This window comes from Solanum lycopersicum, chromosome 9, assembly GCF_036512215.1.
Source record: "Solanum lycopersicum chromosome 9, SLM_r2.1".
NCBI lineage: Eukaryota > Viridiplantae > Streptophyta > Magnoliopsida > Solanales > Solanaceae > Solanum > Solanum lycopersicum.
Genome location: NC_090808.1, coordinates 39,384,140 through 39,456,228, shown reverse-complemented (window position 1 = coordinate 39,456,228; position 72,089 = coordinate 39,384,140).

Below are 72,089 nucleotides of genomic sequence, written 5' to 3'. Positions count from 1 at the left end.
ACGATTTTTATATGGAGAACCTTGGAGGAGAGTCTATAACAAGTATGATGGTATGTGCAGGACGGACCGTCACAGGTACGATGGTCCGTCGTAGGTGTCCGTTAAAGGACACGTGAAAAAAATATGGAGACCCTTAGAAGAGGGGTCTCTGACCGTCATATCGGTCATGCAGGACGGACCATCATGTGTATGACGGTTCGTTGTACTCGTCCGTTTGAGGACACATAGAAAAATGGAGAGAGACCTTTGAAACAGGGTCTCTGACAACAAGAACGGTTGTGCAAGACTGACCGTCATAAAGACGATGGTCCATCACATGTTTCCGTTGAAGGACACTAAGAAAAAGTGATAGACCCTCAGGAATATGGCTTTTGACAACAAGAACTGTTGTGCAGGACAGACCGTCGTGCGTATGATGGTCCGTCACATATGTCCGTTTAAGGACACTTGCATAAAAATTGGCAGTGGGGTGTTAGGGCTTATGGTACAGACCCTACGACGGTCCGTCATCGAGGTCTCGTTCTATATATTAGTGACAGAACTATGGGTACCCCATTCATCTCCGATGACCTAAATCAAATTTGTAGTGTTTTGGACCTACACTATCTAACCCAAATACCTAGTAAACTAGTAATTGCAAAAGCACCTATGTCTATGGTTGTAAGCACGTCAATTTCAATGATTTTTAACATAGCTTAGACAAAATTTTATGTAAAAGAAATGAACATATAACTAAGAACTAGGCTAAAACTAATTGATAAAAAATATGCAAGATAAATTAGTAGAAATTAGAGACACATACCTTATAATTGGAGAAAAACAAGATAGAAAAGTACTTGATGACAGAGAAGACACCCACAACAACAACTCCAACTAGTAGATGATAAATTTTAGGGCTTTGGAGGATTTTGGGGGAACAATGATAGGTTGGTAGAGGGAGAGATTTTGGAAGTTTAAAAGGGAGGGAAATTGGAGGAATAGTGAATGAATGGGGTGAAATGAGGGGTTGGGGAGTTTAAATGGTGACATTTTACAAAACAAACTCCAAGTAGGTCGGGTCGGGTACGTCTCATGAATGACGCGACCATTCCCCGACGACGGTCCATCTCAGTTGTGACGATCCGTTGTTGGTTCCGTCGTGTGTGACCTAGTTTGAAAATAAGAGAAAAACATACCTGGAACGACAGATTCATACGACGGTCCGTCGCAGGCGCAACGGTCCATAGCTATATCCGTCAGTAACTGCTGCAGAGTAATTTTCTGCAGAATTTCCTGGTGATGTGCCTGCAAAATTAAAAACCCATTAGTACAAAAATGCTATCATTACTAAAAAGACTATAAGTATTGGGTTGCCTCCCAACAAGCACCTGATTTAATGTCGCGGCACCACTAGGGACACTTTATTACTCAGACTTCATCAAGCCGGTATGCCTCGATCACTTCATTCGCTGATTCTACATACCCGAAATAGATTTTTATGCGTTGTCCATTCACCTTGAAACGCACATCGTCCTTAGTTTCCAACTCAACTGCTTCGTGAGGGAATAATTGGGTAACCAAGTAAGGACCGGTCCATTTGGACTTGAGCTTGCCCGGAAACAAGCGTAACCTAGAATTGAATAAAAGCACCAAACCCCGACCATAAACTCTCGTTTTTCAATTTTTTTGTCATGGCACTTCTTCATCTTTTCTTTGAAGAGGGCTGATTTTTCATAAGCTTTCAGGCGAAAATCATCGAGTTCATTCAACCCATTTAACCGTTGTTCTGCAGCGTCGCTCCAATCTATTTTCAACTTCTTCATAGCCCACATGGCTTTATGCTCTAACTCAACCCGATATGACAAGTTTTCCCGTATACATGTTTGAATGGAGACATAACTATGGGAGTCTTATACGCTGTCCAGTAGGCCCAAAGAGCATTATCAAACCTCCTTGACCAATCCATTCTACTAGCATTTACTGTTTTTTACAATATCTGTTTGATCTCCCAATTCGACACATCAACATGCCCACTAGTTTGAGGGTGATAAGGAGTGGCCACATTATGGAGAACCCTATATTTCTCCAATAACCCCTTTAACAGTCGGTTGCAGAAGTGGGAGCCCCCATCATTAATAATTGCCCTTGGGGTGCGATAACGAGAGAATATATTTTTTTAAAGAATGGAGTGACACTCTTCCCTTCATTGTTTGCTAGGGCGATGGCTTTGTCATATTTAGATACATAATCAACTGCCACTAGAATGTACTTCATTCCATGAGAACTCACGAAAGGGCCAATAAAGTCAATACCCCAAACATCAAATAACTCAATCACAAGAATGGGTTTTAGAGGGAGATATTTCTTTCTTGAAATGTCGCCATCTCGTTGGCATCTTTCACATGCTTTAGCAAACTCATGAGTATCTTGATGAAGAGTTGGACAATAATAACCACATTGTAATATCTTATGAGCGGTTCGGATGCGGCTGTGATGTCCACCAATGGGTGAGGAAATGGCATGCCTTCAACACACTCAACATCTCACAGTCTGGCACACAACACCCAGTAAGCCCGTTGGTAAAACTCCTATATATGTATGGTTCATCCCAAAAGAACTTCTTCTCATCGTATATGAAAATTTTTTCTTTGATGAAAGGACATATCCGATGGAACAATATCACCAGCCAGATAGTTCGAAAAATTTGCGAACCATGGGATCAAGTCTTATGAAGCAGACAATTCATGCTCATCGGGGAATTTATCATCAATGTAAGTCTTATCCCCTAATTCTCTTAGTGATTCATCTTGTAGACGGGACAAGTGATCAACAACTGGATTTTCAGTTACTTTTCAATCCATCACTTCAAAGTCAAATTCTTGTAGCAATAACACCCAACGAATTAGCCTAGGTTTCGCATCCTTCTTTGCCATCAAATATCTCAATGCTGAGAGGTCAGTATGCACTATAAATCTAGTACATAGAAAATAGGAGCGAAGTTTGTCAAAAGCAAAGACTACTGCTAGGAATTCTTGCTCAGTTACTCTGTAGTTCTTCTGAGCATCATTTAGGGCTCTACTAGCATAGTAAATGGGGTGAAGGATTTTGTTCTTTTTCTGTGCTAATGCTACACCAAAAGAAACCCCACTAGCATCGCACATCCCCTCAAATGGACTTTTCTAATCCGGAGAAATAATGATAGGCACAGACACCAATTTTACTTTTAGCTCACTAAATGCTTTAAGAAAAGATTCATCAAAACAAAATTTACAATCTTTCTCCAGCAGTTTGCACTATGGATGTGCATTCTTTGAAAAGTCTTTGATGAATCTCTGGTAAAAACCTGCATGCCCAAGAAAGCTTCTCACACCTTTCACAGATATCAGTGAGGGAAGTCTCTCTATTACCTCGACTTTAGATAAATCAATATCTATTCCTTTTTTGAAATGCGATGACCCAAAACAATACCCTTTTTCACCACGAAATGACATTTTTCCCTATATAGTACTAAATTTCCATCTTTACATCTCTTAAGGACCTCAGATAAATTGGTCAATCATCGCTAGAATGAATCACCAACCACAGAAAAATCATCTATAAAAACTTCTATTGTTTCCTCCACCATATAAGAAAATATTGACATCATACATCATTGAAATGTGGCAGGTGCATTGCACAACCCAAACGACATTCTTTTGAATGCAAAGGTCCCATATGGACAAGTAAAAGTGGTTTTCTCTTGATCTTCTGGTGCAATAGAAATCTAATTATACCCTTAATATCCATCAAGAAAAATGTAACACACTTTTCCGTCAAGTCTATCCAACATATGATCCATGAAAGGCTTAGGAATGTGGTCTTTTTCAGTCCATGAATTTAATTTGTGGTAATCCATACACACCCTACATCAAGTAACCGGTCTCATTGGGGACCACAGTCATTCCCCCTTTCTTGAGTACACAAGTAACAGGCATACCCAACTACTATCGGCGAGTTGATAGATTACTCCGGCGTCCAACCACTTAATGATTTCATTATTCAAGACCTCTTACATTGGAGGATTTAAGCATCTTTGGTGCTGAATACTTGTCTTATGATCAGGCATGAGCTGGATTTTATGAGAACAAAAACTAGGAGGGATCCCAATAATATCCGCAATAGTCCACCCAATAGCTCTTTTGAACGTTTTTAACACCTTCACCAAACTCTCAACTTTTTGTTCATTCAGGTCTGATGTAATGATTACCGACAAAGTGTCACCATTTCCTAAGAATTCATACCTGAGATGAGGTGGGAGAGCTTTTAGTTCTAATTTTGGAGCCTCCTCTATAGATGGTTTCGCGGGTGGGAACTCGCGATTTTTCATATCTAGCTCATATTTCTTCGCTTTAAACTGAACATCACCTCGGTCAAGCACCGCGACTAATGACTTATATTCTTCAATGCAATCGCTATCAAAATTTATTATCACTGTCGCTACTGCTTCTACACCTAGACGTTCTTCTATTTGTTTCTTTTATATGTCACCAATGTTTTAGGATATACTAGATATCGATTGGAGCTCACCACTATTCCTCATTGACCTACAAATGTTAAAGGTCAATTCCTCATTGTTCAATCGAAATTTGATCTGCCCCTTTTCCATGTCTACTAAGGCTCTTCCCGTAGAAAGGAATGGCCTCCCAAGAATAATGGGCACTTCAAATAGACTTCACAGTCAAGAATAACAAAATCTGCTGGAAATATGAACGACTCAACTTTTAATAAAACATCGTGGAGTATCCCTATAGACCCTTTTACTGTTCGATCAGCCATCAGTAGCCGCATCGCAGTGGGATTTAGTTCACCCAAACCAAACTTCTTGTAAATCTAGAGGGGCATGAGATTTATGCTTGCCCCCAAATCACATAATTCTTTCGCAAAATGTCATAGCCCGATTGTACAAGGAATAGTGAATGCACCCGGATCTTTTTTTATTTGTACAAGAGATCTTGTAGCAATAGCAGTATAATTCTGCATTCTATCATCATTTTAAAAAGTGACCGATCTTTTCTTTGTAACCAGATCCTTCATAAACTTGGCGTAACCGGCATTTGTTCTAAAGCTTCTACCAAAGAGACATTGATAGAAAGTTGCTTTAACATTGTTATAAAACGACGATATTTACCATCCTCGGTCTTTTTCAATAATCTTAGAAGAAATGGGAGTGGTGGCCTAGGCATGGGTGTTACCTTTTTAGGCACTTCAGAATCTTTTACAGTGTTATCCTCTACTTTTCCATCAGCATCTACCACTTTATCACTATCTTTTTTCATCATTTTCTTATTAGAATGCATAGGTGGGTCAATGGTTTGCTTTCCACCTCGTATAGTAATTTCCATTCAATGTCCATCAATTTTCGGATTTTGGACAATGTTGCTAGGAAGAGTGCCCGGTTGCCGTGTGTTCATAGTCATAGATAATTGGGCCAATTGCTACTCAAGTTGCTTAATCGATATTGCATGTGTATCGACTTTTTTCCCAATACCCGCTAAATCATTCCTCAACTCTTTATTGTGCTCATCACTAGCATCGAACCTCCTCGTCATTTTGTGCAACATATCCTCAACTCGTGCCATACTACCTCCACCATCCCTAGGAGTAACTTCACGATTTTTAGGAGGAACATAGGGCCTATTCCTGTCATTTTTATTACAATAGATACCCCTGTTGAAGTTGTTGTCACGACTTTAGTTTCCATCTCTGACATAATAACCCTAACGATTGTAGTTACCATAGTACGGACCTTGGTTCCCTTGACCTTGGCTCCAATTCTTCTAATTAGAGCATTGGGCACTTTGTCGGAAACCCCCCGTCTGCGCATTTACCTCATAGGAATCCTCCTCATAATAACACTCATCATTTTGTGGCGGTCGACAAGTAGTTGACTTCATTTATCTTTTCTGCACCTCCAGTGACATGTTTTAGTACCAACCCAAGCTCAGTTCTCACCTGAGCCATTTCTTCACGAATCTCATCTGTGGCTGGGTTGTGAGTGGACTGCACTGCGAATGGGTTTCTCCCGGTATCTAACTTCCTAGTACTCCAAACTTTATTATTCCGGGAGATTTTCACTAATTTTTTCAGCAATCTCAGCATAAGGACACTCCCCATAACATCCACCTGCTATAGTGTCCAACACCACTTTATTTTTATTATCTTGTCCCCGATAGAAGTATTCCTTCAGTTAGTCATCATCTATATGGTGATTTGGGATACTTCTCAAGAACGAGGTGAATCTATCCCAACAACTACGAACTAACTCTTCTGGTAGTGCCACAAAGTTGTTCACTCTGTCTTTGTTGTTTAGTTTCTTTGAGACTAGATAGTAGCTTGCTAATAAAACATCCATTAGTTGGTTCCAAGTTAAAATTGAGTTGTACGCGAGCTCAGTGAACCATATAGCAGCCTCTCCTATCAGTGAGAGAGGAAATACTCAGAGCCCTATTACATCTAAGTCCAAGTCAGTCTCCCTACACAACTTTTACACACTGCCCTTACCTTAGATATATGGGCATGTGGATCCTCATAATGTAGCCTTGAAAACAAACCTCTGGCAGTGAGAATTTGCATCAGGCTACTAGTTACCACAAAGGTGTGGCCTGTGGGTAGACGAGGCAATACAAGTGGCCCATCGGAGACTGCTATGTTATCATAGGCTCTGTAGTATGCTGGGGGCCGTGGAAAGGGATTTTGTCCCCTCTATTGGTGTTCACCTGGAGCATCAGGTAACAAGTGACCATGAACATCAACTGAAGCTGGGATGTTCTTGTTTGGTTCATCACCATTGATTCCCAAGTTTCGATTCATGTTTGATAGTGCACGCTCTAATTGGTGATCGTACGGAAACAAGGGTTCTCTTCCTCTCCTTGTATTTGGCATACAAGGAGGTTGGTTTTCCACGAATCAAAAACAATAAAACAAAGTAAAATCAAGAAAATATCAACTAAACTATAGTAATAAGTTTTAGTTAATCTAAAAGCTAAATTCTCCGGCAATGGCGCAAAAAATTGATATGCTCAAACTTACGTCTCAAAAAAGAAGTAAAGCGGTCGTGTCAAGTAACTAACACAACTAGTGAGGTTGGGATCCTTTCCACGAGTAAAATAGATTAGACTTAACTTCAATCTATTATTACTATTGTTCAGTTAATTACTTCCTTGTAAAGTAAAAACAATAAAAGGCGGGTTTCTATTTCAAAATGAATGAAAATAATTAACAAAAATTAAAAGAGACACTTAACAGCTTTGAATGTTGGAGTTTAATCAATTAATCAAAGTAACTAGGGTTTACGTGTTCCCCACAAGTTCATAACTTGATAATTCTAACAATAATAATTCTTTCCTAGTAACTTGCATGCATAGTGATAAGTTATGTATTTTTAAATCATTGGTCCGGCATCTAGAAAATCTCACTCCGCACCTTGGTCCGGCTAAGCGTGTTGCTATTCATACCCTTATCATTACCTGATATTATGCACCGTATTCGATATTTGACTAAGTTATTACCTCATACCAATCAATACTAGCCTATTAGATAGTATACACTAATTCTATGTTGATAATACTTTTCCTATTATCTACCTCCTTGGTTCAACAAGTAGCATTAAGATGAGTTCTAACATTGGCCATTCGTTAAAAAGACTTCTAAGCGAAATAATTATTAATACATGCAAGATACTATACAAGAATTGTTATTTTAGTTAGGTTTTATCTCATTTTTTGCCTATGGTTCCCACAACCCTAGTTATGGAGTTTAGTTATCCATAGTCATAATCACAATATTCAAATATATGATATAAGAATTCATGCACTTACTTCAATGAGAAAGAGTAAAATCCGCAAGTTCAATTGATTAATCAGCAAAAATCACCCACAATCAATGCTAAAAGTCTCAAGATAATCAATAATATCTCAAAGAGTATACAAAAATAATGAAGAGTCTCCCAATATTCAAAAATATTACAATGATCTAGAGTCTAACAATACAGACTCTAACCTCAAAAATGAGGTTTTTCAAACTGTTTATAGAAAATAAAAACCTAATTAAACAAGGACTCTATTTGCTGGAAATATGTCAACACATGGATGGGTCGACGGACCTCGGGACGGATCGTCGTGGTCACGACGGACCATCATGGACTCTGTCGTCCCATACATGTGCCATTTCTTCTACTACTCTCTTCATTACCCTCGACGACGAGTATGATGGATCTTCACATACACGACAATCCGTCGAGGGTCTTCGTTTCAAAACACTTGAACTCTTGAATATGGGTACTGGGATCACTTCTCTGAACTTCATGATGAACATGCAGGACGGACCGTCATATAATCGATGGACCGTCATGGACTCCGTAACCCCACACTTGGTCAGACTTCCCCATCATCATTAAGTAGCTGCACTATTCTGCCACCTACGGACCATCACAAGCACGACGGACCGTCACAAGCTCCGTAGGTGGTGTCTTCTGCATTTCTTCGCGCAAAATCTCCCCATTAATCTTTGGACAGATTTCCTGCAAATAAAGAGAAACTTATATAAAAATTAGCAACAAAAGTCTTTTGGACACACTCCCTATTATAACAATTTGGGAACCTTTCTCTGATATTGTGTATGTTCAAAGCATTAAGACTCAAACAAACATTGAAAATGCTACTTGTAATTGTATTGGTATAATTTTGGTTTTATAGCAATGATATTGTCTGTAATATTCTTGATGAAGATGAAAAGCAAATCACTTGCAACATGAAACACAATGAATTACAATATCAATTTACTAGTACCTTTGTTTATGCTAAGTGCAAAGATCACCTGAGAAGACCTCTTTGGGACAAAATTATTCAGCAACCTACTTTGAATGATAACCCTTTGTGTGCTGTTAATGAATTCAATGTTATAACTTCTGTGGAGAGAAAACATAGAGGGGTACCTTATAACATGAGGAAAAGTATGGATTTTATTGCAGTCATTGAAGCCATGGCCTTTTGGACATTGCTTTTTATTGTCAGAAATTCACCTAGTCCAACAAGAGAGGTTTTAATAACATAATCAAGAAGGGGCTTGATTGGGCTATGGTAAATGATTTTTGGTTTGAAAGATTCCTCTAACCACTATAACTCACTTGCAATCTACTTGGTCTTATAATTGCCCTCTTCTCATGGAAATGGTTTCCACATATACTGATCACATCAAGTACTCCCGATTTCTCAATTGTTTGATAGACAACCCACAATTCATGGAAACAGTTAAAACCTGCTGGGAGAAGGAAATGGCAGGTACATGTATGTGGAAATGTAACAAAACAATGAAAAGGTTGTCAAACACTCTTTGTGGTTGTTCTAAGAAAGAATTTGGTGATATTTTCCAAAAGGTTGGGATGTATGAGGAACAAGAGCGAAATTTTGAAGAAAACTACATCACTTACCAAAATTAGTCAAATAGAAGTATCTTACATGAAATTAATGCAAACTACATAAAGTTTCATAAGTTCGAAGACACTACTTTGAAACAAAAAACACACCTTCAATGGTGTAAGGAGGTGACTACTAACTCTAAATACTTCCATTCTGTGATTAGTGGAAGTAGAAGGAAGTTATTTATTCATAAAGTTGTCAATGAAAATGGAGACTGGATAAAAGGTTATGATAAGATTACTCAAGTAGCTTCTGAACACTACAAAGATTTATTTAATAGTGAAGAAAAGCTTATCAATGAGCATACTTTATAATGAATTCCAAGGATGATTAGTCAAGACTAAAATACTCAGCTTACCAATATTCCAAGTATGGAAGAACTTAAAGAGGTGGTCTTTTCTATGAATTCTTATTCTTAAGTTGGCCCTGATTGTATGAATGGGTATTCATTTCAAAAGTGTTGGCATATTATCAAGAATGATCTAATGGGGGTTGTACATGCCTTTTTAGTGGACAAATGATTCCTAAATAATTCTTCCATTCTTGCACTATGCTGCTCCCTACAGTGGATAATCCAAACAAGATGTTTGAGTATAGGCCTATAAATTTGAGCAACTTAACAAGCATGATCAAATCTAAGCTAATGAGCAACAAATTTAGTCCTATCCTCCGTACAGTGGATAATCCAAACAAGTTTTTTTGCAGGACTACAGGTTGGCAAACCAAACAATTAATCTATGGAGGCAAGACAATTTTTTCAAAACATGTTTTACATGCTCTCTTTTTTAACCTTCTATCTGTACTGACACCTCCAGCCACAGTACTCAGGCAAATCAAAGGGCTTATAGCAGACTTTTTGCCGGTGATGGAAGAGTGATAGAAAGAAGTGTCATTGGTTTTCATTGAAAAATTTAAGCCACCCCAATTATGAAGGAGGGATAGGAATGAGAAACTTACAAGATATTTGCAAATCCTTCCAATTCAAATAGTGGTGGATCTTCATAACAAGAAAAACTTTGTGCAGAGATTTTTGACAACAAAATATTGTCAAATATCAAACCCTGTAAGCAAAAAATAGGATACTAGAGATTCATTGACATGGAAACATATGTTAATGGACAGTTTGTGGAGCAGCACATCCATTAGAAACTTAAGGATGGAAATTGTTCCTTTTGGTGGGATAACAAGCTTGGCAGTGGGCCAATGACTCATCACACCACCACCAACAACAGATTTAACAATGCTACAGTAGCTAAACTATGGGAAGATAGGAAGTGGAGTTAGAGCAAACTGATAGAACAAACCTCTAAATTTCAGTTCATCAACATTTTGGCTGTAGAGTTCTCTCGACAACCTCATCTTCCTGAAAAAGCAGTCTAGAATCTCAACGAACATGGCATCTTTAGTTTATCATCAGCATGGGAGGAAATAAGGAACAAAAGAGCTAACAATTATTACAATTCAATGATATGGCATAAAAACATTCCTTTTAAATCTTCGTTTCCTTTATGGATAACCTTAGTGGTAAAGTCCCTTCTAATGAAAGATTGACTAACTTTGTCATTGAGTCATCACATTGTTTTTGTTGTAATTATAGAGAAGGTATGGACAACCTAGAACACACATTCAATTAAAGACAATTTTAAGCAAAGGTATGGATCACTCTTCACTACAACTGCTACTATTGAATTGTCTAGTCCTAAAATGCAGCCCACAACCTGCTGCTACAAGTTACTCCAATATTCGTCTTCTGAAATCTATGGAAGAACAGGTGTGCCTGCAAGAACGGAGGTAAAGCAACAAGCATCAGCAGGGTGAAATATACACTCTTCAATGACAACTTCAAAATGCTGAATAGTGCATTTCCACATCTCCAATGGCCAGCAAAGTGGTCTGATTTGCTCCAAAAGAGTTAAAGAAGCATTCATGACACCAAAGTGAACATGGTAAATTGGATTAAACCACCGTATAAGGGGATTAATATGAATACATATGGAAGTGCATTCACCAACGCGGGTAAACTTGAGATTGTAGTTATTCTGATCGATACAAAAGGTAAACTGGTAATGGCCTTCACAACACTTATTGGACGAGGAAAAAACAACAAAGCTAAAGTTGAAGCTGCCATATATGGTTTCACTTGGGCACTTGATCTTGGCTACAAGAACATTTAACTTGAACTTGATTCTCAATTAGTGGTCTATTGGATCTTACAGAATGCATCCCGACAATGGAGTATCATCACTCAACTTGGAAGACCGCAACATCTAATCAAACAAGCCCACAATTTCAAATGCATTAATTTATTTAGAGAAGCAAATTGTGTAGCTGATGCATCGTCAAAACATAGTCACAACACTTCCACTCCTAAGGTGTATTCCAACAGTCATCAACTACATAAAGAAGCAAAGGCTTACTATCAAATTCACTTATTTTAGATTCCTAATTTTAGAAGGAAGAAGACAAAGAAGATTTTTTAGCCTCCTTGATATTACATCATCTTTTTAACTTAGCTATAATTCAAAATTGTAGCTACTTTGAATAGGTTAGTTTTACTCTTCCATTTGATTATGGTAAGCTAGAGTCTCCCTTATTTATGCTTCCTACATACTATGTAAAGAGAGGATTATTCTCCTTAAGTTCTTAGTATTTTTGTTTCATCATCTATTTTAAGATGAGGAGTTGACCTTCTTTTGGAACGTTAACCCTAAACCATTGTAGGATTGGCGGATAGGTTTACGCCCCCCTCATTGTATTTTATTTTTGTTATGAATGATAAGGCCTAGGGGTGTTGCTAAGACCCTATCCCTCCAAGGGTAATTCAACTAAAAAAGCGCCCATAATATAAAACCCCAATCATTTAATACTAATCAATATATGTTAAACCTAAAATGCAAAACCCGGAACCATATTAAAAAAAACTACACCATAACCGTAAACCCTAAGTCTAAAATACAAAAACTAAAACATTAAATACTAAACAATAGCTTTTAAACCTTTTATCCTAAAACATAAACCCTAAAACCTAAAAAAGCTTAAACCATAACCCTAACCATAACCCAATACAAATAAACAAAAACCACAATCCCAAAATACCAAAACCCAAACATTAAGAACTAAGTCATAGATTTTAAACCAAAAATTCTAAACCCCAAAACCTAAATCTAAAAAAAATAAAACCTAACCCTAACCGAACCACATATCCCTATCCTAACCCTAACCCTAAACCCTAAACCTTAAACCCAAAGCATCAAATAACAAAACCATAACATCGACAACTAAACAACAGATATTATAACTCAAATCCTTAACCCTACCCAAGAACCTAAAAAATAACCTAAACCCTAACACTAACCCTAATAATACTATAAATGTAAACCCCAAGCCGAAAATACAATAATCCAAAATAAGAAAATCCATACATTAAACACTAACCCATACATTTTAAATGTCAAATCCTAAATTACATACCCTTAACCCTAAACCTATACATTACCACAACCCTAAACCGTAAACCCTAAAATCATAGTCCAATATACTAAAACCCAAACAGTAAATACAAAGAAATAGATATTAAAACTCAAACCCTTAACCCAAACCCTAAAACATAAAAACTTAACCCTAACCCTAACCCTAACCTAAAGCCCTAACCCTAACCCTAAACCATTAGGTTGAAACCCCGAAACCATAATACAAAAACCCAAATATTAAACACTAAAACATATATTTTATATAAAATTCCTAAACCTCAAAACATAAAACCTAACCGGATCATTAACCTTAACCTAAACCCATTGTCTAAAATACAAAAACCCTAACATTAAACACAAAACCTTTATATTAAAACTCAAATAGCCCCAAACCTTAAAACATTTAAAATAATCTAAAACCTAATCCTATCTCTAAAATGAACCCTAAGACTAACCATACCATAAACCCTAAATACGAAGCCCAAAATATAAAAACTCAAATATTTTATGCTAAACAATAGATTTTAAAGCTCAAAGGCCAAACAATAAATTATTAAACCTACAAATAACCTACACCTTAAACCTAAACCCTAAGTCCAAAAAAAATCTTAGTCCAAAATACGAAAACCCCTACATTAAAAACTAAACCATACATTTTAAAACCTCAAATCCCAAACAACAATGCCTAAAACCTAAAAACTCTATACCCGAACCCTTACCCTACCCCTATCCTTAACCCTAACCCTAAACCCTAAACCCATAACCCTAAGCCAAAAGTACCAAAACCGTAACATTGAACACTAAAAAATAGATTTTATAACTTAAATCATCAACCCAAAACCTAAAAAAAACAAAACCCTAACAGTAACCCGAATACTACCATGAATCCTTAATCTGGTGAACAAAATAAAAACATCCAAATATTAAATACTAAACCATTGATGTTGAATCTCAAATCCTAATCCTTAAACGTAAAAACTTAAGAAAACCCTAAACCCTTACACCAACCCTAATCCAACATTAACACTAACTCTAACCCTTAACCCTAAACCCAAAACACTAAGCCCAAATTACCAAAACACAATCATAGATTTTTAACGTCAAATGCTAAGCCATGAACCCTAAAACCTAAAAAAGAAACCTTACACTTTTAACCTAATCTTAGACCTAACTCTTACCGTTTATCTTTAACCGTAAACTCTAAACCTAAGAAAAGCCTATGTCCAAAATATAAATACCTAAACAATAAACACTAAATCATACATTTTAAAACTCAAATCCTTAAACATAAACGCTAAAACCTAAAGAAACATAAAACCTAGCCTTAACCGTAAGCATAACCTTAACCTTAAACCACTAACACGAAACATAGAGAAAAAAGAACCTAAACCGAAATATGAAACACTAAACCATAAATTTTAAACAAAAAAACATAAATCCCGAAAACTAAAATACCAAAAAAAACAAGAAAAAACTAAATCCTAATAGTAACCCGAACCCTACCATGAATCCTAAATCCCGTGAACAAAATAAAAACATCCAAACATTAAATACTAAACCATTGATGTTGAATCTCAAATCTTAATCCTTAAACATTAAAACCTAAGAAAACCCTAAACCCTTATACTAACCCTAATCCAACCTTAACACTAACTCTAACCCTTAACCCTAAACCCAAAACACTAAGCCCAAATTACCAAAACACAATCATAGATTTTTAACGTCAAATGCTAATCCATGAACCCTAAAACCTAAAAAGGAAACCCTAAACTTTTCACCTAATCTTAGACCTAACTCTTACCGTTTACCTTAAACCGTAAGCTCTAAGCCTAAGAAAAGCCTATGTCCAAAATATAAATACCTAAACAATAAACACTAAATCATAAATTTAAACCTCAAATCCTTAAACATAAATGCTTAAACCTAAAAAAACATAAAACCTAGCCTTAACCGTAAGCATAACCTTACCCCTAAACCACTAACACGAAACATTGAGAAAAAAGAACCTAAACCGAAATATGAAACAATAAACCATAAATTTTAAACAAAAAATCATAAATCCCAAAAACTAAAACACCAAAAAAAAACGCAACCCTAACCCTTACCATATCCCTAACATGAACCCTAACACTAACCCTACCCTTAGCTCTAAAAATAAATTGTAAAACTCTAAATCTAAAGTACAAGATACCCTATTCCTAACATTTAACAATAAATAATAGATATAACAACTAAAATCCTTACCCCAAGTCCTAAAACCTAAAAAAAAATCCTAAACCCTAACCCTAACTCAAACCCAACCATAAATCCTAAACTCAAAGCCCAAAATACCAAAACCCACACATTAAACACTAAACCATTTTTTTTATACCTCAAAACCTAAACCCTAAGCCCAAAAACCTAAAAAAAAATCCTAACCCTCACCCTAACCCTAACGCTAAATTATAAACCCAAAACCCTAATCTCAAAATATCAAAACCCAAAAATTAAACACTAAACCATAGATTTTAAATCTCAAACTCTAAACCACAAACCCTAAAACCCAAAAAAACATAAACCCTAACTCTAACCCTAAACCATTAACATGAAACCTCAAGTCCAAAATACAAAAACACAAACATTAAACTATAAATCACATATTTTAAACAAAAAATCTTGAACCCCAAAATACGAAACTATATAATCCTAAATCCTAGCTCCAACCATGTCCCTAATACGAACTCTAACCCTAACCCTATTCTTAATCCCAACGCTAAATCCTATACCCTAAACTCAAAGCCAAAAATAACAAAACCTTAAACTTAAATGCTAAACCATATATATTCAGCTTACATCCTTAACCCCCAAACCCTAAAACCTAAAAATAACCTAAACCCTAACATTAACCCTAACATTAACTCTATTCCTAATCCTACCATAAACTTTAGACCTCAAGCTCAAAATACCAAAAAATAAATAATAAACACTAACACATTCAATTTAAACCACTAATTTTACACCTTATACCTAAAAGTCTTAACCCTAACCCTAATGTTAATGTTATTCCGGATCTACCTGAAACTCTAAGCCAAAAAAACCAAATCCCAATCATTAAATACTAAGATATAGATTAAATGCTAAACCCTATACCACATTTAAAAAAAACATACATCCTAAACGTAAACCCTAAGTCCAAAACAAAAAACCCAGATATTAAACACTAAACAACAAATTTTAAACATCAAATGATCAAACAAAAATCCTTTAAAATAAAAAAAAAACTAAACCCTAACTCAAACCCAAACCCTAACCCTAACATTAATCTTAACCCTAACCTTAAAACATTAACTCAAAACCTCAAGACCAAAATACAAAAACCCAATAATTAAGCACTAAACTATAGATTTTAAACTGAAAATTCCAAATCATAAAACATAAAAAAAACACTAAACGCTAACCCTTATCTGAAGACTAACCCTATCCCTAAACTATAAACAGTAAACCCAAAGCCTCGAATGCATAAACTTTAACATCGAACACTAATCCATGGATATTATATGTCAAAATCTTAAACTTTAAACCCAAAAACCTAAAAACAACCTAAACCGTACCATATATCCTAAACGCCAAGCCCAAAATATCAAAATCATAAATACGAACACCGAGAAATTAAACCCTAAGACATAGATTTTAAACCTCAAATTCTAAAACACATACCATAAAATCTAAAAAAACTAAACCCTAACCCTATCCCTAACACAAACCCTTACCCTTACCGTATAATTTACCCTAACGTTAAATGCTAAACCCTAATCTCAAAATCCAAAATACTAAAACCATAACATTGAACACTAAATCATAGATATTAAAACTTAAATCCTTAACCCAAACCCTAAAGCCTGAAATAACCTTAAACCTAACCCTATCCCAAACCCTAATCCGAAACCATTAAATAAAAACCCCAAGCCCAAAAATACCAGAACCCAAATATTAAATACTAAACCATAGATTTTATATCAAAAGTCCTAAACCCCAAAACCTCAAACCTAAAAAAATATTAAACCCTTACCCTAACCCTATCCTTAACCTTAACCCTAAACCCAATGCCCAAAATACCAAAACCCTAACATTAAACAATAAACCATAGATATTACAACTCGAATAGCCCCAAACCCTAAAACATAACCCTAACTCTAACATGATCCCTAACACTACCATACAAAAAACCATAAACCTAAAGCCCAAACTACAAAATCACAGATATTAAACAGTAAATAATAGATTTTAAACCTCAAATGTTAAGCTTCGAATTATAAAAACTAAAAATAACCTAGTCTAGAATACAAAAACCAAGACATTAATCACTAAATCATAGATATGAAACCTCAAATGCTAAACCACAAATCCCTAAAACCTAAAAGTAACACTAAATTCAAACCCTAACCCTAAACCCTAAACCCTAAACTGAAAGCCCAAAATTCCTAAACCCAAACATTAAATACTAAACTATAGCAATTAAACCTCAAATGCTAAACCTTAGACAATAAAAAGTAAAAACAACCTACAACAAAACCCTAACTCTAACCCTAAACCCTAAGACAACAAAAATCCTAAGTCCAAAATACAAAAATAAAACAATAAACAATGAAACATTGATTTTAAACCTCAACATCCAAAACCAAAAAACCTAAAACCTAACCCTAACCCTACTCTTAACCTTAACTCATACCCTAAGCTTAAACAATTAACTTTAAATATTAACCCCAAAATACCTAAACAAAAATATTAAATTATAAACCATTGATTTTAAACAAAAATTCCTAAACCCCTAAATCTATTTTAAAAAATATCAAAGCCCTAACCCTAACCCTATTTCTAACACGAACCCTAACATTAACCCTATCCTTAACCTTAACCCTAAACCCTAAACCCTAAATCCAAAGCAAAAAATAACCAAACCCTAACATTTAACACTACCATAGATATTACAACTTTAATCTTTATCCCAAATCCTAAAAACAAAAAAGAGACATAAACCCTAACAATAACCCAAACATTAAACTATGAACCAAAAACCCTAAGCCCAAAATACAAAAATACAAACATTAAACACTAAAGTATGGATTTATTTAAAAAAAATCCCAAACCCAAAACCTATAACATAATAAAACCCTAAACCCTAACTCTAACTGTAACCCTATAACTAACAAGAACCCTAACCCTAACCCTATCCTTCACCCCAACCCTAAACCCTATAACACAACAAAACCCTAACGTTAAATGCTAAACCATAGATATTTTAATTCAAATTATTAAACCAAAAACCCTAAAACCCTAAAACCTAGAAATAACATAAACGTTAAACCTAACCCAAAAATTAACCCTAACACTAACCCTACAATAACCTTAGTGTAAGCCATAAATAAAAAAACCCAAACAATAAACACTAAACCATTGATATAAAACCTTAACTTTTACACCCTTAATCCATAAATCTAAAAGTGCCCAAAACCCTAACCATAATATTAACCTCAATCCTAACACTAAACTCTAAACCCAAAAACCTAAGCCAAAAATACAAAAACACAAGAATTTAACACTAAACAATAGATGTTAAACCTAAAATGCTAAACCCTGAACAATATTAAAAAAAAAATTCACCCTAACCCTAAACCCTAAGTCTAAAACAGAAAACCTCATACATTATACACTAGTTTTTAAACCTTATATCCTCAACCATAAACCCTAAAACCTTAAAAAAAATAAACCCTAACACTAACCCTAACCCTAACTGTAACCCTAACCATAACCATAAATCACTAAACAAAAACTACAAGCCCAAAACACCAAAACACAAAACTTAAGCACTAAATCATAGATTTTAAACTGAATATCCTAAACATCAAAAACTAAACCCTAAAAAACAATAAAATCTAAGCCTTACTCGAACCCTTACTCTATCCCTATCAAAACCCTTACCCTAAACCCTAAACCAAAAAGCACAAAATAACAAAACCTTAACATTGAACAATAAAGAATAGATTTTACAATTCAAATTCTTAACCCTAAACCCTAAAATCTAAAAATCATCTTAAACCCTAATACTAACCCTAACAATCCTAAAACATAGATTTTATACAAAATTTCCTAAACCCCAAAATGTAAAACATAAAAAAACCTAAGTACTAACCCTAAATCTAACCCTAACCCTATCATTAACCTTATTCTAAACCCAATGCCTAAAATACCAAAACCCTAACATTAAACACTAAACCTAGATATTATAACTCAAATTGTCCCAAGCCCCAAAACTATGAAAATAACCTAAAACCTAACCCAACATATAAAATGAACTATAACAATAATTATACCATAAACCCTAATCCAAAAGCAAAAAATAAAAAAAACCCCATCATTAAACACTAAACCATAGACTTTAAAACCTCAAATCTCAAACCACAATCCCTAAAACATAAAAAAAATTATATACTGACACCCTAACCCTAACCCTATTCTTAACCTTAACCCTAAACCATAAGCCCTAAACCCTAAGCCTAAATCACCAAAACCCTTGAACACTAAACAATTGAGATTACCACTTAAATCCTTAACCCAACAAAGAAAAACCTAAAAACAACCAATCTCTGACCCTAACCCAAACCCGAACCCTACCAAAAATCCTAACCCCATGACTAAAATACAAAAATCCAAACATTAAACACTAATCCATTCATGTTGAATGTCAAATAGTAATCCTTAAATCCAAAAACCTATGAAAACCCGAAACCCAAACCCTAACCCTAACCCAACCTTAAAACTACCCCTATCCTTAACCCTAAACCCAAAAGACTAAGCCCAAATTACCAAAATACAATCATAGATTTTTTTAAAATTCAACCACTAATCCCTAAGCCCTAAAACCTAAAAATAAGACTTACACTCATAACCAAATTGTAGACCTAACTCTAACCCTATACCCTAAACCCTAAACCCTAAGACAAAAAAAACCCTATGTCTAAAATATAAAAACCGAATCATTAATCAATAAATTATACATTTTGAACCTCAAATCCTAAACCACAAACCCTTGAACCTTAAAAAATATAAAACCTAACCTTAACCCTAAGCATAACTTTAACCCTAACTGTAACCCTAAACCACTAACCCAAACATTAAGCCGAAAATACCTAAACAATAATATTAAACACTAAACAATAGATTTTAAACAAAAAATTCTAAATCACAAAAGCTAAAAACTAAAAAAACACTAAACCCTGACCCTAACCCTATCCTTAACACGAACCCTAACACTAACCCTGCCCTTATCGCTAAAAATAAATCCTAAAATCTAAACTAAAAAAAAAAATACCCAAATACTATCATTTAACACTAAATAATACATATTACAACTAAAATCCTTACCCCAAATCCTAAAACCATAAAAATAACTTAAATCATAACCCTAACTCCAACCCTAACAATAATCTTAAACACCAAGCCCAAAATTCAAAAACGTACACATTAAAGGCTAAGCCATTATTTTTAAACCTCATAATCGAAACCCTAATCCCAAAAACCTTAAAAAAATAAATTCCTAACCCTAAATCTAAACCATAAACCGAAAAACCTAATCCCAAAATATCAAAAAGCAAACATTAAAAAAAACATAGATTTTAAATCTCAAATTCTATACCAAATACCCTAAAACCTAAAAAAACCCTAAACCTTATGTCACGACCCAAACCGGGTTGCGACTGGCACCCACACTTACCCTCCTATGTGAGCGAACCAACCAATCTAAACCTTAACATTTAAATGTAATAACAACAGAAAATAATGCGGAAGACTTAAACTCATTAATAAAACCAATTCAATAACTATTAATATTCAACATCTATTATTCCCAAAACCTGGAAGTCATCATCACAAGAACATCTACTTTAAACTACTAATTCTAAGAGTTTCTAAGAAGCTAAAAATACATAATAAGCTAGTCCGTGCCGGAGGTTCAAGGCATAAAGACATGAAGGAGAACATCCAGTCCAAGCTAGAAGCGTTAGCTCACCCTGAAGATCCATTGTGACGAAGACTGGCTAGAATTACTGTTGAGTTGAGGACGACGGCACGTTTGCTGCACTCCACAAATAACAAGAAGAAAAACATAAAAGTAGGGGTCAGTACAAAACACGGGTACTGAGTAGATATCATCGGCCAACTCAAAATAGAAAACAATATATACCAAGTAATATCATAAACTCAACTATGATACTCAACATCTAGCAACAACAAGCACTATATCATTAACAATTACCGTCAAGTTCACACATGAGGACTCAAGCCCCAATACCATAATCATTTGGGAATCATGTTCATTAGATTGAGTATATTAACATCTTTCAAGATTCATTATCTTTATTTCTCTTGTGTCGGTACGTGACACTCCGCTCCCTTATATTCATTATTCCTCTTGTGTCGGTACGTGACACTCCGATCCCCTAAATATACATGTCGGTTCGTGACACGCGATCCCCTAAATCTACGTGTCGGTTCGTGAAACCTGATCCCCTAATTCTACGTGTCGGTTCGTTACACCCGATCCCCTAAATCTACTTGTCTGTTCGTGACACCCGATCCCCTAATTGTACGTGTCATTTCGTGACACCCGATCCCCTACATGTGTCGGTACGTGACACTCCGATCAACTAATATCATTCTGTAAATCATCAAGCCTTCTTTATACCAAGGCATCCTCAATCCCATTACTTTAATTCATCAAGCCTTCTTCTATACCAAGGCATCATCAATCCCATTGCTTTAATTCATCAAGCCTTCTTCTATACCAAGGCATCATCATTAATAATGTATATTAAAGTTTCTTTTCAAGATTTGGGATTCAATATTTTCATCATGCTTATCTTATCACAATCACATAATAATATTTATCCAAGCATACAATTAAGCATATAGCAGGGTTTACAATATTATCAATACATATCATTCTCTATTAAGAGTTTACTACGAATATCGTAAGGGAAACCATAACCTACCTCTACCGAAGAGTTGAATCAAGCAAGAATTTTCCCAAAGCTTTGTTTCTCCCTTCTCGTTCGATTCCCTCCCTCTCTCTTGTTCTTTCTATTTTCTTTATTCAAACCCTCTTTGCTTTACCCTAATTAGTATATAATTAAGAATAAAAGATGGCAATAATACCCCACTAATTAACTTAGGGTTACCTCTTTTAACCCCTCAAGGATTTTAGTTATTAATATAACTCACGAAATCTATAATTAAGGAAAGAATAGTCCAAAAACGTCCCTTAAAACTTCAACAGAAATCCGACTCTGCCTGGGATTTGCGCAACCTGTGACGGGCCGTCGTGCCCGCGACGGTCCGTCCTGCATGTCGTCGTAAGGTTCAGAGACCTAATATTTCCTCCAAGGGTCTGTGACAGTCCGTCACACCTGTGACGGTCCGTCCTGCCATTCCGTCACAAAGTTCAGAGTGTCGATTTTCAGTACCCAATTTCAGATTTTCTAAGTGTTTTGAAACGAGACCCTGCGACGGTCCAACGTGCCCATGACGTTCCGTCGTGGGGTCCGTCGCTTCTACCAGTTTTTCCAGAATTGAAGTCTATTGCTCAAAACGACTAAACGGGTCGTTACATTAGATACCAATTTACCCATCGTTCGTCCCCGAACGATCAAAAGAAGGAAAACAAGGGCGAAAAGGAGTAATTGAATCTGTAAACAGATGTGGGTATTTTTCTCGCATATCCGCCTCCTTCTCCCAAGTTGCTTCTTCAACCGGTCGATTCTTCCATTGCACCTTGATGGATGCAATCTCTCTTGACCTCAACTTGCGAACTTCTCTATCTAAAATAGCAACAGGCTCCTCCTCATAAGACAATTTCTCATCAAGCAACACTGAATTCCAACGGATAATGTAGTTTCCATCCCCGTGGTATCTTTTCAAAATCGACACATGGAATACCGGATGTACTCCGGACAGCCCTGGGGGCAAGGCTAACTCATAAGCCACCTCCCCTACTCGCTTGAGTACTTCAAATGGTCCAATGTACCTTGGACTTAGTTTACCCATTTTTCCAAACTGCATCACCCCTTTCATGGGCGAAACTTTCAACAAGACTTGTTCACCTTCCATGAACTCTAAGTCTCTAACCTTTCGATCTGCATATTCTTTTTGTCTACTTTGCGCCGCTAGAAGATTTTCTTGAATAGACTTCACTTTTTCCATCGAATCCCTCAAAAGGTCAGTACCCCAAGGCCTAACCTCAAATGCATCAAACCAACCAATGGGAGACCTACATCTCCTACCATACAATGCTTCGAATGGAGCCATATCAATACTTGAGTGATAGCTATTATTGTATGAAAACTCCGCTAAGGGTAGGAAGCTATCCCAATGACCCTATAACTCTATCACACACGCACGAAGCATATCCTCCAACACTTGAATCGTCCTTTCAGATTGACCATCGGTCTAGGGATGGAACACAGTACTAAGGTCCAACCTAGTACCTAATTCCGCATGCAATGTTTTCCAAAACTTAGAAGTAAACTGCATACCTCTTTCTGATATGATGGATAATGGAACCCCATGCAATCACACCACTTCCGAGATGTAAAGTTTGGCTAACTTTTCTGCATTGTAAGTCACCTTGACCGGAATGAAATGAGCAGATTTAGTTAGCCTATCAACAATCACCCAAATGGAGTCATACTTACCCATTGTCTTCGGAAGGCCAACCACAAAGTCCATTGCAATTCTTTCCCATTTCCATTTCGGAAGGGGCATTCTCTGAAGTGTTCCTCCGGGCCATTGGTGTTCATACTTTACGTGTTAACAGTTTGGACATTTGGCAATAAAATCCACACTGTCACACTTCATTCTACTCCACCAAAAGTGTTGTTTTAGGTCACGATACATCTTGGTTGCACCTGGATGTATAGAATACCTTCAACTATGAGCCTCTGTCAGAATAGTGTTGATCAAATCATCGACGCGGGGTACACATACCCTTCCCTTGATTCTCAAAACACCTTCCTCATCGATTTGTGCTTCCTTAGCCTCCCCTCGCAATACTTTATCTTGGATTCTTTTTAGTTTCTCATCATCAAACTGTCTTCCCTTAATCTTGTCAAGAAAGGAAGATCTTGCCTCCACAGAAGCCAACAATCCTCCCTTCTCATTTACTTCTAATCTCATCAAGTCAATAGCTAGAGTCTGAACCTCTCTAGCCAATAGGCGTCTAGAAGCTTGCAAGTGAGCTAGACTTCCCATGCTTCCCGCCTTTCTACTTAAGGCATCCGCTACAACATTCGCCTTTCCCAAATGATACAAGATAGTGATATCGTAGTCCTTTAGTAACTCCATCCATCTCCTCTGTCTTAAGTTCAATTCTTTCTGAGTAAAGACATAGTGTAGGCTACGATGATCCGTATAGATCTCACACTTAACCCCATATAAATAGTGTCTCCATTGCTTTAATGCAAACACCACCGCAGCCAATTCCAAATCGTGGGTCGGATAGTTACGTTCATGCACCTTTAGTTGCCTTGAAGCATAAGCAATCACACTCTTCTCTTGCATTAGTACTGCACCCAAACTAGAATAGGATGCATCACAATAAACAATGAAGTTCTTACCCTCTACTTGCAAGGTAAGGATAGGTGCGGTAGTCAACAAGGTCATGAGCTTCTGAAAGCTTTCCTCACATTCGTCCGACCATACAAATGGAACATTCTGCTTAGTCAAGTTCGTCAATTGGGAAGCAATAGAAGAGAATCCCTTGACAAATCGGCGGTAGTAGCTAGCTAACCCAACAAAGCTCCTTATTTCTGACACGTTAGTGGATCTTACCCAATTCTTCACTGTCTCAATCTTAGAAGGATCCACCATCACTCCATCCTTAGAAACCACGTGTCCCAAGAAGGACACTGCATCTAGCCAAAACTCACACTTAGAGAACTTGGCATAAAGCTTCTTCTCCCTCAACAATTCCAATACCATTCTCAAATGCTCTTCATGTTCCTTCTTGCTCTTTGAGTATACCAATATATCATCAATAAATACGATCACGAAGAGGTCCAAATATGGCTTAAAAATCCCATTCATCAAGCTCATGAACGCAGCAGGGGCATTCGTAAGACCAAAGGACATCACTAAAAATTCGTAATGCCCATACCTCGTTCGAAAAGCAGTCTTTGGCACATCCGTTGCCCGTATTTTCAATTGATGATAACCGGATCTCAAGTCAATCTTAGAGAAGACACAAGCACCTTGTAACTGATCGAACAAGTCATCAATGCGGGGAAGAGGATACTTGTTCTTTATGGTTACCTTGTTTAGTTGTCTGTAGTCTATACACATTCGAAAACTCCCATCCTTCTTCTTTACAAACAAAACCGGAGCACCCCAAGGGGATGCACTTGGTCTAATGAAGCCTTTGTTCAATAATTCTTGATGTTCTTACTTTAACTCTCTTAACTCCGCGGGAGCCATTCTATAAGGGGGTATAGAGATGGGACAAGTACCGGGTTCAAGATCAATACAGAAGTCAATATCCCTATCCGGTGGCATACCAGGAAGATCTGCAGGGAACACATCCAAAAACTCACGAACTACTGAAACCGACTCAATCGAAGGTACTTGGGTAGTGTCATCCTTGAGATGTGCCAAGAAAGCTAAACACCCTTTACTAATCATTTTCTTAGCACGAAAAAAGGAGACGATGCGGACCGGATTGGAAGTGTAGTCACCCTCCCACACTAACGGGTCTGTCCCAGGCTTCGCTAACGTCACCGTTTTAGCATTACAATCCAAAAATTGCGGAGAAAGCCAAGTCATACCCAGAATCACATCAAAATCGTTCATTTCTAAGATAACCAAATCTACATAGGTGTTGCTCCCCACAAAGTTCACCAAACAAGACCTATACACCTTTTCAACTACCACAGACTCACCCACCGGAGTAGAAACACGAATTGGCATATAAAGTAATTCACAATGTAAATTTAGACCATTAGCAAATGAGGAAGATACATAAGAAAACGTGGATCCAGGATCAAACAATACAGAAGCCATGCAATCACAAACCAGAAGATTACCTGTGATGAGAGCATCAGATGCCTCCACTTCAGACCGCCCAGGGAAAGCGTAACAATGGGCCCTATCGTTCGTCTGTCCGTTGCCCCTAGCATGTTGTGATGTAGTGGCCCCAGTTTGCCCATTACCTCTGCCGTTCTGGTGACCACCATTACCTCGACCACCACGTCCTACAGAATAACGACCTCTACCATGACCACCTCTACCTCTAGCTATTGGGGGTCTATAACTTGGCCTGGGACAATTTCTCCTAATATGTCCAATCTCCCCACATCCATAACATTCTTTGGATTCAATCATATGCCCCTTGGAGAAGTGTTGACCGGTCTGAGGTGGTCCCCCAACTACAGTCTGTAGTGAAGACTGAATTGGTCGGACTGAGTAACTTCCCGAACCCTGTCCTCTAGTGTAAGAACAACTAAACTCACCTCCCTTTCGAAGCCTTTTTGATGTCGATGTTGTGGTGAAGTCGTTTGGCTTCACTCCTTCCACTTCTATCACAAAGTCTACCACCTCTTGGAAGGATTTTGCCGTTGCAGCTATCTGTAAGGCCGAAATCCGCAATTCTGACCTCAACCCCTTCACAAATCGGCGAATTCGCTCTTGGGGACTGAAACATAATTGAGTGGCATATCTGGATAGTGCACGGAACTTAGCCTCATAAGCATTAACCAACATCCTACCTTGCTCTAGGCTCAGGAACTCATCCCTTTTCCTATCCCTTAAAGTCCGGGGGATATACTTCTCCATAAACAATCTAGAGAACGAGGCCCAAGTCATAGGTGGTGCCTCTATTGGTTGACACTCAATATGTGACCGCCACCACATTTTGGTGTTCCCTTGAAACTGATAAGTCACAAACTCCACACCAAACCGTTCTACTATACCCATCTTGTGTAGTAGCTCGTGACAGTCAACCAGAAAATCATAAGCATCCTCCGATTCAGCACCCTTGAAGACTGGAGGTTTCAATTTCAAGAACTTACTGAAAAGTTCATGCTGATCATTTGTCATTATAGGCCCAGTAGTCAGACATGGAAACGTGCCTATTTCAAATGGAACATCCATGTGGGGAGCCATAGTAGCCGCGTGTTGTACCTCCGGAGCCTGAGGTGCTAGTGCAGAGAACACTGGGGGTGTCTGGCCCTGATCAGACAACCCACTGAGATAGGCGAGAACCTGATTGATCATCTCTGGGGTAGGTTGGGGTGGCATTTCCTCATTTTGCACTTGTTCAGTTTCCCCATCCTCCCCTTCTCTTATTACCTCCTAAGTCAATGGAGGAGTCACTGCCCTAGTATCAGATGGGCTAGGTGCTCGTCCTCTTCCCCAAGATGACGTTCTCCCACGACCTCTACCACAGCCTCTTGCCGTTGTTCTTCCTCGAGGCACAGCCCCAGGGGCTGTCTCAGTTGTTTCTTGTCTGGCCGGTGTCGCTGCTGGCGCGGTCGTTGCTCTAGTTCTAACCATCTGCGAAATAGAGTGAAGATGGTCAGATACCAATTTGTATCACCTAGATACCAATTGGATCCAAGTAATAGCACGAAAGAAAGAATGAAAGAGTGAAATTTTCATAAAGTCTTATAGCCTCTCAAGGAAAAGTAAAGGCCTCCCCCTACCGTTCTTTAAGACTCTACTAGACCTGTTCTTGTGTGATGAGACCAACGAACCTAATGCTCTAATACCATGTTTGTCACGACCCAAACCGGGTTGCGACTGGAACCCACACTTACCCTCCTATGTGAGCGAACCAACCAATCTAAACCTTAACATTTCAATGTAATAACAACAGAAAATAATGCGGAAGACTTAAACTCATTAATAAAACCAATTCAATAACTATCAATATTAAAAATCTATTATTCCCAAAACCTGGAAGTTATCATCACAAGAACATCTACTTTAAACTATTAATTCCAAGAGTTTCTAAGAAGCTAAAAATACATAAGAAGCTAGTCCGTGCCGGAGGTTCAAGGCATCAAGACATGAAGGAGAACATCCAGTCAAAGCTAGAAGCGTTAGCTCACCCTGAAGATCCGGTGTGACGAAGACTGGCTAGAATTACTGTTGAGTTGAGGACGACGGCACGTTTGCTTCACTCCACAAATAACAAGAAGAAAAACATAAAAGTAGGGGTCTGTACAAAACACGGGTACTGAGTAGATATCATCGGCCAACTCAAAATAGAAAAATAGTATATCCCAAGTAATATCATAAACTTAACTATGATACTCAACATGTAGCAACAACAAGCACTATATCATTAACAATTACCGTCAAGTTCACACATGAGGACTCAAGCCCCAATACCATACTCATTTGGGAATCATGTTCATTAGATTGAGTATATTAACATCTTTCAAGATTTATTACCTTTATTTCTCTTGTGTCGGTACGTGACACTCCGCTCCCTCATATTCATTATTCCCGTTGTGTCAGTACGTGACACTCCGATTCCCTAAATCTACGTGTATGTTCGTGACACCCGATCCCCTAAATCTACGTGTTGGTTCGTGACACCCGATCCCCTAATTCTACGTGTCAGTTCGTGACACCCGATCCCCTACATGTGTCGGTACGTGACACTCTGATCCACTAATATCATTCTGTAAATCATCAAGCCTTCTCTATACCAAGGCATCCTCAATCCCATTACTTTAATTCATCAAGCCTTCTTCTATACCAAGGCATCATCAATCCCATTGCTTTAATTCATCAAGCCTTCTTCTATACCAAGGCATCATCATTAATAATGTATATTAAAGTTTCTTTTCAAGATTTGGGATTCAATATTTTCATCATGTTTATCTTATCACAATCACATAATCATATTCATGCAAGCATATAATTAAGCATATAGCAGGGTTTACAATATTATCAATACATATCATTCTCTATTAAGAGTTTACTACGAATATCGTAAGGGAAACCATAACCTACCTCCACCGAAGAGTTGAATCAAGCAAGAATTTTCCCAAAGCTTTGTTTCTCCCTTCTCGTTCGATTCCCTCCCTCTCTCTTGTTCTTTCTATTTTCTTTATTCAAACCCTCTTTCTTTTACCCTAATTAGTATATAATTAAGAATAAAAGATGGCAATAATACCCCACTAATTAACATAGGGTTACCTCTTTTAACCCCTAAAGAATTTTAGTTATTAATATAACCCCACGAAATCTATAATTAAGGAAAGAATAGTCCAAAAACGTCCTTTAAAACTTCACCAGAAATCCGACTCTGCCTGGGATTTTCGCAACCTGTGACGGGCCGTCGTGCCCGCGACGGTCCGTCCTGCAGGTCGTCGCAAGGTTTAGAGACCCAATATTTCCTCCAAGGGTCTGTGACGGTCCGTCACACCTGTGACGGTCCGTCCTGCCATTCCGTCACAAAGTTTAGAGAGTCAATTTTCAGTACCCAATTTCAGATTTTCTAAGTGTTTTGAAACGATACCCTGCGACGGTCCGTCGTGCCCATTACGTTCTGTCGTGGGGTCCGTCGCTTCTGCCAGTTATTCCAGAATTAAAGTCTGTTGCTCAAACGACTAAACGGGTCGTTACACCTTAACCCTAACCCTAAACCATTAACCTAAAACCTCAAGCCGAAAATACCAAAAACCAAACATTAAACTCTAAATCATATATTTTATACCAAAAATCTTGAACCGCAAAATCTAAAACTAAATAATCCTAAATTGTAACACCCAACCCTATCCCTAATACGATCCCAATCCTTAACCCTGACCCTAAACACTATACCCTAAAATCAATGTAAAAAATACAAAAAAAACCCTCAAGTTACAGGCTTAACCATCTATATTACAGCTCACATCCTTAACCCCCAAACCCTATAACAAAAAATATTATCTAAACCATAACCTTAACTCTAACATTAACTCTAACCCTAACCCTACCATAAGCTTTAGACCTCAAAATCAAAGTACCAAAAATCAAAATAAAAACACTAAAACATTGATATTAAACAACAAATTTTACACCATATACCAAAAAGTCTAAAAAAACCTAAAACCCTAACCCTAACCCTAACACTAATGTAATCCCTAATCCAAAATCTAAACTATAAACCCCAAATCCTAAGCCCAAAATACAAAAACCCTATCGTTACATAACAAACAATAGATATTAAACCTCAAGTTCTAAACCCTGTACCATAATAAAAAAAACCTACACCTTAAATTTAAACCCTAAGTCCAAAATAAAAAACCAGACATCAAACACTAAACCATAGATTTTACACAAATTGTAAACCAGAAACCCTACAATTAAAAAAAAATAAACCCAAACTCTAACATTAATCCTAACCCTAACCCTAAACAATTAACCCAAAACCTCAAGCCCAAAATGCAAAAACCAAAACATTAAGCACTAAACCATAGATTTAGGTTTTAAAGTTCTAAACCATATAACCTAAAAAATAAAAATAATAAACCCTAACCTTGATCTGAACCCGAACAATATCCATATCGTTAACACTATCCCAATACCCTAAAACCTAAACCCAAAGGCCCATATACATAAACCCTGACACCGAACAGTAAATCATTATCATTAAGCCTCAAAACCTAAACCCTAAAACAAAAAACGTAAAAAACAACCTAAACCCTAACCCTAAGCGTAACCATGCCATAAATCCTAAGCCATAAGGCCTAAATGTCGAAGTTCTAAATATGAACATCCAGACATTAAACACTTAACCATTGATTTTTACACTCAAATCGTAAACCACATACCCTAAATGCTAAAAATTCCTAAACCCTTACCCTAACCCTAACCCAAACCTAACCCTAACCATATCATTTATCCTAAACCCTATACCCTAATCTCAAAGCCAAAAATATAAAAACCATAACATCAAATGCTAAACCATTTATATTACAACTCACATTCTTAACCCCCAAATCCTAAAACTTAAAAATAACCTAAACCCTAACCTTAGCCTTACATTAACCCTAACCCTAACCCTACCATAAACATTAGACCTCAACCTCAAAATAACAAAAACAAAATAATAAACACGAAAACATTGATATTAAACAACAAATTTTACACCCTATACACAAAAGTCTAAATGAACCCAAAACTCTAACCCTAACCCTAACTCTAATGTTATACCTAATCTAAAATCTAAACCATAAACCCAAAATCCTAAGCCAAAATACCGAATGCCAATTATTAAATACTAAATAAAAGATATCAAAGCTAAAATGCTAAACCCTGTACCATAATTAAATAAAAACTACACCCTAAACATAAACCCTACGTCCAAAATAAAAAAATAGACATTAAATACTAAACCATAGATTTTAAACCTCAAATCGTAAACCAAAAACCCTAAAACATTAAAAAAAAGTAAACCCAAACTCTAACCCAAACCCTAACACTAACCTTAATATTAGTATTAACCTTAAACAATTAATACAAAACCTTATGTCCAAAATACCAAAACCCAAACATTAAGCACTAAACCATTGGTTTAAACCAAAAATTGTACACCCTAAAACCTAAAAAAAAACAACTAAACCCTAACCCGAACCCGAACCTGAACCCTATTTTTATCCTAATCGTAAACACTAAACCCTAAACCCAAAGGCAAAAATACAAAAACCCAACTATTAAATACCAAACCATAGAAAATTAGACCTCAAATGCTAAACCCTGAACCATAAAACCTAAAAAAATTCCTACACCTTAACACCAACTCTAACCCTATACCCTAAACCCTAAACACTAAGACAACAAAAAACGGAAGTCCAAAATACAAAAACCTAAACATTAAACACTAAACCTTAGATTTTAAACGTCAAATCCCAAACCACAAACCCTAAAACCATACAAAAAATATAAAACTTAACCCTAACCCTAACCCTAACCTTAACCTTAACCCTAACCTTAAACCACTATCCTTAAATATTACGCTCAAAATACCTAAACCGAAACTTTAAATATAAAACCATAGATTTTAAACCAAAAGTCCAAAACCCCAAAATCTAAAACCAAAAAAAAAACTTAAGACCTAACCCTAACCCTATCCATAACAGTAACACTAAAACTAACCCTATCTGTAACCCTAACCCTAAATCTTAAATCCTAAATCCAAAGGAAAAAATACAAAAACCCTAACATTTATTACTAAACCATAGAAATTACAACTCAAGTCCTTATCCTAAACCATAAAACCTAAAAAAAGATCTAAAACCTAACCCTAACTCTAACCCTACCATAAATCACAAATCCTAAGTCGAAAATACTAAAATCCTAACATTAAAAACTAAACCATTGATATTAAACCTCAAATCCTAAAACCTAAACCCAAAAACCTTAAAAAACCCATAACCCTAAACCTAACACTAACACTAACCCTAAGCGTAACCCTAACCCTAACACTATACAAAAAAATCAATACCCTAAGCCCAAAATATCAAAACCCAAAAATTAAATACTAAACAATAGATTTTAAAAAACAAATGCTAAAACATGAAATACACAACCTAAAAAACCTACACCCAAATCCTAAACGTAACCCTAACCCTAACTGAAACCCTAAACCCTAAAATATATGTCCAAGAAAAAAGTAGTAAGTTCAAAATATGAAAACCCTACCATTTAACACTAAATCATAGATTTAAAATCTCAAATCGTAAAATACAAACACTTAAACCTCTAAATAAGCTAAACTCTAACCCTAACCCAAACCCTAACCCTAACATTAAAACTAACCATAACTATAAATCACTCATCCGAAACCCCAAGCCAAAAATACCAAAACCCAAATATTAAACACTAAACCATAGATTTTAAACCAAAAATACCAAATCCCAACACCTAAAACTAAAAAAAATGCTAAACCCTAACCCTAACCGTATCACTAACATGAACCCTTACCCTAACCATATCTTAACCCTAACCCTAAACCCTATAACCTAAACTCAAAGACAAAAAATTCCAAAACAATTACATTAAATGCTAAAAATAGATATAACAACTCAAATCCTTAACACACAATCCCTAAAACATAAAAATAACTTTAACCCTAACCCTAACAATAACCCTAACCATAGCCGTACAATAAACCTTAGACCCCTTAACCAAAATACCAAATTGCAAACAATAAACACTAAACCATTAATATTAAACCTCTAAATCTACACCCTAAACTCAAAAATCTATAAGAACTCAAAACCCTAATCGTAAGCCTAACCCTAGCCTCAACTCTAATATTAACTAAACACCATTAAAGTGGAAACTCTAAGCCCATAATACCAATTCCAAACATTAAATACAAAACATATATTTTAAACCCAAATGGTAAACCCTCAACCATAAAACTAAATAAAACCTACACTCTAACCTAAAGTCCTAAACCGTAATGCATTGGAGGAAAATTTTACCAACCATGTTTGGATTTTATCAAGGAAAATGTATTGAAAGGTCTGCAAAATTTCTTTTGTGGAAATATTATGCCTAAATATTTTTCACATGCTTATCTTGTCCTTATACCAAAAGTTGATCATCCTAAAAAATTTCAGAGTTCAGGCCCATCAATATGAGCAGTGTCTCCAACAAAATTATTTCCAAGATATCGTGATTCACATTAGAAGGTATTCTGCCTCAGTTTATTTCTTAGAACAAGTTATAAGTTCTAAAAGGAAGAAATATATCGGAAAATATTATGTTATCTCAAGTGATCACCCAGAGTATCAAACAACCCAATGAAGGTGGCAATGTGATAATCACGCTCGATATGACCAAGGCATAAGATAGAGTGTCATTGTCGTATACATATTTAGTTTTACAAAGAATGGGATTTTATGAGATGTTTATTGACCTTGTGTTAAGGATAATGAGGAACAATTGATAATCACTTATTATAAATGGGTCTAGGCATGTTATTTTCCATTAAACCAGATGTCTGAAGTAGGATAATCCATTATCTCCGTCCCTATATATTCTAAGGGTGGAGATGCTTTCTCGAATGCTTAACGTTCTTCATCATCTATAGATATACAAAAATTTTCAAATACAAATTAAAGGTCCACAAACAAGTAATCTTAGCTTTGCGGATGACATAAATATCTTCTCTTTAAGAATTAGAGATACTCTTCATATAATTATGAAAACTCTTGCCGCGTATAAGTTTGTTACTGATCAACAGACAAACAAACATAAGGGTTAATTCATGGTACCTGCCAATTCAGCGAGGTCAATACTTTAATTGGATAGATCACTGGTTTTACATAGAAAAATAGTCCAATTATATATATTGGATGCCACCTGTACATTCGTGGTCAAAGAAATATTTAGTTTAGATTTAGTGGCTAAGGTCACTAAGAAAATTATTGTATGGCATTCAAGAATACTTAATTTTGGGAGTAAAACTAATATGATCAAGCATGTGCTTCAATCTATCCGTATCCACACTATGTCAACTTCTTTATCTCCCAAAACTACTATGCGATACATCAAGAGATCCATGGTTGATTCTACTTGTGGTGGTATAAGAAAAAAAAATTATCATTGGGCGTCTTTGGATATGTTGTTTTTTCCCTTTGATGAGGGAGGTATTGGTATAAGACGTATTGAAGATGTGTGCATTTCACTCCGAGTAAAACAGTTGTGGATCTTCAAAACTAGAAAGACTTTATGATGTTGATTTTTTAGGGCAAAATATTCTTAAAGTTCCCATTCGGTTGAAAAGAAACTTGATACTGGACAATCCTTGGTCTGTAAATTATGATAAAAAATAAAAGTATGGCCGAATTACAGATTCACTGGAGAATCAGGTCAAGCAACAGTTCATCTTGGTGGGATGATTAGTTAGGAGATGGTCGTCTTGCTCCTCAATGAAATCATATCACTAGTCTTAACAACAACACTATTTCGCATTTCTTAGCTAATGGAGGATGGAACGAAACTTTAATAGGACAATGGGTGCCCCCATTACTCGTTCCAAAAGTGTTGAGCACTACAATCAATTTTCAAGAGCAAAAAAAATATGAAGCAATATGGAAGCGGGTTATTAAAAAAAAATTTCTTGTTCTACTTGCTTGAATTACATAAGGCACGTGAAGAGTAATAACATCAATATTAAAGGCATATGGCATAAGTCATTCGAAACTTGACGTTTCTTGAATCTCCAAGGAGGTGAAATATTCAGATCCTTTCAACTCACATGTGTTGAACTCGTGTCGAGTGATTGGATTAACATTACTAAAATAAACAAATATGGCAACAATAGAGTCCTTGCTTGAAACATCATTGATCTTTTTAAAGGACATTGAAAAGTTGAACTTGTTGTTTTTGTATTTGTAGGAGGAAGAGATGAAGAGCAGAATTGGTCCCACTGGGCATGGCAAATTTATTTGAAACATCATTGATCTTTTTAAAGGACATTGCAAATTTGAACTTGTTGGTTTTGTATTTGTAGGAGGAAGAGATGAAGAGCAGAATCGTGTGCGTAAAATTTTGTTGTTCTCGTTATTCTCTTTTCTATGTTTCTCTGTGATTTGAGGACCTTCAATAGTGTATTTCTTGAATCTAGGATGATGTAGACTTCCTTGAGATGTATTTTATGCCTAGGAATGTCAGAAAGTGCTTTGTTGTTGAAAGTTGATCTCCCATAAAAACTCAGTTGATCAATCCTTTGAAGAGATATGTAGTTGATGTTGTAGCTTATGTAGACCTCCTTGAGATGTATTTTAGATCTCCGAGAACGACGGAAAGCGCTTCATCGTTTCAAGTTCATCTCTTGGAAGAACTCTGTTGTTCACTCCTTCAAAGAGCTATGTCATTGATGTTGTAGCTTTCTGCATCTGCAAAATGCTCGTTGAAGTCTTTTTATCTTACCTTGAATGTTATGTACATCCCCTATTTATAGGTGTAAGGGGTAGAAAAGGTTGCTTGTGATTGGCCAAAGGATGTCAGTTTAACACTTGACGCATTGTGATTCGTTCTTGCATTTGACTGGGACTACCAACTCATTTGGACACTTGGCGTCACCTTGTTGGTCTTTGATGTCTAGTCACTATGTCACGTGGCATAAGTTTTGGCTTCAAGGTGACCTTGGACTTGAATTTAATAAAAATGGACTTATTTATTTGTAAACCACAAATTAATTATTCAACCCAAATAAACATGGATATAATCCAAATTATGTATTCACTAAATCCTTAAAAAAATTTATGTGCCTACACCCACTTATTAATTCTGAACTAATTAAATACAATCCTAAGAGCTGACGTGGAATAGTGAGTTTATTCACTCTCCTCAAAGTCGTGAAATATTTAAAAAAATAAAAATTGAAAGGTAAAATTATACACATGACATTTTTTTATTAGCGAATATCTAACAAATAATTTTTAAAAAAATTCAAGTGAAAGTTAAAAGAATGTGAAATTTCTTATTCAGAAATAAATGAAATTTGTGGGTTCAATTATTTTTAAAAGATATTTAATTTATTTATTCTCTCTCTATTTTGTTGTCTTCCCCAAATGTCCTCTTCCCCATTGAAGCACTCCTTATACTTTCTTCTTTCATTTATATTTTTTTTCATTCATTTTCATCCCTCACCTCACCCGTCCTTCATTAATAAAAAAAATTGAACACCCAATTCATATTATTGAATGCAAATCTTTCTTAAATTTTAGGGAAAATGCACAAGTGGTCCCTCAACCTATGCGCGAAATCTCTGAGACACATATACTATACAAAGGTCTTATCACTCCCTTGAACTTATTTTGATAAATAGTTTTTTATCCCTTTTTGGCCAACGTGGCACAATCTTTTGGGGCCAGCATGTGCTTACATTTTTTTTCAAGCTAGTGTCACTAGGACGAAAAGGGGTAGAACATTATTTATAAATAAGTTTAAGAAGTAATAAGACGTTAGTATAATATAAGTGTGTCCCTAGGATTTCGGGCATAGGTTGAGGTAGTAGTTATGCATTTTCCCTAAATTTTATGTAACCCATTTTGAAATCTATTAGGTGTGATGCAAAAATTTGTAGGTGTATCATTTTTTTTTACACAATCTTTATTTTTCATTTAAGTTGTTAAGAAATAAAATTCAAAAATATTACCCTCCAATGGGAAATTTGTGGGAGAGAAACAGCTCGAGAAGAAAAATGAAGTATTTTATAAATGACGAAGAAGAAATCAACCATTGAAGGCTGAAAATTCAGTAAAAAAAACAAAGGTAGTGAAGGTTGAAAATGGTAAAAATCAATAGAGAAGGAAAAGTGGGGGGGGGGGGGGGGGTTAGAACTTAGAAGAGAAGGGGTTGAAGATGATGTTACAATTTGATTTTATAATGTATTTTTTATTATTTTATTAGTGTAATGAGTTAAAGAAAACAAAAAGGTGAATGAGCAAATAAAAAATAAATAATAATTATGTGGTACAGACATGATTGTAACCTGATGCTTACGTGAATATGATGTGGCAGATGGGAGTGCTACTCAACTCTCACGTTTGTATTAAATACAGTTCAAAGATGTTAAGGAGGGGGGGATTTGATCGCCCGTATAGTAAAAGTGCTAAAGTATGTTTTGCCGCAAAGTCCAAGGGGATTTGATTTATTTTACCTATAATTTAATTTCTACTTATCATATTTCAAATTAACATATCTATTAAGAAAACAATGATTAACAGGACTATTGAAGAGTATTTTTACTAATTTACCTTTTAATGCTTTTTCGTTTACATTTTACTTATCACATTTGAACAAGACATATTCATTAAGAAAAAAATTATTGACATGACTATTTTACAATAATTATCCTAATAATTGACGTTAGTATTGTTGGATATTTTGTAATATATAGAATTCTTAAATTAAATAAACACATCTTTTCATGAAAGAACATGATTCTTATGAAAATTATCTGATCACGAGAGAACATGACTATTATGAAAAGTCATATATTCATGAAAGAAAATGACTATTATGAAAAGCAATATATTCATGAAAGAACATGAATATTATGAAAAGTCATCTCTTAATTTCTATAAATATAAAGACTCTCTATAAGAAGTGGAAGAAAAAAGTATATGTTTAAATAGAGGATTTTTCTGTATCCTAGAGAGATTTGTTTGTATTTTTTGAATTTGTATATGGGGAATATCTCTCTAATGAATGTGATTTGCACGTCTCAAAGTCATCTTCTTCGTCAATCATATTTCATATAAGTTTTTCTAACAAGTTTGAATTCTTCGAATATAATTTAGGATAACTACTTAATGTTAAGGAATTGAAATTTCAACCCTTCACACTTCTAGAAAAGTCAACATTCCGTGCGGATTTATTTGCGGATTATATGTAAAAAATTTTAGGTAATATTTTCCTACAAAAAGAAAGTTGATAGTAAAAAACCTCCATAGATAATTATTACCTGAAAATTTTAAAATCTTCAAATAAACTATCTAGGGTGTCTAAAACCCCATATTAATTACTTACAAAGTTTCTTGCAAAAACAATAAAAGTACGCAAGAAAATTTTGGTAAAATTATGTGGAAAAAGGATATTTTTGCATATTTCCATAGGAAAAAAATCTACATGATAAAAAAGTTTGGGTTACTTGATCAGACAGAAACAGTAATTTGCAGTAAATATATAATTGATCCTATCTTGAACTCTTCCCATCCATTTTTGATTAACATGGTAATCATGGATGACACTAACATGAGTGGCGTGTACCCCTCAAGAACATTCACACGGAGTCAAGCAAAGGATCTCCAAGGCATACAAGCTATGTTCATGAAAAGGGAAACATTACACGATATTAAAGTTCACCAAATAAGGACATACAATGAGTTTACATTACATCATTTTGAGAAGGAAAAAGGAAAGAGGCAATGTGTGCAAATGGCCATTTCACAAATTCAAGAATTCACAAAAGAAGGCAACCAAAGAAGACCATTACCTCATTAAGGGAAAAATTGTCAAAGAAGTGTCTTCTTTATTTTCTGAGTATAAATATTAGTCTTTTATCATTTTTCAATACTTAGACTATGTTTAATATTGAATCTCAAATTGTAGTATCTTCTTAGTGAGTAATTAGAGTATATCTTGGGATTCCTAGTTAACTTCAGGAAATTTATTAATCAAAAAATTATCCCTTTGTGATTATTGGTGTCATTTAACAATTATTCGTTGGGTTAACTTTAGATTGTTGAATTCAATTGGGAGGTGAGGGTTTTAGTCCCTTGCTGCCCATAATTTCAATAAATGGAGTATTAATACACATATCGTTGATTTCATTGTGTCTTTCCTTGTTTGATCTTTATCATTTGGTATCACATTCTACATTTAGATTTGTTTTTGCAAATCTAGTCTTGGGATGCTAAAAAGATCTGAACTTTTTTGAAACTAGATCCTTGTTTCCTAGTTTGTTTGTGTCTTGGTTTCAAATTGTGTTCAATTTGGAGTTGTAGAAGTGAAGTTACCATTGAATAGTTTCAAGCATTTAAAACTTTTCAAATATTGAAAGTGGGTCTTTTGATAGAGGAGAAATTGGAGGTTATTAATTAGTGGTCTTTGTTCTCTTAGTTCAAGGGAAGATAATCCTAAAATTGAAGCCAATTTCGAGTTGATTTGGGTGTATTAGGGTGTATCGTGTATTCTCGGTGTTCTTCAAGTTGTTTTTGAAGAAGAAGAAAGAAGAAAATACATTTGACATAACTTTTCAAGCCAAAGTTGGTCAAAGGTGTTTTTTTTGGGTCCATTAGAGGAATTTTGAAAAAAATTAAAAAAACTCGAAATGTGAAAAAAAAAATCAAAATCGATCTGAAAAAAATAAAAATATTTTTCCTTGTGGAATGACACATCAGCAGCCACATCAGATGCCTTTTGTCACGGCAACGCCACACGACGTTGTATCAGCGGCCAGCACAACAGAAACTAGCCAACAAAGCCAATATGCCTAATAAGCGCGTGGGGCTTACTTTTAGAGGCTGAAAACTGTAGGGTTTCCCTTGAAAGCCAAAAAATATTCGAAGTATGGGAAATTTTCGGATGTAGAAATTTTTGTATGTTTCCAAACTACTTGATTCTTTTTTTCTACAATTTTTCCTTAATTTCCTCAACTAATTAACAATTAATTAACGTATTTAATTACTATTTCTCTAGTTTTTATCATTAAATCATCCGAACAATATCTTACAAGTGAGGAACTTTTTTTTTAGGATAGAAATTTTTCTGAGTGTCAAAATTCACTTCTTCTTCTTCTGAACTCTTTTTCATTCAATTTTTCAACTATTGAATAATTAATTAACATCTTTGATTATTTGTTAACTAGTGTTTAATAATCAAATCATTTTTTTGATTCTTAAAATTACGTAAGAAATAATGATCTTCTACTTTGTTACGTGGTCTATTTGGAGTCCAAATCTATTGGTACTTCTTTATTCTACTTTTCTCATCTTAGTTCGTATATAACCTTCTTGATTCAAGTCCGTTAGTTTTATTTTGGGCCGTTCTTCTTTCAATACTAACAAGGATCCATTCCATCACAAAGGATAGGTGATTTTGAGATGACTGAAGGAAGCTAGTTTACTATGAATTTTAAGTGGACGCCATAGAAGGTGAATTGAGAGTTATATAAGAGTTAAGTGGGGCTTTTGCAACTAATCTTGTTTGTTGAGTTTTGTAGGTATCATATCTAATACAATTCCAATCGGGGAAAGCTTGGAGAACATCATGGAGGTTCTTGCCAAAATCACTAAGCAAGTAGCAGAAATGAATGGAAGGATGGGAGGTCAGGAGGAAAGATTGGTACGAATAGAAAATTAAAATAGAAGGAAAGCAATACAACCCGAAAATGAGGAGATAAAGAGGACATTGGTGGATTCCACCCTTACATTGGAACAAGCTAATAATCTATTTTCTCCTCCACAATGCGGTAACTGAAACTACCAATGCCCCACTTTCAAAACTCCCAACCCTACAAAACACACAAAACAACCTACACCACATCCTAATCCACAACTATCACCCTCCAAAAGAGAATATTCCTTTTGTGGCCAACCAAGTCCAATACCAAACTCCATTTAAAAATGATTCAAATGCATCTTTTCATGAAGCCTATGCATCACATTCACAAAATGAACCACAAATTCCCTATTAAAACTACCAATACCAAAATCCTCTGTATGATGATATTCATAAGGAGTTCAATAATAAGGATTTTTGGCTTAGAGATGGAAATGGAGAACAGAGGGAAGGAGTAAGACCTCGTGATATGGTGTGCGACCAAGGCAAGATATATTAAGATATGATGGGATATATAGGAGATAGGATGGAATATGGAGGACATAGGAAAGGTTATAGAGGAAATAGGTTTAGGTAGAGGAATGATCAAGATAGGGGATTGAACACTATCAAGGTCACACTTCCATGGTTTAAAGGAAGTTGTAACCTTGATGACTTCTTGGAATGGAAAATTCAAAGTGAGCGGATCTTTCTCACAAATAATATCTTAGATACTTTGAAGGGAAAGTATGGTCTCACGTAATTTGAGGGGTATGCATCGACTTGTGGAAGTTTAAGAAGAGGGAAAGGGAGAGTCATCATAACTATGATTACCTACTTGGCAAGAGATGATTACACTTATGGAGTTCAGATACTTGACTCCAATCTACTACAAACAAGTGCTCTAGAAGGTGTACATGTTTAATAAAGGTACCAAAAGTGTGGGAGAATATTATGATGAGTTTGAGAACATGGGGATGAAGTCTAAAATCCAAGATAATATAGAATGGATTGTAATACGATTCGTGAAAAACTTGAGATATGATTTCTTGAAGACCTTGAAGCTTAATAAATATGAGACTCTTGTAGCGACTTTCCATGATGCCTCAATGGTAGAATAAGATTTTAAAGAAGAAAAATCATACAAGGCTAAGAGTTCTTCAAGTTTCACTTGGAGCAAGGTCACGATAATTGAAAGACGACATCCAGGGAACAAGATAATGGTGGAGGTCAGGCTAACTAAGTAAATCCTGATTACAAATCCAAGGAAAGTGAGCAACCACAAGGAGGTAACTATGTTAAACCTAACTTTTCTCAACCCTCTACAATTCAATGTTGTATATGCCAAGGGAGGGTACCTGTTGCTAGTGATAGTCCAAACAGAAGAACAATTGGTGCTCTTCATGATGGATATAAGACTAAACATGCAGATTAGGGAGAAGAAATGAATGATGGAGAGGGAGATAGGGGTGAAGGAGAGGAAGGTGTTTCGCGGGATGAAAAATATAGGTTGGATGAGAGGGTGAATTTTTCTTGGTTCATGGAGAAGGTAAAGTCTTTGATAAATGATGATGAAGACTTGAACATGAATTCCAATCATTCATTTGTTTTGAGAAGATTGTGTGATCCTTTGCAAAATAAGAACTAGGCCAAAGGCAGAATCAATATAAAAATAGGTGCAAGATCAAATATAAAGTGCGTTCTTTAATCATTGATAGTGGATGTTGCACCAATGTGGTGAGTAGTTCCTTGGTGGAGCATATGAAAATACAAATAGATATCATCCCAATCCTTTATAAACTTTAATGGTTCAATGAGGGTGGAGATAGGAAGGTCCTTAAACAAGAAAGTATTTCGTTTTGTGTGGGAAAGTATAATGAGGAATTAGTTTTGTGATGTGGTTCCCATATGGGCATGTCACCTACTGTTTGGGAGACCATGGAAATTTGATAGAGTTATTATGCACCAAGTTAGATCCAACAAAGATACTTTTGTTATTGAAGGTAAAAAGTATGTGCTTGCACCTCTCACTCCATATCAATTAGTGAGCACTATCGGGTTATGAAGAAGCTTCGCGAAAGAATAAAAACCACAAATGCAAAAGGTGATGGTGAAAGTTCCACAATCATTCCAAAAGAGGGGAGTGCCTTGGTTAAAAAAAATGTGCATGATAGCAAAAACAAGAATGTAATTCAATGGTGTGGATGAGCGAAGCTTTCTAGTGTGCCTTGTCAACATTAACCTTTTGTTACATGCAAACCAAGATACTAGCATTTTGACTAGTATTATTTATTCTCTTTTGCAGGGGTATGATGATCTATTTTTAGATGATATGCCTTCTGTATTACCACCCTTGAGAGAAATCGAGCACCAAATAAATTTTATTCTAGGATTGACAATTTTCCTATTTTCCAGGTTATAGGAATACACCGACAGAAACCAAAGATACATCAAGGAAAGTGGAAAAGATTCATGAGAAGGGGTTGATGAAATAAAGCCTATGACCTTATGCCTAACCAGTAATTCTTGTTTCCCAAAAAAGATGGCACTTGGAGAATGTGTATTAATTGTAGAGTCATAAATAAGATCACAATGAAGTATCACCATTCCATTCCTCGACTTGATTATATGCTTGATGATCTATGTGGTTATATTGATTACTCAAAGATTGACCTTCAAAGTGGGCATCATCAAATTGAGATGAGACCGGGTGATAAGTGGAAAACGACATTCAAGACAAAGTTTGGGTTGTATGAATGGCTTATGATGCCATTTGGATTGACAAATGCCCCCAAGAACTTTAATGATATTGATGAACCATTTTCTCAAACGTTTCATCAAAATTTTTGTTGTGGTGTATTTTGATGTAAGACAATGGAAAAACATGTATCCCATTTGAAACAAATGTTTAATGTCCTACTACAACTACAAGAGCGTCTCTTTGCTTACTTCAAGAAATGTTCATTTTGTTTTGACAAAAATGTGTTTTTGGGTTTTGTGGTTAGTGGAAAAGAGATTGAGGTCAATGAAGAGAAGTTGGATTCCATCAAGACTTGGCCGACCCTAATCTATACAACCGAGGAAAGAAGTTTTCATGGGTTGGCATGTTTTTATCGACGATTAGTGATTGGTTTAGTTCACTTTCCTCTCCTTTGACTGAAATGATCAAGAAAGATGTAACTTTTGTATGGGGTGAGGATCAGGAGATGTCTTTTCATGCTTTGAAATTATGTTGAGTTGTGCACCTTTTCTCCAACTACCTAACTTTAATAAGGCCTTTGAAATTTAATGTGATGGTTCAAGTGTTGGTGTAGGCAGTGTGTTGATACAAGAAGGAAGACCATTATCTTTCTTTAGTGAAAATCTAAAAGGAGCTACGCTCAAGTACTGAACTTATGACAAGGAATTGTATGCACTTGTTCGAGTGTTGGCTCATTTGCAGCACTATTTGTGGCACAAAGATTTCATGATAAGGACATCGCATGAGTCATTGAAGAATCTTAAGGGGAAATTTAAGTTGAACCATTGTCATGCTAAGTGGATTGAATACATTGAAACCTTTACATATGTGATCAACTACAAGAAAGGCAAGGAGAATGTAGTAGCGGATGCTCTGTCAAGAAGGTTTGTTTTGGTCAATAACTTTGTTTCTAGAATAATGGGGTTTGAAATCTTAAAGCGGTTCTATTCTATGGATCGTGACTTCAAAAGATACCGTTGATAATCTTACTGAAGAGAAGCGAGTGGATTGGTACCTATTGGTTGAATTATTTTTTTCAAAGATGGTCGAGCATGTGTGTCCACGAGCTAATGGAGAGCATTATTTTTTAAGGAGGATCATAGTGGTAGTTTGATGGGACACTTTAAAGTACTAAAAATAGGTAATATTCTTAAGGATTAGTTAATTCTTCCCAAGATGAAACATGATGCGGAGAGGATTAGTGGATAATGTCTATAATGAAAGCAAGCCAAATCCCAACCAAGCCCCAAGGAAGTATACTCCTCTTACTAGTCCTAATGGTCCGTGGATGGATATTTCTATTGACTTTGTGTTGGGACTACCTAGGACTAAAGGAGGACATGATAGTATATTTGTTGTAGGATAGATTTTCTAAAATGGGTCATTTTATTCCATGCCATAAATGTGTGGATGCATTTCATGTAGCATCTTTATTTGTTCTTAATGTGCTTAAATTGCATCGAGTCCCTCAAACCATTGTTAGTGATCGAGATTCAAAGTTTCTATGTCATTTTTGGAAGAGTCTATGGGATACACTTGGTACCAAACTTCTGTTCTCTACTTCTTTCAATCCTCAAATGGATGGACAAACTTAAATAGTAAAAAAAAATCTTGGAACCATACTTCAATTAATGATTAGAGGTACCCCAACTACTTGAAAATACTGTTTACCCTTAGTAGAATTTGCATATAATCGGTCTTTCCACTCCTTTATTGGAGTGTCTTCATTTGAGGCATGCTATTGTTTTAAACCGCCGTTAACAATAACAATGACTCCTTTGTGTAGTCAGGTTGCTATGAGCCTAGATGCCAAGCAAAGGGCAAAAGAGATGATGAACATTCATGCCAAGGTCAAAGAGTCCATTGAAAAGAACAATTCAAAGGTGTCCATTCAAAACAATCGAGGGATAAAGTAAGTGATCTTCAATCAAGATGATTGGGTGTGGGTGAATTTACGAAAGGAAAGGTTTCCACAAGTCCAAAAAAGGAAGCTAAGCCCAAGAAGGGATCGACCCTTCCAAGTGGTCAAGTGAATCAATCACAATGCTTATATGATTGACCTACCAAGTAACTATAAAGTTCATAATTGTTTTTAATGTTACTGATTTATCTCATTGTCTTGTACGTGATCCTTTGGATTCGAGGAAGTATAATTTTCAAGAAGGGGAGGATGATAACATGGGCAGCATGGATAACACTAACATGAGTTGCATGGACCCCTTAAGACCATTCACACAGAGTCAAGAAAAGGTTCTCCAAGTCTTATAGGGAATGTTCATGAAAATGGAAGCATTACAAGATATTGACAGTCACCAAAGAACGGCATACAATTTCTTTACATTGCATTAAATTGAAATGGAAGAAGGAAACATGCCATGTGTGCAAATGTCTATTTCATGAATTAGTGAATTCACAAAAGAAGGCAACCAAACAAGGCCCTTACCTCATTAAGGGAAAAATAGTCAAGGAAGTGATTTTTATTTCCTTGGTATAACTATTAGTCTTTTATCATTTTTTCAATACTTAGACTATTTTTAATATTGACTCTCAAATTGTAGTATCTTCTTAGTTAGTAATTACTAAGTAACTAGGGTGAATCTTCGGATTGCTAGTTAACTTCTTGAGTTTGATTAATCAATGAATTACCCCTTTTTGATTTTCGGTTTCATTTAATTATTCTTCCTTGGGTTAAATTAAGGTTGTTGAAGTCAATTGGGAGGTGAGGGTTCTAATCCCTTGTTGCCCATAATTTAAATAACTTGAGTATTAATCCACATATCTTTTATTTCTTTGTTTCTTTCCTTGTTTAATCTTTATCAATTTTCCCCTAAAATTTTTTCATATGCTATACATCCTTCTTATATGGTCCTCAAAAACTCCTCGGGGCTTCTTAACATTTGAAAAAGAATATAAAAAAGAATGGCATGAAGTATACTCATGCAACACTCAGTTATGTGATGTATCACTACACTTCTAATTTTCTACCCTCTTACAAGTTCCCATGACTTCTCTACAATCCAGCAAGACCCTCTTATATTATAATACACAAATCAGTCCCTAGTCATCACAATGTGGAATAAAGAATTTATGAACTCACGGCGTATTATTAACACCACACTAGTTAAAACTAACATTACCTTTAAGATGCGAAAAACAAGCTTACAATAAAAATTTAATACTCCACTCCATCGTTGTCCCAACAAGAACATCCTTCATGAACATTTACCATGACCACACGATATAGAGAAAACACTCCTTTGTTCATTAACACATACAAACTTTCACAAAAGCAAGAACAAAAGAGGAATGAAAATTTCCATAGATTACATTTCTGCACAGAACCTCACTAGCAAAGACATGGATTCTTCAAGGTTTAGGTTTTCCCCTTCCCCTTACCTTAATGCACCTACTGACTATTTTCAATCAATATTCAGTCCACATATTCTAAGGAGGTGCATCACGTACTTGATATTTTCACTCAAAAGGAAGTCCACTTATTCTAAGTAGGTGCATCACCTACATTCCCTTTTCACTTAAAATGCAGTCCACTAATTCTAAGTAGGTGAATCACCTTCTTGTCACCCACTAGCATAGTTTAGTCAAGCAAGAACCTTCACTTATTTTATACTATTTCCCAATCTTAGTTTATTTAAAAGACTTTAGCAATAATACGCACTTGACAACTTTGATTTTTAACCGACTACAAATTGTTTTTGAGTTTACTTAGTCGAATATGTATTGGAAGGCATGTGGTATAACCACTTTAAACATACTCTATCGTCACAAGTCGCATAAGAAATCAAGTTCATAACTATACCACAAGCAAATTTTCTTATGTTTCATATACATAGGACTAGTACACATAGAATATAGGTTGTTACATATTCACTCTTGGGACTCGTTTTCCCAAGAGGCTTTTCAAAGATTTGATTTCAATGATCTTCAAAAATCATGTTTTTGTTCAATTTCGTGGTTGTACTTTTATAATTAAATTGTGGAGTCTTAATTTAATTATTATTGATGAATTATTTATGTTTATGTGTTAATCGATGTATCCACTAAATCTTTTATCTAAATATGTACAAAGACCCATGAATCCTCTTCTTCCCCTAACCCTAAATCATGATCTAAGTTGTTTGTGATGGAGGAAGATATAATAAAATGTATTCTCGTATAGTTTACTATGATATAATTATGGTGGATAAATTGTTGATCAATGATCATTGAATAGAGGGTATGATCTTGGATGAGATTCTTTGAATACATTGATATGTCTTTCAAGAACATGAATACTCTGCTTCAATTATGATGGTCTATTTTTGACGTTGTTGATTAATTTGGAGTAAGAATATGTAAAAATAATTGGAAGACGAAGAGTTTATGAATATATTAGCTTGTTATGTATATGATGAATTGTGAGATGATGATAGGTGTGTTATCATGAGGGATAGAAGGTGATTCCTATATATATGCATCTTATTATCATGATTATGATATAATGTTTTCACTTAATATTGGGTTGTAATGAAAGGAAATTCTCATTCTATGACCTAAGAGCTATGATCATGTAATACAAGGGGTTAGTCTCGTAAGACATATGATATAAATTAATGTTAAGAAAGCGTAACACATTGTATTCTACATGTACTTAAATATTTATACAATGCTTATCAATTGTGTTGTGGTATAGTTATGAACTCAGTTTCCAATGCGACTAGAAAAAATATAATAGGTTTTAAATGAACTGCCCATATATTTTGATATGGCACGATTAAGTTGACGTTAATTAAGTATTAAAACTTGAACCATAAGGTGGTATTTGATCTAGAATTGAAAATTTATGTAGTGTATATAAGTTTTAATTTAAGTTAAAGGTATTAAGGTCTAACAATGTAATAAAATATTAAGGTTTTTGCTTGACATCGCTAAGATAGTAGGTTAGATGTAGGGGCATCAGTTACATAAATGTGTGGCCTTTATTAAAGACACATGTTGGCTGCAAATGAAGTACAATAAAGGTGAAAGAAGAGAATCTATTAATTTAAAAAATCAGATATATTTATCTCATTGTCCTATTATCCACAATTTAAGATCTCAAGTTCATATATTTGTCTCTCTCAAGATGAAGCAGCCACAAAATTTTCTCACTAGAGTTCTAACTATTTTTCACTTTGTATATTCCAAAGCAGCCAAATGATCACCTTCTCTCCTATATTGTTTCAAGTATATTGGATAGTTCCTCAAATGGGTGAACTATATATATTTATATGTGTTGGAAGACAACATTCTACCACACTCTTTCAAAGATTAAGAGAAGGTTACAAAAATAGTAATTGAAAGAGAATTACATATTTAGATAGCCTAGGTAAGGGCTCTGCCATAAAATTTCATTAGTAGTTTATTTGAGAATTTTAGATTATTAATCTACATTAGTGTAAATAACAAAAGTAGTATTCGTTTCTGATAAATAACTTTGAGCTAGTTGATTTGATCAAAACAGTTATTGCCAGTTAATCTATAATTGATCCCATCAAGAGTCCTTCTCATCCATTTTTCCTTTTCTTTCATATGCTATACAACCTTCTTAGATGGTCCTAAAAAACTCTTCGGGGATTCATAATGTTTGGAAAAGAATATAGAAAAGGATAACATGAAGTGAGCTCCTGAAACACTTAATTAAGTGGTGTGTCATTAAACTTTCAATGCTCTATCCTCTAACAAGTTCACATGACTTCTCTACATATCTAGCATGACCCACTTATTCTATGATACACAAAACAATCTCTAAGAATCACAATGTGGATGAAACAAACTCACGGCTTACGATAAACGCAACATAATTTCAAACTAACATTACATTTAAGATACTGAAAACAAGCTTATTGTAACGGACTTAGTGTATTAACTAAAGTCCTTGAAGCCCTCGACAACTAATCTTTGAAGGTCTTGTAAGCTCAAATTAGCCCTTAATACATAGATCTCTATGACAATGGTTGGAAAGACATCCATAGAACAAGAAAGAGAGCTTTGAAGAAGGCTTTGTATATTGCTTGGAGAATGCTATGCAACTTGAGTGGTGTCTTTGCTAATGAGGGGAACCTTTATATATTCTACTCTCTAAGGACTAAAGTTGAAATTAAATTAACTTTATAAGTCCCTAAGATATTTACAAAATGGTCCCTTTCTAGAGAATTCTACATTCTGTTGAGACTTTCTTTGGACTTCTTGAGGATTCCAAAAGGTTTTAGAGTCCTCCGCACAATTCTAAAATGTTCTGCCCCTATTTAGACATTGAATTAGACTAGAATAGTAGTGGGACGTCACATTACAATCAAAATTTAAGGGAACTCCGCTCGATGGTTGTCCTAACATGCATATCGTTGTTGACCATTTACAAATCTCACACCATATAGAGCAGACACTCCTAAGTTTATTAATACATACAAACTTTCACAAAGAATGCAAGAATAGGAGAGAAATTTTTTTTTTCATAGCTTACCCTACTTGAAAGAAACCTCACTTGCTAAGACTCGGATTTTTCAAGATTTTTGTTGTAATCTTCGCCTTACCTTTATTTTAATACATATTATTCCCTTCGATTCGGTAAGATTAAGATGTTCTACCAACTTTTACTTCAAAAAAAATTGTTTTCTTTAGATTCTAATGGTGAAGCTATAGACCTGGATTCCTTCAAGCTTTTGTGGCTTTCCTTGGGAGTTATTTTCTGGATAATAAGTGATAAAGGAGATGTGACCCAACCTATCCATTGCACAACTAGACATTTGGAGGGAGTCTTGGTGTGTACTTTTCATGTTAATGAATAAATGAGTTTCTATATGATGTTTATAGACTAAGTTTATGGTATGCCTAATGTTAATGAAGCATGTTTATGTCTAATGTTATTGAATGATGTTGGTTTTATGTCAAATGTTGATGAATGTTATATGATATGAAAAATGTTATGTGCCTAGTCTAAGATCCTAAACGAGCACCAAGTGGGAGTAGTAGTATGGGATGCTACATTGACATTACACTTATGTGATGTAGATTAATCCTAGGATATGGTCCTTATGTGATGGTTATTGTTATTCTATGTCTATGTATTATGAATGAATGTTGAGTTCTTTTTTATGTTGAAAAGGGAGTGTCCTTATATTTGGTAGTCTTAAGGATCATTTAGGTGTGTAGTGAAGAGATTGTATGGACTATGTCTTCATGTGTTACCAAGATGGTGTTAGGACAACTTTGGATCAGAGATTCTAAATGGTAAATGGTTTACTTAATGAAAATGGTCATATGTTGAGAATTTTAGGAGTAATGATAAAGTTTTACTTGTATGATGCCTTTTACATTTGAATTATGATGTTTTATCAAATAATCATGAAAAACATATTTCAACTAAAATGTCCTCTTTTTGCCACATGTTTATGCATGATTGCCATACATAGTGCTTAATTGTAATAATTCCATATTTTCGTTTATTTTCTTCAAAGTGTACATGTTGGCAACTGATGTTTTCCTAGACTTGAAGCATGGGAATGGATTGTTCTCTCAAGATTTTTATGTCCTCAAATGTCCGAGGACATGGACTATGTTTCTAGCTTTCTTTCATTAAAGACTTCTTATAATACTTAGTATCTTTCATTCAATGTAACAGGACTTATGATGATTACTTAGTTCTTCTTACGTTTCATAAAAGAGATTTCTCGTTGACTTTATTGTTAAAAGTTTTTATTCCATACTAATTTTCATGCTTATGTAATGAATAAATACTAAGAGTCTTGTATAAGACCTCTGAGAGATCGAATACGCCGTGTGACACCTAGGGAATCCTCCCGGGACATTACATAGATCATATAGAAACTCATTTTAAACTAAGACTACAAAATATGAACCAAGCTACTATTAAATGTTTGTTCTAAGCTTGATTAGGCACATAAGGAAAGGATACAAACATCCTACTGTTAATAACCTTACTATTCAACAAACCATACTCACCCACTAGGGGTAAACCCAACAAAGGTCAACATGACAAGCGAACCTCATTAAACATCTCTTGCTCACCTCAATCTTACAATCACCACTATCATTCAACTATTTAATTCTCTTAGCCTCTTACAATGAAATAAGCTATCAAGCCTAACACATGAACATCAAAGACTCTCAAATGACCTCACTATATAGCCACAATATACCCTACTTAGAAGGAACTCATACTATCTCTTTCAAACTTCACTTATGTCACCCACAACCATAAGTGAGGCGTACAAGTACCGTATGAACACATGCTTTACAAGTGATCTATGATGATAAAGTATAAACTATAATGCATATAAATTTATTGATGAGAAGCTTCATATACAAAATATGTTGACAAGTTTAGACAATAGATGTGACAAGTTAAACAATGATTACAAATGATAGCTTTACAATATCTACAAAGCCTCTACTAAAATACATGACCGTACCACTGTGAAAATACACATAGTAAAGACTCGGGAAAGCCTGGAATAAACCTTGAGCTCACAAACAACCCGTGAGTAAAATATGCTTCTATTGGGGAGGTCTACTATTTAAGTACTTGTACCTACAACATGAAATGCATCATCCGTAATTGGGGACATCAGTACAAAAGAGTGTACTGAATATGTAAGGCACAACACAACCCATAAGTAAAATGAGACATCAAGTGAAATCAAATACCAATAGATAAAGATTACAGACCACCTTTTCTTATACTTGTGGAATTGTGTATGTTACATTATTATTTTTTTTTGGTAAGTTATCATCTTTGTAGAGCATGTGATACAACTGACCATCTGATCAATGGTAGAAGAGGATGATATGTCCTCATCATTCCATAAATTGGCATCGGCCCATGATAGGCTTTCCCCCATAAGTAGCCACCCTTTCAAACAAATTGGGATCGGCCCAAGCTAGGATTTCACCCCTGAGATGCAACCGTTCAATATAAATTAGGATCAACCCATGCTAGGTATTTTCCCCTAGGCTTCCACCCAAAGTTATACATATTGCTTAACTTAGATCTTTATTTTCTAAGATTCTTATTTTGATGTTCATAACTCTTCCAAAATTTCTCTTTGAATAATCATAACCCTTTTGAGATTGTTATTTTGTGGATAATAACTCATTTGGGATTTCGGTTTTAATGGTCATAATCATTGTTGAGATTTTGAACTATGGACCAACACTACAAGATGAGTATGGACTTACAATAATAACAATGTAATGGGAATCATATGTGACATCGACATTATACTTAGGAGCTTGTTTAACTCGGTATGCATTTTGACATGTCAAATTAAAGCACATCAAAGTAAAGACATTTCACATTCAGCAAAGATATTAAACTCTATATGATACTCACTAACTAATATCAAATACAAGGTGTTCATGAATGTGAACCAAGGGGGAACGTGGGTAGATTCAACTTAAAGACGGATACATATTCTAAGTATGTAAATATAATATTTAAAATACATGAAGTAAACATCTCTTGAGGTTACATAATAGTCTAACACAATGTGGAGTAATATCAATAAAGGGAACATATGAAGATGTGACAAGATAACATATATGATGGACTTGACAACTGAAGCAAGTTGACAAGATTTGAATAGATACTATATTCGACATATAAACATATGTACCATGTGTAATCTAGGATCACTTTGATTTATATAAGGGACACATGTGCTTGAGGTATTTTGACGACGAAACAAATTTAAAAACTTCATTATAACACTAGGTAGAGTAAACACATATATTTGATATCAAACTTATATTAGAGTGCTCACTTTAATGATCTTGGGTGTAGGAACTTCATTTATTGATCGGTCAATTCCAAGGGCACTTATAGATCTTACAAGTGTTGGATTCATGCCAATGAAAACCAAACTCTAATATCCTTACATACTTGCTACATAATAATGTAAATTACAATGAGTTAACCATCTTCCTTTTAGATTATTTATCTACAATGGAGTAAATAATAAAAACTAGCATTAGAAGTTGATCACCAACTTTGGGCTACTTGATCAAGACCAAAAGAGTACTTGGCAGTAAATCTATTATTGATACCATCAAGTTCTTCACACCCATTCTCCTCAAAATATATTATCTTATTCTATACAACCTTCTTATAAGGTCTTCCGAAACACCTTTGGCATCACATGTTTGGAAAATAATATAAAAAGGGTTGTATGGAACTAAGCTCATGCAACACTCAATTAAGTGTCGTATACCTACACTTTTTAATTTTCAATCCTCTAACTAGTTGCCATGACTTCTCTACACATATTGATCCACCCCCTTATTTTATGATACACAAAAAAATCCCTAAACATAACAATGTGGAAATAGCAATATGAACTCTTGACTTCCGATCAACATCCCGTGAGTTCCAACAAACATTTAGATTCTAGAATCTAGCTCACAAACAAAATTTTAGGGGACTCCTCTCTAGGTATTTCCCAACAAGCACCTTTTTCCTAAATATTCACCAACATAACACCATATAGAGGCAACACTCTTCAGTTCATTAACACATACAAACTTTTACAAATAATTCAAGAACAATATAGGGATGAAAATTTCCAGAAATTACCTTGCTAGACAGAAACCTCACTTGCCAAGACTTAGATTCTTCAAGGTTTAGGTTGTCTTCTCTCACTTACGTTGTTGTTAAATCATATTATCATTTGAATTCCTTAACATTGAAGATGTTATAAAATCTTGTACTTTTGAAACATTGGGTTTGCTTCAGATTTTAATGGTGAACCTATAGAATAGAACTCTTAAAGCTTTCATGGCTTTCCTTCGGAATAATTTTTTTGGAGAATAAGTGATATGAAGGAGACATGATAATCATGATGCTTTAGTGTCTCCATTTTGGACGTTTCCCTTTAATAAATTGGGAAATAATATGGTCCTTTACTTTAAAAAAGAAGGTGCATACCACCTTAATTTCTCTTCTCATTTAAATTTATTCCAGTTATTCTTAGAATGTGCATCACCTACTTGCTCCTTTTAATTTAAAATTCAGTTTACTAATTCCAAGTAGGTGCATCACCTACTTGCTCTTTTTCACTTAAAATGCACCGTACTAATTCTACATAGGTGCATCACCTACTTGTCACCTACCAGCTTAGTTTTAGGCAAGAAAGCTCCTCAATTATTTTACACCATTTTCCCCATTTTAGTTTCTTTACAAGACTGTAGCACTAATACACACTTGAAGACATTGACTTTTATATCGAATACCACCTTTTACTATACCGAGTTTTAATTGTTTTTAAGTTAAGTTTTTCATATATGTGCATGAAGGCATGGGGTATTACAACATTAAAGAAATTTTATTGTCACTTGTTACATAGGAAACCGAGTCCATAACCATAGCCCAAGGGATTTTTAAGCAACATATACATAAAACTAGTACACGTAGAGTACATGGTGTTACAGCCTCCTCCCTTATGATCATTCGTTCTTACATGATCGGTGAAGCTTATAGTTTGGTTAACCTAGGAATTTCATTTGTATTTGAGAGAGTTGTCATCTAAATAGGACTATGCAAAATCCACAGGCTTATCTAAAAAGAGTATAAACAAGTTTAGCATGAAGTATCAATAGATATGGTTCATAAAAAAATAAAATGATAAATTTAATACCTTTATTGACCATATAGTTTACAGTTGATACACAAATAGAACTCATACAAATAAGGATGTAAATACACCTACTAAACTCAAGACATGCAAATTACATATCAAATGAACAAATGCTAGTAAAACTTATAATCATATAAGGGAACCACATGATCTCAGATCCTTATGTTAATTTAGAACGAGGAGGCTTATTTAGGATCTCAACCATATTCTATTTCCAAGTATCTTGTGTTATGTTCTATTCCTTCCACAATATTTAAAATGGAGTCTACACTGTTTTAGTTTAACTTTCAGCCTTAACATCCACAATAACTATAGTGTTTCCCATTGACACAAAATTATATGGAACAGACACATAAAATCATAGTCCTAACTTATCAGGGTAGTAATTTCCCTACTCTTTTATCTCATGAAGATTTTTAGAGGGAGTCTTATAAGAACATAGAGTTGTTAATATAAACTCTAAAGTTTTATGCCGCACTTTCGCATAGGGAATTATGCTAAATTATTTATCCGTGGTTGTGAAAAAATTTACATATATCCCCAACCTTTTCTTGTAAAAATGTTCAGTACATAATGACACAAGGAAATGATTGGAAAATATGTTCAAAACTAAAGTCAATAAACACAATAATGCATAATATACAGATAAATAAGTCACAATGGGAATTACACCTAGGCATATTAGCACAAATAGGAGAGCATGGAATATATGTATTAAGCTATAGAATATATGGTGTATACAAGCATATGTTCATGGGGCAGTGTGTGAGCAAATGAGCTTTAGGACATGTAGGAAATGGACTAGATGAGCACATGATGCATGAGTACTAAAGATCTAAAATATATAATATGGAAGCAAGTAAACTATACGACATGTAGACATAAAACAAATTGACTATGGAACGAATATCACATTGAAAAAGTGCGTTCAATCGCATCAATATATGGACTAATATGTTAATGAGTACACATGTGAAATATTAGCAAGTTAGCACATGTCACATGTTAAGAAAAGCTATAAGGCATGTAACATTTAAGCAAGTAGGCTACGAGGAATGTAAAATATATAGAAATAGTCATATGATTAATTATCCTGAAAAAGCTCTCACCGTATCTACAAGTGACATGAAGAAAGTAACTAGTGAAATAAATAACATGTAGGCAAAAGATCTTGAGAAAACATATAGTAATAAACAAGGGTGCTCCAAAGCGAATAACACTTACATGCGATCTAGGACTTTAGGAAACCTATGAGGATGTAATCTACACAGGTAAGATGACATACAAATAGATAAGCTAACATCAACAAGTATAATTACATAATGAACCTTCTTTGGAACCACTCTATAATAATAAGAGCAAAGACACTGTCTTAAGAGTTATGTCAGGAGTGGGATAGTTCTGCTCTTATTCCTTACACACCTAAAACCACATATAACTAATTTCCCCTTCTACTCTTTTAAATCTCCTAAGAACTCTAATTGGTGTTCTTCTATTGGAAATTGGCTTCCTTCTATTTTAAATTTGCTTGCTTCTAGTTCAATATAAATACTAGAGTTAAGATAGTGAAAAATAGATCCTCAATAGTTCATCTTTTTGAGTATGAGGACGAGATCAACTGCCTTTATTACTAGCTAATGTTACATCACACTCGATATCTGGTGCCTTTTTGAATGTTATAATAGAAAATAAATAGTCAAGCTTAAAATCACCATTAAACATGAACTCTAATAACATGTAATGTCTGGTACCTGAAAAGTTATATCATGTTTATAACATCTTATAGTTAGACACTTTGGGATAAACTACAAGGGAATGGCCACACTAATAGATTTCTATTTTCTTATAAAAAGCGAGGGTGGCCTGACTGTTTTTCCATGGAAGATAGCAAATAAGAACAACTATCATGTGATCACTTTTTCATCTCCCTTCTCTAGACTATGATTGATGAATTACTGCATGCATATATTTAATGAATCCTGTAATAGTTCTATTAAATTTGATGGAAGTCTAAACATGTGTATGATGCTCTACTTCTCTTTTGTAAAAATGATGTGGATGAACTAGGCCGACGTATCTTCTATCTAGGTAACCTTTCTATTCACCTCTTTTTTTCTTGTTGTTATCAAGACTTCAATCAATACTATATTGACTTTTCTATATAATAAAGGTCCACAAAAATTGTTCCCATGTGCACCATTATAGTTTTAGGGTTGAAAAGGGGATAACAGTTTCTTGCCTCATACACATAGAAATAACTAGTTCATAACAACCTATTCCACTCCTCTATAACATCATCATATCAACCTACTCCTATGTTTAAGGAATTTAACATATCACATCTCTCAAACTTAATTCTCACATGATTCCTATTTAACAAGTTCCTTTTGATCAAATCTAGTTGCTTCATGCACTCTAATCCCACTATAAACAACCTGACTAATCACAACTTAGGTCAAACCAATCAATTTTTCCTTTTGTTAACCTTTCCGTTTAGTCACATCCCGATTCTCCGTAGCCAAACATAGATCATAATAGGAACTGCAATATATATATCATAGTCACCCATGGTCACACTTATCCTAAGTTTTATAACCATGAAAAGATTATAAATGTTATTAGTATTTATTCATGATTTTTGGCACATACCATATAAATGTCAAACCTTAAACTACTCGGGAGGACATACAATGTGAAATTTAGCCTTTTCATCCAATTTGCGGTATTTCTAATAAAACCATTGAACTGATACATCCACCTATAAAATTGTGCCACTACCTTCTTTGAAGTAAATGAATGTTTAAATACATCAATTTCGAGAACATGCGTACTGCTGAAAATTCTATGTATATCAAAGACTAAGAAATAGTGTCCTCTATAGGAATAAATCCAGTCAGTATAGACGAAATATATAACTCAAAAGATGGTTACATCCTACTAAGAAGAGTGCATGGAAATAATACAACAAATAACTTGGTAAAAAAATATTTTAAGCGTATACTATATATTTCTCAACTGAATCAACATGATGCAAATGGTAGAAATGCAACTTTAAATGCAAATAACATAAAAACCATTATATACCTTGTTGTGTGAGATGGTCTAGTAAAATGAGCTCAATCTAGTCGAACATTTTGTAATTTGAGGTCCTTTCTATATATTACATGCTTACACTTTCACCTTAACCGTAGATAACATGAATAGCACGATTTGCTACAACTGGATGTTGGCTTATTAACTTTGCTCTATCGCACAATCAGGATTATGAAGGAAAGTAAGATTTCCTAAATGTCCAAGAAGCCTCCTAATTATAAATATGGCGCACAATACATTCATAACTAAGGCTTTTCTAGTCAAGTCTTTGTAGACTCTGTAGGATGAACTTCTCTAATAGCACTTTCCTCATTCACAAGCCTAAGTGAGGCGGATAAGTACCATATGAAGACATGCTTTACAAGTGATCTATGATGCGAATTTAAACCATGATGCAAATACATTGACTAATCAGAAACGCCATATACAACACATATTGACAAGCCGAACCAATACACATGACAAGTGAAACTATGAATACAGATGATAGCTTTACAATATTTACAAAGCCTCTACTTGAATCCATGAGAGTACCGCTATGATCATGCCCATAGTTAAGACTCGGCAAATCTCTGAATCAACAATGAGCTCACCAACAACCGCTTATTATAATGTGCTTATATTGGGGAGGTCTACTAGTTGAGTACTTGTACCTGCAACATGAAATGCATTCTCTCCAATAGGAGACGCTAATATGAAAGAATATACTTAATATATAAGACACAATACAACTATATGTAAAATGAAAGTTCAAGTGAAACCAAATACCAATAGATAAGGATTATAGACTACCTTTTGTTATACATGATGAAATGTGTATGTTACGTTCTTTTATTTTCTTTTTTGTATGTTATAAACTTTGTAAGGCATGTGATATAAGTGACTTGCTGATCAGCAATAAAAGAAGATGACCCATCCTAGGCATTTTCACACATAGGATAATGTTCTCAACATTCCACAAATGGGATCGGCCCATCCTAATCCCCTGAGTTGACACCCTCTTATACTAATTACTATCAGACAATGCTAGATTTCCCATGAGATGCAACCGTTCTATACCAATTTAGATCGACTCATGCCGGGCATTTTTCCCTGGGATGCCAACCATAATTATACAGATTACTTCACTTATTTTTTTTAATGTTGATATTCTTGTTTTTATGTTCATAACTCTTTCGAGATTGTTCTTTTGTTGATAATAACTCATTTGGGATTAATATTTTAGTGTTCATAATCATTGTTGAGATTTGTAACTACTGACCAATATTAGAAGACATGTGAATATGGACTTATGATAATAACAATGACATCTGAAGCAAATGTGATATCAACGTGATGCTTAGGAGCTCGTTTGACTTGGTAAGCATTTTGACATCTAAAATTTAAGCACATCAAAGTAATATATATAACATTAACCCAAGTGATTTGAACTCTATATGATATTCGCTAACTAATATCAAATATAAGATGTACATGAACGTGGTACCAAGGGAGAACGTGGGCAGATTCATCTTAAGGACAGATATATATTCCAAGTAAATAATTATATAAAGTGTACAATAGAGCAAGTAGACATCTTGTGAGGTAACGTAATAGTCTAATACAGTATTCAGTACTAATCAATAAATAAAACATATTAACATGTCACAAAATGTCATATATAATTGATTGGACAACTAAAGCAAGTTGGGAAGATTTGGGCATATTGTATCCTCGACATATAAACATATGTACCATGTGTTATCTAGGATCACTGTGATTTATATAAGGGAAACATGTGCCGGGGATACTTTGACGACGAAAAAATTTAAGCCTTGCATGCTAACACTTTCTAGAGTAAACATATACATTTAGTAACGAACTCATATTAGAGTACTTACTTTAATGACCTAAGGAGTAGGGATTGCATATATGGATCGGTCAATATCAAGGGCTCTTAGAAAGGTTACAATTGTCGTATTAATGCCAAATAAATAAGAAATCGAATAGTAGCATTAGTAGTTGATTGACACTCCCCAAGCTACCCCTTATATGCAACAGGACCTACGACCACAAGTGATCCCTATCTAACCCTGCTGGCATGATCATGATCATACTAAAGAATATAAACTATTGCAAAAACTAAATCATACGTTCAATAAAACGATGGGGAACAACCATATACTAAAGCTGATTTATTTGAAGTACTGACAAGTTTAATAAAAGGAAGTTATTAACTTAATGATAAGATGGAAACTAACTATGTCTTTAAATAGCCTCTAAACTGACTAGAACTGTTAGGACAGACCCAGCTAAGACTCTAATCTAATGGACTAAATACTGAAGCAAAACTCATAGCTATTTTACTCGGAGAATGAGGAATCACCACTAAGCACGATTTGGATGCTGAGAACCTAAACCTACATCATTAGAAGATGTAGTGCATGTATGTGTCAGTTTTTGAAGTTACTGAGCATGTAGGATAGAGTAATGCTAAATTTAAACATAACAGAACTCGCACAAACACAATTAAAATACTTGCTGAGATAACTGAATGCTGAGATAACTGAATGCAATGACCAATTTATAACATGCTGAAACTAAATACTGAATATACTAATAAATTGTCAATCTAATAGAGTCAGACTGAACTACGGGAGATACTAATGACTGATATTCAAACCATAGAAGCTAAATGTGAAGTCCGAGTATGCAACCGATTTAGATGAACCAATGAACCCTGCAAAAGTTATAAAGGCATGCTGGCGTGATCACCAAACTGATGCCTACAGAGGGGACTTACAACCTACTTGGCTAGTAGTTCTAGGACTATTTGGATATACTGAGCCCTTGTCCAACTTTGTATTATGATACTCATAATGAATTAAATGATTAATACATTAAGAATGAATTTGTTTAAATATTAGATAGCTCAAGATTGAACAGGAAACTTAGAGTGCAATAATTAATCTTCTTGTTATGTATTTATAATTGAGGAATGTATATGTAATGTAACTTAAAGGTTTGGCCCATGTGTAATTAAAGAACTAAGGAAATGCATAACTAGTGTTCTGAAAGTCGTGCAAAAATGTAAGTAATAACATGATGATAATCTAATTTGGAATATATAACTAATAAATTCATGAAGTTCTATTGACCTTCTAGACCTAGGTCTAATCATAATATCAGAATCAAGAATCTGACTGAAAAGTAGGGATCTAATGGTTGAAAGCAAAAAAATAGTGAAATCGCACATCCGTTCTGATGAAATTCACAGAGAAATATTTATATTTTGGGGTAGGACCTGCTGGAACCTTTTTGCGTTCTTGAACTATGGTTCTTGAGATTTTTCTCTTTTCTTGCTACTAATTTTTTAAGTTTTGATTTATGATTTTGATGAAAGTACGTTCTTATTATATTTCTAGGCTTAAACTTACTAAAACATGATGATTTAGGGTCAAAACGACATATGTTTGGGGTTAAACTAAGTAGGACATAACAAAAAGACCCAGAGTTAATTGTTATCAGACCAAATGATGACCTGGAACGAAGGTGTCCTTATTCATTAGACAGTCTGTAGTTTGGGTCCCTAGGATGGGTCTATTTGGTAGGCCTTCACTAAAAATGGGCCTAACTTTTCACTCGGAGGTCTGACTTTTATAAACATTGTGGCAATGGAAAGATAATCCAATTATCCATCTTTTGATAGGTGATGGGACACCTAATTCATTTTTGCTAGGATATATGACCATTTAAGTTTTACCCAACAAAATTTTCCAATAACTGTCTACTAATTTTTACCTACGATCTGTAGGTCCATCTAAACCGAACTAGCCAATAATGTTTCTTTTCTAAGGCTAGGTAAATGGGGTTTTGATCATTGGACACAAACTACAAACCGTAGTATGACATAAGGACGGTAGCTTTGTACGTGGACTGACACTTAGTCTATTTTTTCCTGGGATGCATCCTAGGAGTGTTTTAGTCACAAACGACGGATTTGCAGTACGGATTGTAGATCAGACTATAGTCTATTGATAGTGATTGTCGATTGCACCTTCATATTTCTGAGTAACAGATTTGTAGTTTTTTTTTATACTGAATGTGACATTATCACCCCTTTGGAACTATTCGTCCTCCAATGAAAGATAAACTAGTTGAAATAGAGGGAGAGAGAGCTCCAAACACTACTACTAAACAATGAGGACTAAATTTTTGATTGAACTAAGTTCCAAGAACATGCAAATACAATGAAATTGCAGTACAATCTGAGGGAACATGATTCTAAAACTGAATTCATGCATACATGATTGAAAAAATGAAGAGGAACTATTATGTCATGTTTGAGTGGAATCGGAGGGAAAGAGGTGAGCATACATGGCTTTCATGGCTGTTTCTGCTTCCCAAGTAGCTCCCTCTATGGCCTGACTCCTTTACGAAACATTGTCTAATGAGACTTCTTTGTTTCTCAACCTCAAAACCTGATGTTTAAGAATCTGAACTGGTACCTCCTTATAAAAAGGACTATCTTTCACCACCAACTCTCTAATGGCACTATAGAGGCTGGTCACCCACACACTTCTTTAAAAGTGAAATGTGGAAGACTGAATGCACTGCTTCTAATTTTTCTGGAACGTCTAACTCATTGCCACCTTGACGATCATTTCAAAGATATTGTAAGGGCCTACATATCTAGGATTGAGCTGTCTTTCTTTCCAAATCTCATCACCAATTTCATAAGTGACATTTTTAGAAAAACTCAATCATCAACTTCAAAATAAAGTTTGCTTCTCCTTGCATCTGCATAAGATTTCTAACGACTTTGGGTTGTCTTATGTGTATCTCTAACGAGTGTAATATCAATGGTGGAATTGTAGCTATTGTGGTACGCGAACGCGATTAAAGGAAGGTGATCATTCCAACCACCCTTAAAATTCATCACACAAGATCTCAACTTATCCTGTAGGGTCTAAATAGTACACTTGTCCATCAGTATAAGGATAAAATGATGTGCTAAGCTTAACTTGAGTATCAAATCCCTTCTGAAATTACTTTCAGAAATGAGAAGTAAATTGAGGACCTCTACCTGAGATGATAGAGAAAAGAAACCCATGCAACCTCAGAATTTTATTAATCTAAATATTCACATAGTTCTCTGCCTAATCTATAGTCTTGACCACCAAAAAGCGAGAAGACTTAGTCATCCTATCAACTGTCACCCAAATGGAGTCATGCTGGCTTTAAATACGCGATAACCTTGTGATAAAATCTGTATTGATCACTTATGACTTCCAAGTAGGAATGTTGATATCTTGAGTCATTCCCCATGGTTTTTGATGTTCTACCTTGACTTGCGGAATATTTGGACACTTACTCACAAAATCTTCTATATCCCTCTTCATGTCATTCCTCAAAAAGACTTCGCGCTAATAGCGGTACATTTTAGTTGCACATGGGTGAATAGAATATGTAGAGTTAGGGTCTTCTACAAGAATATGATGTCTCAACTCAACCAGATGAGGAACATACAATCTACCCTATTAGCGAAGTACACCATCGCCCCCTGGGAGAGAACCTCCACTCTTTGATTATGAACTGCACCATTAAGTTCAAGCAAGGTTTTTTCACTATCTTGCATTTCTTTAACCTCCACTACCAAAGAAAATTCTGCCCTATTTTGATCCTTAACTAACTCCCTCCTTTCTTCCTCGACATAGGATACACTACCCATATATACTCTACTAAGAGAATCTGCTACTGCATTTACCTTACCTAGTAATGTAATGCACACACATATCATAATCCTCAAGGAACTCAAGTCATCTCCTATGGCGAAGAGTCAACTCCTTCTGGGTGAAAATATACTAAAGGCTCTTATGGTCAGTGAACACATATATATAAACAACATATAAGTAGTGTCTCCAGATCTTCAATGCAAACACAATTGCTGCAAGCTCGAGGTCATGAGTTGGATAGTTCTTCTCATGCACCTTAAGCTGTCTAGAACAACATGCTATAACCTTATCCCGTTTCACTAACACACAACCAAGGCACACTCCAAGCATCGCAATAGATCACATAGCCATACGTACCATCATGTAGAGTCAAGACAGGAGTTGTAGTCATTGTAGTTTTCAATTCTGCAAAGCTTTTCTCACAATCATGTGACCATTGAAACTTGACCATCTTCTGAGTCAACCTAGTCAATGGTTAGGATATGGTTTAAAAACCTTTCATGAACCTTCTATAATAACTTTCTAGACCTAACAATCTCATTATATCTTTAGCAGAGGTAGCTATGAGCCATTGTTTCACTTCTATCTTTAGCGAATCCACTAGGATTCCCTCGTTAGATACAATATGAATAATAAAACCAATGGATTGCAAGAAGAGCTCATATTTACTAAACTTAAAGAATAACTGGTGATCTTTGAGAGTCTGCGGAACAAATCTCAAACGACTTTCATGTTCTTTCTCATTCCTAGAGGAAAGGTGGAATGGTCTTATGTACCCTTTTACTTGTATGTGTTTTTATTGTGAACCCTTCTACGACACGGTGTTGTCATTTAGACCCCTGAACGCACTAAAAAATAAGTATATCATCAAAAAGACGATAATGAACAAGTCCAACTAATGTTTGAACACTCTGTTTATCAAATCCATTAAAGCTGCAGGAGCATTGATTAGTCCAAACTACATAATTCAAAAATCATTATGACCATACCGACTCTGAGAAATAGATAGCACTATCTTTGATTTTGAGCTTATGATAACCCGATATCACTATCTATAATTCTGAGCTTATGATAACCTGATATAAGGTCTATCTTTGAGAAATAGATAGGACCCTAAAGTTTTTCAAACAAGTCATCAATCCTTGTGATGGGATACTTAATCTTGATTGTCACGTTGTTCAACATTCTATAGTCAATGCCCATTCTGAGAGAACCATTTCTCTTCTTTACAAACAATACTGGTGCACCCAATGGAGAAATTCTAGGTTCTTTTAAACCCTTGTCTAGAAGGTCTTTCAAACCTTAAGCACTGCTGGAGACATCTGTAAGGAGTAAAAGGAATAGGCTGGGTATCTCGAAGGAGATCATTCAAAATTTGACTTGCCTTTCGGGAGTAACTCTAGGACGATATTCTGGAAACAATTATGGAAACTCACTTACTACTGGAAATGACACAAGAGTTCGAGTTTATGAGCTAGAATTCTTAACTTGAACTAAATGATTGAGATAGGTGCTGAGATGCTGCCCTTACATTTTATGATTGTTTCATCTAGAAACTAAAAACCAACAATCCTAGTTCAAAAATCGACTGAGACATAACATTAATGTAAAAAATCCATGCCTACATTGCAATATAAGTTTACCATTTGTAACTCTACAAGATCTAGTGAGGTGACTTTCTCAGATATTGTGAAAAGGCAATTTCTGTATACCGTCTAGCTATAACTGGGTCACAAACTGGAGTACTTACTGAGAAGGGTTTTGAGAGAAATTCTAGAATGAAACTGTATTGGAATGATATGAAAGGAGTTACAAAAGAATCTGTAGCCTCATTATATAACAATGCATAAAAATTAAGGTCAAACACTCATAACGTACCAGTGAGTACATCAGGAGACCCTTCCTGATACAACCGATCTTGAAGAGCATACAATCTATTATGGAACTTACCGCCACCTATGCCAGATGAGTTACCCTGCAGAGTAGAGCAAATTGCAAAATTTGTAGAAGTAATCGACTGACAGCACCCAAAACATCCTTCCTTTTTTGCAAGGAGCATGCGTGGATGGTTCTTTCTACACTCAGGACAACTAGGGTATGTCTTGGTGCCTGTAACACTTCCTTAAGACATAGAGCCTAGTGTTGTAACCTTCTGGTCAAAAATGTTATTTGAGTATGGAACACCAACTTATGAAGGGGATGAGGTAGAAAACTTCTACTGACTCAGCGAGCGATTTCCACCACCCGATTCCTGCTGAGAATAGTCATAGTTCTCCTAGCCTTCTTATTCTCTTTCGCCAGTTCCCTAAGACTATCACCCTCAACCTGTTGAGCATTAGTCACAAGCTTAGATATGTTCATACCTTCATGTAACATAGCATTTCTACACTCTGTTTCCACCAAATATGAGACTATATACAAGAACTTATTCATCTTAGCCCTGCAGCGTGTTAAACTTAAGCCTATAGTCTTATACAGTCATGTTACCCTCGCCTAAGTTCATGAATTCCTGGGCTTTTTCTTCTGTCAATTCTAGTGGGAAAAACCTGTAAACAAAGGTCTCATTAAAGAAATCCCAAGCAATAGGATCTACATTTGTACCCTTATTATCCTTCCATTGAGTGTACATGATATGAGCAACATCTTTCTACAGGTATGATGCCAACTCAACCTGATTATTCCAGGTAACCTATATAACCTCAAACATTTTCCTGATCTCATCTACGAAATTTTTGGGATATTTATTAGTTTGCGATCCTAAGAACACAGGATGATTAATCCTAGAAAAGTTACATACACTTGCTGCTATCGATCCACCATTTCCATTGAATTTATATTGAACCCGCAGATTTTTCTTGTTGGCCATACTCTAACAAAATATCTGAATGACACTTATTAATTCATCATTAAAGACTTCTTGATCTGTGACTGGAGTAGCTTCGTTTTCATTCCGTGCATTTGTATTCTAGGTGTTTCCATTCCTGGCGTTAGTTCTACATGGAGGCATGCTTTGAAATGTAGAACATCGAGTTAGAATGGAATTAGATCATACCTTACGCACGATAAGAGTAACAAGAAATTGAAGTTTTATCCTAGAAAACTTCATAGCTTCCCTTTAATTAGATGTTGTGCACTACATACCCATGAAAAGGACTCTACTTAGTGCAGGTTTTAAAACATTTTAGGACAGTTAAACCTAATACTCTCATACCAAGTTTGTCACACCCTGAGCTAACCCCATGACGCGAACATGGACCACGATGACAAGTGATCCAAAGTATGATCATGATCATACTAAAGAATATAAGCTGTTGCGGAAACTAAATCATACTTTACAAAAAAATATGGGAATACTTATATACTATAGCTGAAATATATGAATTACTAACGAGTTTATACAAGGATGTTATTAAATCAATGTTAACTTGAAACTAAATATGTCTAAAAATATCCACTAAAATGACTGCAAATTTGGGAAAGGCCCTAACTAAGTGTAGCAAAAACTGAAACTAAATGATTAAATAGTGAAGAGAAACTAATAACTATTGTCCTTGGAAAATGAGAACTCACCAATGAATATGCTAAACTTGATATCAGAAATGAAGGTCAGCACAATCTAGATGCTTAGAACCTGAACCTACTTCACGAGAAGATGAAGCGCACGTATGGTTTGTTTCTTGAAGGTGCTGTCCATGTAGGATAGAGGAAAGCTGAACTAAAACATATTTGAAGAAGCACAAACAGAAGTAAAATGTTCAGAACATGATATACTGAATACGGAGATAATCGAATGCAATGACAAACTTATAACATGATGAAATTTAATACTGAATATGCTGATAAATGGTCAATGCAATAGAGTCTGACAGAACTCTGGGAGATAATAATGATCGATAAACAAACCAAATGAGCTAAATGTGGAGTCCGATGTATACACCCTATCAAGAGGACCAAATATACCCTGCCAAAGGTATAAAAAGGCATGATGGCGTGATCACTAATCTAATGCCCACAGATGGGACTTACAACTTACTTCTGTAGTAGTTCAGAGACTATTTCGTTACGCTGAACTATAGTTCAACTTGGTATTATGCTACTCCCAATGAATTAAATGATTAAGACATTATGACTGAATTTCTTGAAATACTCTATAGCTAATGATTTAACATGTAAACTGAGAGTGCAATAATTTATCTTGTAGTTATGCATTTTTAACTGAAGCATGTATATCTGAAATAATTGAAATGTCTGATCTAGCATGTGTAACTCAAGAATTAAGGAAATACATAGCTAGGATTCTGAAATTCATGCAATAATATGAATAATAACATGTTATTTCTTATTTAGAACATATAAATAGTAAATTCATCAAGTTCTGTTCAATTTTTAGAAACTCTAGGTCTAACAATGATGTGGGAATGAAGAATCTGACTAAAAATTTCGGATCTAATGGGTTAAAAGAACAAAATAGTGTAATCCCACACACATGGTGATGAAATTCAAGGATAAATATCTAGATTTCTAGGCTGAAACTTTTGGAACCTTGTTGGGTTCTTGAACTAGGGTTCTTGACCTTTTCCTCTTTTCTTGCACCTAATTTTCTAAGTTTTGATTTATCATTTTTTACTACGGTAAATTCTTATTATATTTCTAGGCTTAAAAATACTAAAATCTAATGATTTAGGGTCAAACTGACGTATCTTACGGGTTGAATGAAGTAGGAAAAGACCAAAAGACCCCTGAGCTAATTACTGTTGGACTAAATAACGACCTTGACTGACGGGCCATAGTTCAATCGACGGTCCATTTTTTGGGTCTGTACGTTTGGTTTTTTAGACATGGCTTCACTAAAATATGCTTAACTTTTTACTCGGAGATTTGATTTTATCAAATTCGGTGTCTATAGAAAGATAATTAAACTATTCATATTTTGAGAGGTTGTGGGATACCTAATTCATTTTGTTCTAAAATTTATGACCATTGTAATTTGACATAACAATATTTTCCCGTTAATTGACTACTAATTTTCACCTATGGTCTATAAGATCATCTACGGACCGTACTGGTCAATCATTGTACTTATCAGAGGTTGGGTAGATGGGGTTTTGATCGACAGAGATAGAATACCAACTGTAGTCTAACTTACGGAACGTAGGTCTTTCGATGGATCGACACTTCGTCAATTTTTTTGGGATGTGTCATGGGAGTGTTTTATTCACAAACAATACCTTTGCCGTACGGGTCATAGATCAAACTACGGTCTGTCGATTGTGATCGTCGATTGCACCAGTGATTTTATAAATAGTTGATTTTTATTTTATTTTGGTTATGAAATGTTGCATTATCTCCCCCTTGGAACCATTCTTCTTCGAATGAAGACCAAACTAGCTGAAATAGAGAGAGACAACTGCAAAACCTACTACTAAACAATAAGGACTAAATTTTTTATTAAACTGAGTTCAAAGAACATTCAAATACGTTGAAAATGCAAGGCAAAACTAAGGGAACATGAATTTAAAATTGAATTCACGCATGAATGAATGAAAAACTAAAAAGGAACTATTACTCAAGCTGGAGTGGAATAAGATTGCAAGAGGTTAGGATATTTGGCTTTGCTTCTGCTTCCCAAGTAGCTCCATCTACGGACTGATTCCTATATAAAACTTGATTGAAGCGACTTCTTTTTTTCTCATCCTCCTAGCCTAACATTGAAGAATATCAACTAGTACATCCTCATAAGAAAGACTATTTTTCACTGTCACACTCTCTAATGACACTATAGTGGATGGGTCACACACAACTTCTTCCAGTATGAGATGTAGCTGACTGGATGCACTTATTCTAATTCTGCTGGCAACTCTACCCCATATGCCACGTTTCCTTTTCTTTTCATGATCCTACAAGGTCCTATATATCTACGATTAACCTTCCCTTTCATGACAAATCTCATTAAACCTTTAAAGGGTGATACTTTAAGAAAAACCCAACCTTCAACTTGGAACTCGAGTTCCCTTCTCCTTACGTCTGCATATATTTTTTGATGACATTGGCATGTCTTAAGTCAATCACTAATGAGTGAAACCTGAATGTTGGAATTTTATCTATTGTTGTTGGCGAACTCAATTAGAGGAAGGTAATCATCTGAATAACCTTTTTAATCGATCAGACAAGCTCTCTTAACATATTCTTTAGGGTCTCAATGGTATGCTCTGCCTGTCCATCAGTCTAAAGATGAAATATTGTGCTAAGGTTAACTTGAGTACCAAGATAGTTTTTAAATGACTTCCGGAATGGAGAGGTCAACTGAGGACCTCTATTTAAGATTATAGACAAAGTAACCCCATGTAACCTCACAATTTAATTAATATAAAGATTCTCGTAGTTCTCTACCGAATCTATAGTCTTCACCACCAAAAAACGATAAGACTTAGTCATCCTATCACCTATCACCCCAATGGAGTCATGCTATCTGCGAGTATGCGGTAAACCTGTAACGAAATCTATATTGATAGCCTCCCACTTCAAAGTAGGAATGTCGATATCTTGAGTCATACCCCCTAGTTTCTGATGTTCTACCTTCATTTGCTTACAATTAGGGAACTTACTCACAAAATTTGCTATATCCTTCTTCATGGCATTCCGCCAATAGATTTCCCGCAAATAATGGTACATTTTTGTGGCACCTAGGTGAATAGATTATCTGGAGTTATGGGCTTCTCAAAGAATATGTTTTCTTAACTCGCCAACATCAGGAACACACAATCTACCCTTGTAGCAAAGTACCCCATCTTCCTCTTGACAGAAAACTTCCACTCTCTAATTATGAACTTTACCCATATGTTCAAGGAAGATTGGATCACTATCTTGCTTTTCTTTAACCTCCACTACAAAATAAGATTCTTCCTTATTCTGAAATATTATACTACTATTTGATATGCTCATGAGGCGAACTCCTAAGCACGTAAGCCAGTGAACATCCATCAGTAGCTCCCTCCTTTATTCCTCAACATTGGCTACCTTACCCATAGATAGTCTACTAAGAGCGTCTGCTACTGCATTCCCCTTACCAAGATGGTAATGCACACTCAAATCATATTCGTTAAGGAACTCAAGCCATCTCCTCTAGCAAAGATTAAACTCCTTTTAGGTTACTAAACGATCATATAGTCCGTGAACACATCTACATGAACACCATACAAGTAGTGTCTCCATATCTTGTATGAAAACACCACTGCTGCAAGCTCTAGGTAATGATTTTGATAATTCTTCTCATCCACCTTAAGTTATATAGAAGCACAATCAATAAACTTATAGCGTTGCATTAACACAAAACCAAGGCATACTCTGGATGCACCACAATCGATCACATAACCATCTAAGCCTCTAATAGAGTCAAGACAAAAGTTCTAGTCAATCTAGATTTCAATTTCCCAAAGTTTTTTAGACTATCATATGACCGTAGAAACTGACATTTTCTGTCAACCTTGTCAATAGTGAGGCTATGGATGAATATCCTTATGTGAACCTTCTATAATAACCTACTACACCTAAGAAACTCCTCATATCTGTAGTAGAGGTAGGTATGGGAAATTGTTTCACTTCTATCTTTTGTAAATCTACTTGGATTCCCTCGTTACACACAATGTGACCAAGAAAAACAGTGAATTTCAAGCAAACTAAAATTTACTAAACTTAGCGAATAACTAACGATCTTTGAGAGTCAACAGAACAACTCTCAAATGACTTGCATGTTCTTCCTCATTTCTAGAGTCTGAAGATATCATGAATATACACGATAACAAACAAGTCCAACTAGTGTTTGAACACTCTGTTCATTAAATCCATGAAAGCTGTAGGAGCATTGGTTACTCCAAACCACATAACTAAATATTGATAATGACCATACAAAGTTGTAAAGGTTGTTTTCAAAATGTCACTATCTCTGACTCTAATCTGATAAAAAACCCGATCTGAGGTCTATCTTTGAAAAATGGCGAGCACCCTAAAGTTGGTCAAACAAGTCATCAATCCTAGGGATGTCATAATTATTATTGATTGTGACCTTGGTGGAAATTATATAGTGAACGCAC